Raw genomic sequence first — 60948 nt, forward strand, 5'->3', positions numbered from 1 at the left:
TCTTGACAATGAATTGCTGCTGCCAAATCTTCAACTCCTCCTCAAGCTTTCTTAAATCACTTTTCATTCTCTCTTTTCCTTCAGGTGGATCCACTCTGTTGCAGATTTTAGTATCACCCACAAACAGATACATTTTACCTTCTCTCCCTTCCCCAACGTCCCTCAAAAAGATATTGAACAGAATCGGTCCTAACACTGATCCCTGTGGCACTCTACTTAACACTGTTCTCTTCAGAGTAGGTTCCATTTACCATCACACGCCGTCTCCTGTCAGTCAAACTAGGCACTCAACTCCAAGCTTCCTATGCGGGAGCATGTCAAAAGCTTTACTCAAATCCAAGTAGATCACACTGAGTGCTCTTCCTAAACCCAATTCTCTAGTAAGCAAATAATTAAAAAAATAAAAGATAAAATTCAGATTTGTCTGGCAGGACCTTCCCTTGGTGAATCCCTGCTGCCTCGGTTCCAGCAACCCACAGGATTGTAGATAGTTCACTATCTTTTCCTTCAGCAGTGTCTCCATTATTTTTCCCACCACCGAGGTGAGGCTAACCGGCCTGTAGTTTTCCAAGTTCCTCTCTGCTCCCACTCTTGTGAAGCGGGACCACCACCGCTCTTCTCCAATCACTCGGCACCACTCCCGTTTCCAGGGATCTATTGAACAGGTCACACAGCGGACCTGCCAGTACATCTCTAAGCTCCCTCAGTATCTTGGGATGAACCTCACCTGGTCCCATGGCCATGTCCACTTTGTTTACCTAACTCTTCCCATACATTCTCTTCTATAAAAAGAGTTTTGTCTACTCCACCCCCCATCTACGGTCTTGTCAACCAGCAATGGTCCTTCTCCAGGGCTCTTCATTAGTAAACGGGTTTAATATTTCTGCCATTTCTTTGTTGCTCGCCACACATTGCTTTCAATTTCACTATAGCACTTCAGGCCTCCCTTCTTTCTCCGTTTGAAATGTTTTGTCATCTCGTTTTATCTCTTTGGCAATACTCTCTTCCACTTGACCTTTTACTTTCATAAGAACATAAGAAATTGCCATGCTGGGTCAGACCAAGGGTCCATCAAGCCCAGCATCCTGTTTCCAACAGAGGCCAAAACCAGGCCACAAGAACCTGGCAAGTACCCAAACACTAAGAAGATCCAATGCTACTGATGCAATTAATAGCAGTGGCTATTCCCTAAGTAAAATTGATTAATAGCCATTAATGGACTTCTCCTCCAAGAACTTATCCAAACCTTTTTTGAACCCAGCTACACTAACTGCACTAACCACATCCTCTGGCAACAAATTCCAGAGCTTAATTGTGTGTTAAGTGAAAAAGAATTTTCTCCGATTAGTTTTGAATGTGCCCCATGCTAACTTCATGGAATGCCCCCTAGTCCTTCTATTATTTGAAAGTGTAAATAACCGATTCACATCTACTCGTTCAAGACCTCTCATGATCTTAAAGACCTCTATCATATCCCCCCTCAGCCATCTCTTCTCCAAGCTGAACAGCCCTAACCTCTTCAGCCTTTCCTCATAGGGGAGCTGTTCCATCCCCTTTATCATTTTGTCGCCCTTCTTTGTACCTTCTCCATCACAACTATATCTTTTTTGAGATGCGGCGACCAGAATTGTACACAGTATTCAAGGTGCAGTCTCACCATGGAGCGATATAGAGGCATTATGACATTTTCTGATTTATTAACCATTCCCTTCCTAATTCCTAACATTCTGTTTGCTTTTTTGACTGCCGCAGCACACTGAGATGACGATTTTAAAGTATTATCCACTATGATGCCTAGATCTTTTTCCTGGGTGGTAGCTCCTAATATGGAACCTAACATTGTGTAACTATAGCATGGGTTATTTTTCCCTATATGCATCACCTTGCACTTGTCCACATTAAATTTCATCTGCCATTTGGATGCCCAATCTTCCAGTCTTCCTCATACTGTACTTTTCTAACATGTAGGATTTGTTGCCTTTGTAAAAGCTCCTTTTAATCTGTCCCACTATTGTTCCACCTCACCAGTTTTCTCCCAGTCTTCTAGCTTTTCCTCCAGGTACATCCCCAGTTTGACAACGTCCATATTTGTGAAATTCAAAACTCAGATCTTCATGCAACTTCTCTACATCTTATTCGCAAAATCAAACCATACTGTGATGATCATTGGTGCTCAGGTATCTTGTAGATTCCAAAGACGACATACTCTATTCCACATCCTACAGATTAAAATCTCCAACAAGCAACACTTCTCCCTTCTTTCCACATTTGGATGTCTAGGATGAGTTCTCTATCCAGTTATTCTGTTTGAGTCAGTGGTTTGTAGATCACACCATTAAAAATGGAAGCACCATCTTTTTATAGGTTTGTCCATAATGCTTCTTCTCGACCCCACATCCCCTGCAATTCAGTCCCTTTTCTGTCTTCTCTCTCTTTTAAGTTATAGCCCAAGATGGCTGTATCCCAACCTTGAGAATCCGTGAACCATGTCTCCGCAACAGCAACAATGTCCACATTCACCTCCACCATTAGGAAATGCAGATCTAGGATTTTGTTGCCCAGAATATGAGCATTTGTGGTCAAAGCTTTCCAGCTGCTCTTCCTAGTCACCTTTTATGCTTTTTTGAACTGTTATATTCTCTCTTCCTGTTTTGCTTAGGGCTGTCATGCCAAATTCACTGGCCACCTCCTCTCCCTAGTTTAAATGCCTGATAACGTATGATTTGAATTTTTCACTTAACATCCTCTTTCCTACCACAGAAAAATATAGGCTGTCCTTACCATATAATCTTTTATTGCTCCATACACAGCCCCAGCCTCCAATGTATCCAAAACCACTTTCCTTACACCAGGCTTTGAGCTAGGGATTGAAATTATTTATATGGCATAGCCTAACCTTTCTCTTTCCAGGAACAGGTAATACTTCTGAAAAGGCAATAATAGTCTTTGCTATATGTCTAATCTTCCCTAGATTTTGGAAATCTGCCTGCATGTCATGGACAGTTTCTTATGAGGTCATTGGTCACCAGATGGATAATAACATTGATATCCAAGTTCTTACTTTATTCTATAATTGTGTTGACTACCTGGTTTGCATTTCTATTAGCTGAGGATCCTGGAAGGTATTTAACTGCTGTGTCCACATCAAAATGAGTTGCCAAATTGGTTCCTCCGATGACAGAGTCTCCCAGCAGAAGCAGCTTTCTTTTGACGTTTAATCATGTTAAGGCTTTCTGGGTGCATTGAGTGACTACTTCCCTTGCAGACATCATGTCAGTCTAGTGCTGGGACTTCTTCATTTTCCAGTGCAGAAAATGCATTATGTCAGGGTAACAGCCAGTGGATGTTTCTTCATCACAGGCTTTATTCTGCCACAGTTGACTGTAATCCAATTATTCCTGGGATTCTGAATCTAAAGAAACCTATAAACTCATGAATGGAGTGGAACAGGTAAACACAAATAGTTTGTTTACTCAAAAAAAAAAAACCAAAAACCAAAGACTAGGGGATACTCCATGAAGTTACCAAACCATACATTTCAAATAAATCTGAGAGTGATTTTCACTCAGTGCACAATGGAGGCTGTGGTTAAGGCAGTATAGCTGGGTTTAAAAAGGATTTGGATAAGTTCCTGGATGAAAAGTTAAACTGTTATTAACAAAGTAGACTTGTGGAAAACTACTACTTATCCCTGGGCATAAGCAGCATGGAATCTACTTGCTGTCTGGGAGTCTGCCAGGTACCTGTGACCTTGATTGGTCAATGTTGGAAAGAGAATACTGGGCTTAATGGGCCAGAATGACAGTTAAATTCCCATTAGCATGACACTTCTGTTTCTGGTAAACTTACTGATTTAACAATAACTTGGCAAGTTCCATGTAATGGGGACTGGGCATTGGGGTGAACATATCCTCTCTGCGCTCTTGCTCACGGATCTCCTCCAGTTTCTCTGCAATGTGCAAAAGGAAATTATTTGTAATCAGCCCTGAATCGAATACAATGGCAAAACTAAGTGCAATTCAGTCTTATGCAATTTATTTTTTTATTAGGTTCAGCTCTGTTTTATTGTATCTTGAAAAATTCTGGATATAAATCTTATCACGGTAGTGATTATATTTTATTGAGATGAGATGTGTAAGCAACTTTGTTGTGGAAGAACTTGTAAAATGTGGAATATAAAGCATAAATTAAATTACCCACATCCATCCATTCTGGGGGGATAATCCGACATTTCTGTCTCTGCTTTAGGTTAACAGCCAACCAGAGAGGAACCTCCACAGGCAATCCAGGGTTAAAGGGCCCCAAATCCCCCTTAGGTACACAAAAAACAAGGTGGGTATTAGGCATGCTAGAGAACTGGCTTTTTGTTTATTTTTATTCAGCTCATGCCTTTTTACTGGTAGTGAGTTACATTCAGATACTGTATGCATTTCCCTGTTGCTAGAGAGCTTACAACTTAAAGCAGATATACTCAAAAGAGTTTAACTCTCGGCCGTGTGCCAACTTGTTTAAGTTAACAGCCTTGCATGAAACTTCCATGCTGACAATGGTATTGGCCATTTTTCAGGACAGGTTGAAACAGTCCTTGCATACTGGGACTTAGGGAATGCAATAGAGAAATCAGACTAAGAAAAGCAAGACTATAAGTACCTGCATGCAGGTGAGTAAAACCAGGACAGGATCAACCCGTGCTGAAAATCTGGAGCCAAGTCCCGAGTCCCGCCCACCTAGCCAGCTGCAGCCTATCAGAATAGGCCCTACAGAACTTTAAATTCCAGATCCTCTCGGCGTCGCGCGCCGAAGGAGCGCGACAAAGGGGCCTGCCCCTTTGTGCGCCCCTTCGTGCAGCCCTGCAGAGCAGCCCCTTACAGTTCAAACTGACCCGGAATTTATTGAAACAAGCCTAAATGCACCTGTATCTCATTTCGCAGCACAGTTCAGAAACACATCCCAACACATTCTTATTCCTGGTCTTTCACCTATGCTGTTACCATTCATTCAGCATGTAAATTAGCAAGCAACCTCCACCTATCACTCAAACAGCAACTGACATCATTGTCCAAGCACTCTGCAGTTACCAGCATCCCAGCCTTTCAACATTCAATCCACTCTCAACTAACACCCAACACACAACATTCATCTCAGAACCTCAAAACATCTCTTCAAGAATCCTTCCCTCACCTCATGCATACATACAAGCCGCATCCAACTCACATCATACACTCCAAGCTGCATCCAACACGCATCTGGTTCAACACAGCAACTAAGACTTCATCCAGCACTCCTCAGCCCGACCTTCAATCAACCTCAATCAGCACCCAACACTCCTCATCCAGACCTCAGTCATCTTCAATCAGCATCCAGCACTCCTCATCCAGACCTCAGTCATCTTCAATCAGCATCCAGCACTCCTCATCCAGACCTCAGTCATCTTCAGTCAGCATCCAGCACCCCTCATCCAGACCTCAGTCATCATCAATCAGCTTCCAGCACTCCTCAGCCTGAACGTCAATCAACCTCAATCAGCATCCAGCACTGCACTTCCAGACCTCAGTCATCCTCAACCAGCACCCAGCACTCCCCAGCCGGACTTCAGTCAACCTTATTCAACTTCCAACATTCAACACAGAGTCCGCTAAACATTTAGCACAAGCAATCATAAGATGGAGAAACCACTTAACCCTCATCTCCACAATAGTCACAATAGTCACAAACACCTTATAAACATCCCACTTATGAAAAATAACAAAAACTTACTGTGCCTCACCTTTCTTCTCATTAATGCTCAATCATTAACCAAAAAATGCATGTTAATATCAGACATATTACAAGAAAAAAAACCCTGACTTCATCGCCATTACAGAATCCTGGTTCAAAAACACCGATCAAGTCATTCTGAACCAACTTGACAACAATGCCTATGACACTTTCTCAATCCCTCGTAATTACCGAAGAGGAGGCGGTCTTCTCCTACTTATCAAAAAACATTTTTCATTGAAAATGATCCCACATAATCTCCCAAAACAATTCGAAGTTGCACTCTTTGACTCACCAAATTTACAAATCTGCCTTGTCTACTGCCCACCTAAGCTTCTTGATAGCAACATCTCTCCACTGCTCGAGTTCCTTTCTACCTATATTAATTTGAAAAAACCTACAATCATTCTTGGTGACTTCAACCTTCATATAGATGTCAACCCAAGATCTCTAAATTGCCAAACCCTTATTGACATGCTTTCAAGCTTAAACTGCTCCCTTCAAGTGCATAACCCCACTCACAAAGCAGGTCATATTTTAGACCTAATTTTTACTAATAACTTCTTCTCCAATACCACCATTTCCCATAGCCCAGTTCCATGGTCTGACCACCATCTTCTACTATGCAAGACTCAAATAAACTCCAACAATCCAACCTACTCAAAGGATACACAAAATTTCTTCAAATACCGACCTCCTTTTCAATCTGATCTTCTCCTTCAAGAACTGGGTTCTCAGCTTTCTAATCTCGACCTCTCTAACATAAATAACGCCATCCAATCCTGGTTTCAAATTACTGAAGAAACCGCTAACAACATTAACCCAGAGAAAATCAAACGTCTAAGGAACAAAAGAGAACAACAAAACCCCTGGTTTAACACCACTCTTAAAAATATGAAAACGGCTCTCAGGAAAATCGAAAAAGAGTGGCAAAAAAACAAACAGCCACTATTTCAGCAGAAATACCGCACACACCTAGCCACCTACAAAAAAGCCATCCTGAACACGAAACGTGATTACTACAGTAAAAAAATAAATAACTCAGCCAACAAATCTAAATCATTGTTCAACATAGTAAACAACCTCATCGCCGAAAACAACAATCACAATACCACCACAACAAAAAATTTAAGCCAAGACTTAGCTATCTTCTTCAAGAACAAAATCTCAAAAATTACTGACGCCTTCAACACCCCATCAATCATAGAAAAGCATCCTTCATTAAACTTAAGTCCTTGGCTTGAATTCAATCCCATCTCCAACTTGGAAACTGAGAAAATGCTGAAAAAAATAAACCCTGCACGTCATGATATGGACACCATCCCAACCCGAGCTCTAAAGGAAATCGCTCATCCCATAGCCCCAACTATAGCAGCAATCATCAACAAATCTCTTATTGAGGGTGAGCTTCCTACCAAACTAAAAATCGCTACTATCACGCCACTACTTAAGAAAAAAAACCTCAACCCAGAAGATTTAAACAACTACCGCCCAATTTCAAACCTTCCCCTCTTTGCCAAATTGACAGAAAAGGCGGTTCTGAAACAACTAAACGAACACCTTGATGACCATAATATTCTATTTCCCACACAACACGGCTTTAGAAAAAACCTCAGTACAGAAACCCTTCTACTCAATCTGACACATTATTAAGAGGCCTCGATAACAAACTAGATCACCTTCTGATCCTCCTCGATTTGTCAGCAGCCTTTGACACAGTGGACCACAAAAGGCTTATTTTTAGTCTGGAATCCATTGGTCTCGCTGGAAAAACCCTTAACTGGTTTTCCTCTTTCCTTAAAAACAGATTTTTCAAAGTTTCCTACAACAGCTTTTCATCTGAGGCCATCCCTCTGGATACGGGAGTTCCTCAAGGGTCAGCTTTATCACCCATTCTCTTTAATATCTACCTTCTTCCTTTATGCCATCTCTTAACTAGCCTTAACATCATTTTCTACATGTATGCTGATGACATACAACTTCTCATTCCCATTACTTCGTCTTTAGAAGATTCAATGTCAAAAGCAGCCTCACACCTTGAAGCAATACGAAAACTACTAAACAACCTAAAATTATGCTTAAATATGAGCAAAACAGAATGTATACTAATCACAAGGAAAAACTCTGGTATAACATACACTCTTCCCTTCCAATTTGACAACATTCAAATTCAACTCAAAGAGAACGTTAAAGATCTGGGTTTCTGGCTAGATAATGAGCTAAATCTTAAAAAACACATCGCAGCAAAAACAAAAGAAGGATTCTTCAAAATTCAAATACTCAAACACCTTAAACCGCTGCTTCACCCCCGGGATTTCAGAACCGTTCTTCAAACCCTCATCTTCTCCAGTATTGACTACTGCAACTCCCTTCTAATTGGCCTTCCCAATGCAACCTTAAGACCACTGCAGTTACTCCAAAATGCAGCTGCCAGAGTCCTGACTGGTAAAAGAAAATCCGACCATATATCCCCAGTACTCCACAACCTACAGTGGCTCCCTGTTAAAAAAAGAATAGAGTACAAAGTCATCGCAATTCTACATAAGACAATTCACAAAGCAGACTTCACTGCCCTGGACAATATTATACATCTGCATAAACCATCACGTACAACAAGATCTACATATAAAATTCAGCTGGATGTCCCTTCATTACCACAAGCCAAACTTTCCTCCACCAGAAATAGAGCCATTTCTATAGTCGGCCCAAAATTATGGAACTCTTTACCTCTACACCTCAATTCACAAGAAAATCTTAAATCCTTTAAAAAGGAACTTAAAGAATGGCTACTCTCACAGTCTTACAATGACTGTTCACCCAATGATAACAGAGCATAAATCCTTTTTCATATCCACCTCTTGCCCCCTTTTTATTCCAACAATCCTTCTGACTCTCGCCCCGACTTGCAGAAACCTTCTTTCTCTTTAACGGCTTCAACCGTCATCTTCAAGAACTGCATACATTCTTATCTATTGTTCAATGTACTTGTTAACTTTTACTAAGTTAATACTCTGTTTCTATCTGTTTTAATGTTATGAATTCAAATGTAACTGGTTAGTTGCAATGTAAACCGGAGTGAAGGCATTGTCAGCTGTACCTCGGTATATAAACAAATGCTAAATAAATAAAATAAAGTGGCAACCCTAGTGCACTAGTTTGCCTCGGATGTTCTTAGTGCCGGAAACTTTAATTTTAGTCCATGGTAGAGTACAATTTCCAGGGCTAATGTTAGTCTATGAGAAGCTGGAGTTCTAGTGCTGGGACCTGTACTTGGTATTTTAAATACAGAAAATTATGCTTTGTGCTCAAAAAGCATGTTTTCCATGCAGAAAGCATATTCTGTGCACATAAAGTGTTATGCATGGAAAATATGATTTGTGCACATAAACCAATAAGTCATACACTGTGCACTGAGCTTTTTCTTTATCCAAAAGTTACCTCGTGTTAAGAAACGCACTGAATTTGGGCACACGGTTTTAAAACTCTCCTTTTTACAGTGCCCCCCTCCCCCAAATCTCTGCCTGAAACAATGGAAGATGAAGCAACTTGCCCAAGGTCACAAGAAGCATCAGGATTTGAATCCTGGCTTCCTTGGTTCTCAGCCCACGGCTGTAGCGCTGAAGAAACAGCCATAACATATTAACTGCAAGACGACTTCAATTGTATCCGCTACCGGAAGGCGGCAACTCTCGCTTCTCACCCCGATCAGGTAAATCTTATCCAGGCTAAAGTTGGGGATAACGGTAACGGGCTCCTTCTCCGCCAGGAACTCCACCTCGGCGGGCTCCATAGAGGGATCCACCCGCCGCCAGCTTCACACGAACCCGGAAACAGCGCCACAGCCCGCGCTTTTTTACTATTTGCTGCGGTGAGGGAGAATCGCATTTCGTATTGGTTGGATTTTGATTCTAACTCCGCCCCTGGAGGGAGGAACAAGTCAGGTCCTGGACATTTAAATGGCTGACGGGAAGGTGGCTCTTGCTCCGGAAGGGAATAAGCGGAGGCGCGAGCGACAGGACGGGAGTCTCCATTTAAAGGGCCGGTGACACGCGGCTGCGGATTAGTCAAATTGGGAAGAGGGCCTGATGCTGCCTCCTGGGTGACTCACGTGTGCCGGAAGACTCATTCTGGAAACTTTATTGGCCTGACAATTTGTACATAGTTTGCCAAAGTAATACTTACAAGTGTTTAAAATAATAGGGAGAAAAGTACATAATAAAATTACAAGTTACAGAAAGGTCAATTCCCACGTTTATTTATGTATTTTTATTTTATTTAATTCATGCTTTTTTCATGGGTAGCTCAAGCCGAGTTCCAGAGCTGAACCTTATTGTCCATGGTCCATAGTCAGATCCCATTTCTGGCCTGGTGGCAGGAAGATACTATAGATGGCATTAGATTTACCTGATGGCTCCAGGTATAGGCATCAGCATGGGATGGGTTACAGCCTGACAAAAATCTGGCCCTTCTCATAGAATTACTGCGGCAGATCTGGTGCCAGGTTGGGCAAGCAGCAGGGGGAGAACGAGAGCCTTGGTATATCGGCTGCAGCCTCCACCTGTGCAGCTCTAGGGCTGCCTATTGCTATTAACTTCATGGGACTGTGCAGTCGCGTGGTTCATAGCTGCAGTCAGGCCAGACGGCAGAGGAAGCAGACATGCCCTGTGGCACCACAGCTCTCCTCCTCCATCCACTGATCAGCAAGGAAGGGGGGAGGAAGATTGTTGGAAAAAAAGAACGAGAGAGGGGATGGGTCAAGGCATTCTTGGGAACTCTCTGGCTTTGGCTCAAAGACTTGAATTCTAAAGGAATTGCCGGGTCTCCAGACCAGCTCTGGGTGCTGCTGTTGCAAAAGTAGCCCCCCCCCAAAAAAAAAAATGTAGTTTAAGCTGCATGCCGAACAGCAGGGGTGGGGAAAAGGAAGCAAAGAAGCATTATAGACACTCCTCCCGGGTTGGAAAAGAAAGGAGAGGCGATCTAGCTGCCCAGTGGGACAGCAAGAGGAGGTGGTGATCGGTCAGCCCTGCGAGAGCAGGAGGAGGAGGAATTCCAGCTGGCCTTGAGGAGGAGGAGGCAGTTGTTGCTGGTGGGTTGGAATAAGGAGAGAAAATGAGGAAGCATGTGTGTGAATGAGAGAGAGAGTGTGTATGTGAGTGTGAGAAGTGGGAGTGACGGGGAGAAAGGTGTGTGTAGGCATGTATGTGTGTGGAAGAGGGACAGAAGAGTGCCTGTGGCTATGAGAGTATATGTGTGAAAGAATGAGAGGGAACAAGTATGTGAGAAGAGCAAGTTTGCTTACCTTGAACAGTGTTTTCCGTAGATAGCAGATGAATTAGCCATGCAGTCTGTTAGTGCGGTGTAGCTGCTTGGATCCTCCCCCGCGTCCCCCATCCTCCTCAGTCCCTATCCAAGCAACTGAAAGGTAGTAATAACTGTCCGGGGAGGCGGGAGGGTCAGCATGGCTAATTCATCTGCTACCTATGGAAAACACCGTTTAGGGTAAGCAAACTTGCTCATTTCCCGTAGATAAGCAACATGAATTAGCCATGCTGTCTGGGAGTCCCCAGCTGATGTATTGAGTGCAAGTTCCTGATCATGGCCCGATGATGAGTTGAGGTAGTGCACTCAAGACAGTAAAGAAGATAGGCGGACAGTTCATCTTTGTTGACTTGCAGCATCAAGCCATGCCCGCTTCCAGGATTCTTTTGCCCATGTGTGCGTCAGCTGCCATGTGCTTGTCCAAACAGTAGGGAGCCATGAACGTGTGCAGCGAGGACCAGGTGGCAGCTCTGCAAATGTCTGGAATGGACACCTCATGCAGGTGGAGCTATAGAAGCAGCCTGGCACAGATCTGGTGAGCCTTAGGGGAGGCTAGCAAGGACTCCTCTCGTTTCTGATAGCAGAATTATATGCAGTTTGATATCCAAGAGGAAAGGGTTCTTTTGGAAACCGAAAGTCCCGGAGCATTAGGGTTGAATGACACAAAGAGCTGGGACACTCTGCTCAGTGTGCTTGCGGCATTTGTAGTAAGCGAGTGCCCGCTTGCAATCCAGCGTGTGTAATTTGCCTCATTACTATGTGGCTTCGGGTAAAAGTTTGGAAGGGTAATCGTCATGATAGAACTCCAGATATGGCGAGTAGTGCACCAGGGCCTGCAGCTTGCTGACACGTCTTGTGGAGGTGAGTGCAACCAGAAACAGCACCTTCCAGGAGAGGAACTTGTGATGGCAAGTATCCAGTGGTTCAAAGGGCAGTAGCATCAGTTGCTCTAGCACCACATTCAAATCCCATGGAACTGGAGGCTTCCGGATCGGAGGGCGGAGACGTAAACCCCCCTTCATGAATCTTGAGATTAGTGGGTGACAAGAGATTGGGGCTTCATTGTGCAGAGAGTGATAAGCTGCTATGGCACTGAGGTGAACTCTGACTGAAGCTGTGGCTAGCCCCTTCCTGTAGAGCAGATGGAGGTAGTCCAATAATTGCTCAGGTGGACAGGTAGGCGGGTCCTTCCCACTTTCTGAGCACCAGGAGGCATAACGGGCCCATTTCCTCTGATAATTCATTCTTGTGGAGGGCTTCCTAGAGGAAACCAAGATATCCTGAAGCTGAGGTGAAAGGTTCAGGTGGTGGAGTACCAGCCTTTCAATCTCCACGCAGTGAGACTGAGAGATAAGTGGAGCAGATGAAGCAGGGAGCCTCCCTCTTGGGTGAGGAGGCGTGAGCTGTTGCCCAGGGGGATCGGCTGGTCCACCGATAGTCGGATACACGTACCAAGGTTTTCTGGGCCACGCTGGAGCGATGAGAATGAGGTCTGCATTGTCCGTGATGCATTTCAGGACTGTGTGAGAAATTAGAGGTATGGGGGAAGGCGTACAGTAGACCCCTTTCCAGTCAATGAGGAATATGTCCTGCGCTAGTCTTTGGGAGCTGGGATACATCGAGCAGAAGGTTTGTACCTTTCGATTGAGTTCTGTAGCAAAGAGAATGATACGTAGCAGGCCCCAGGTTTGAAAAAGTCTGTCTGCCAGGTCCTGATGGAGTTCCCACTCATGGGGGTGAAAGATTCTGCTCAATCTGTCCGCCCTGGCGTTGTTGATGCCGGGCAGGTACATGGCCTGCAGGGTGATGGATTTGCTCTCCGCCCATTCCAGGATCCCCACCGCCTCTCTGCAAAGGTTCCAGGAACCGGATCCTCCTTCCTTGTTGATGTAGAACATGGCTACCTGGTAGTCTGTGTAGACCATGACTGTTTTCCCTCAGAGTACTGGTTCGAAGGCTCGAAGAGCATTTGGAATGGCTCGTAACTCTAGTAGGTTGATCTGTTGTGAATGCTCCCAGGCGGACCACAGGGCTTGAGTTTGAAGGTGGACTAGGTGAGCGCTCCATCCCTTGGTGGAAGCATCTGTGGTGAGGATTGTGTGATGTGCTGGAGCTCGCAGGGGAGCTCCCGCCGTGAGAGCTGCCGGTGTCAGCCACCACTCCAAATCCCATTTCATGCTGGGTGTGAGAGTGACAGGAGTGGAGAGTTGGTTGGAAAACTGGTTCCATTGGGTCTTCAGGCCCCATTGCAGATGCCGTATGTGAAGGCACGTGTGTGGGGAACAACATAGGTAGCTGCTGCCATATGACTGAGGACTGTCAGGACTTGGTGCGCAGGGGCAGTGGTGGCCTTCTGGAGGAGTTTGGCGAGCAATGTTAGGGCAAGAGCTTGGGGGTCCGGGAGGAAGGCTCTGTCCCGAGTTGTGTCAATATGAGCCCCAAAGAATTGTAAGATCTGAGTGGGTTGCAGATTCGATTTTTTGTAGATGACCAGCAGCCCTAGGTTGTCCATGCAGTGTATGGTTGTGAGCAGATTGGTCTGCAGGAGTGATGGGTTGGAACCACCAGTAGCCAATCTTCCATATAGGGGAATATTTGGATCCCCCATCGTCAGAGGTGAGCCACTGCTACCGCTAGGCATTTGGTAAAAACTGGGGGCTGAGGAGAGGCCAAATGGGAGCACCTTGTACTGAAAATGGCGGCCAGTGGCCATAAAGCATAGGAACTGCCAGGAAGCAGGAAGCATTGATATGTGCGAATAGGCATCTTTGAGGTCCAATCGCTGGATCGAGAGAAGGGCAGGATGGACTTGAGTGACATCATTTTGAATTTTTCCCTCTTCAAGCATCTGTTGAGAGAGTGACGGTCTAGGATCCCCAGGAGGAGGAGTTGGTAGAGGTTGGCCAGGAGAAGGAACTGGACTGAGGCTGTCCTGCAGTGATGGGGGGGCTTCCAGCGGTGACTCTGCTGGGCATTTCCCCTGCTGCTCCATGGTGGTAAGGAACTGAGAAAGGATAAGGGAAATCTGGGACATTGCCTGCGAGGCCAAGGTGTCTTGAGGACTTGGCAGAGGCTGTCTGTGTGGATCACTGAGTGGCGGCCTAGGATCCCCGGGAGGACTAGTAGGGGGTACTGCAGCCAGTAGGATGTCCGTGTCTGGACCTCTGGGTGAAGGAGGGATTGTAGGAGGCCGCTTGTGCCTCTTCTGTAGAGGTTCTTGAAGGCCTGATCTTTTATATTGTGAGGCAGTGGACAGGCCAGAGTAGACCCTGGATGAGGCCGAGGAACTAGGAGAGGCGGCTGGTGAAGAAGGTGCCACATCTGAATCCACTACCTGGAGTGGGGGAAGGTTCCCTGGGTCTTTTGTGCCCTGAAGAGTGTTTCTTGGGTGACTTTGCGACTGTGTGCATCGATGGCATCGGCTCTGACTTGCTTCAATGAACCGTTGATGCTTTGGGCTTATGCTTCAATCCCGAAGCATACGATCGGCTCCTTGCATTAGATGCGTTGGTGATGCATCAGGGCTCCGACGCTACTCGGCGTAGATGGCGTCTTCGGCGCAGTTGACACCAAAAATGCTTCTCCTGCGTCGTGCATTGGCGCCATTAGCACTCGCTTCGGCGTCGGCCTGGACGAACCGGGAGGCCCTACCGAGGAGGCTCTGTGATGCGTCGACTCTTTGGATGTCCGGGGGGGGGGGGGGCCCGGGGAGGACTGAGTCGAATCTTCCGAAGGGGCATACGAGCCCGATGCCGCTTCACAAAGTTTTACTGTTCTGGCAGCCCTCTGTCGCTGGGCTCGGGGGGGGATATGCGTCCGCAGTCCCTCTGGTTGTGATTCGGTCCAAGGCAGATGTAACATTTGGAGTGCCTGTCAGTCACTGACATGATTTTGCCGCATAGGCAAAATGTGAAGCCTGGTGGTTGCGGCATGTCGTCGAATAAGGTAGAAAATGGAGGAGGCGAAGAAAACTAACATCTTTTCCTCTTCTTTCCTTGTTCTTTCCTCTTTTTTTTTGTACTTCAGAGAAATGTTCCACTGAGGAGGAGAAGAGCTCGGCATGCAGTCAGGCGTGCGGAAAAAAACGGACTGAGGAGGATGGGGGAAGCGGGGAAGAATCCAAACAGGAACTCCGCACTAAAAGACTCTGGGGCGGATTTTAAAAGAGTTACGTGCGTAACCCTTAAACCCCCACCCCCCCCTGCGCAAGCCCCGGGACATGCGTATTTCCCGGGGCTTGCAAAAATGGGCGATGCGGGGCCGGGGGCGTGGCTGGGGGCGTGGCCGGGGGCGTGGGGGTGTGGCCGAGTGCCCTGACACAGCAGCCTGTCTCGGGGCCTGTCGCGCTGGCAGACAGCTGGCGCGCGTAACTCAACAAAATAAGGTGGGGGGGATTTAGGTAGGGCTGGGGGGTGGGTTAGATAGGGGAAGGGAGGGAAAGGTGGGGGGGGAACAACAAAAAAGTTCCCTCCAAGGCCGCTCCAATTTCGGAGCGGCCTTGGAGGGAACAGGGAAACAGGGAAAGCCATCGGGCCTCCCCTAGGGCTCGGCGCACTCAAGGTGCACATGTGTGCACCCCCTTGCACGCACCGACCCCAGATTTTATAACATGCGCACGGCAGCGTGCACATGTTATAAAATCGGGGGTACATTTGTGCACGTCGGGTAGCGCGCACAAATGTACCCCCGCGCGTAATTTAAAAAATCTGCCCCTCTGTGTTCTAAGAGAGCTCCTCCACCCAGAGGACGTCCCAGACAGCATGGCTAATTCATGCCGCTTATCTACGGGAAAATACACTTGTATGTGTGCGAAAGAGAATATAAGAGTGAACATGTAAATGTGTGAGAGGAAGGTTTTGCAAATGCTGATGCCCTGCCTCACTCCAGTCCACAGTAATCTCCAGATGAGTGGAAATCAAGTTTCCAGGAATGGGCACAGGAAGAGAAAATGAGAAGGGGGGAGAGAGAGCTTGGGGCAGGGGGAGGAAGAGAGAGATTGGCGGAGGGCAGGGGCAGCAGGAGAGGATGGAGCTTGGTTGGCTTGGATCCAACCAAAAAGGCATCCTGCCACCCCTGGCTTCAGGTCATCAGGAACAGACTGAGATGGTCCTTATTTTATTTCCAGTGCATGACCTGGAGCCATCTGTTAACTCTAGAAATAAAGAACCACTACCAGTGTTGATAATATTACATCTGTAAAACTTAGATGTTGTTATTCCACTATCAGAATTGCCAACTCATGAAAGAGTTTTGTTGGGTTTTTTAATTAATCAATTAATTTACTTACAGTCGCTCTGCCAGGTTTTTACTGCCAGCCTAACATTTATAGAGAGAAACATTCTGCCATTGCCATTTTGCATGCACAAGTGGATTAACTACAGCAGTCTTCACCCCTCTATGTGCTGCATCAGGAGTCTTCAGGGCCATGTTACATAAGAACATAAGGTTTGCCATACTGGGTCAGACCAAAGGTCCATCAAGTCCAGTATCCTGGTTCCAACAATGGCCAAGCCAGGTCACAAGTACCTGGCAGGATCCTGAGGGGTAGAGAGATTCCAAGCTGCTTATCCCAAGAATAAGCAGTGGATTTCTGCAACTCTACCTTAATAATGGTTAATGGACTATTCCTCCAGGAACTTGTCCAAACCTTTTTTAAATGCAGCTACACGAATAGCTCTCACCACATCCTCTGGCAACGAATTCCAGTCCCAAGATAAGGGTGGGAATAGTGCGGAGGCAGCCTCCTTCAGGCCCGGCAGCCCAGAGTAAATCTGCCTCAGCTTCAGGGCCTGAAGGAGGGGATGGTCTGCCTCAGGCCCCAGTGACTATAGAAAAGCAGGAGAGGCAGAGGGAAGGGGAGCCCGCTGGGGTGGAAGATGAAGGGTGAAAGAGCTGGGGTGGATGGGTAGGTGGAGGGGGCATAGAAAAGGGTAGAGTGCTGTGGGGTGGGCAGGGAGAGGCATAGAGAGAGGGGGTAAAGTGCTAGGGTTGGGTGTGGAAAGAAAGGCAGTAGGTCAGGCCGGCGAAGGACACACTCTGTATCTCCTTGCCCGGTGGTTCCCAACCTTTTTTGTGTGGTGGCACACCGGGCCAGCACAGACTTCATCATGGCACACCATCACCATTTTCTCTCCTCTTCCTTTCCCTCTCCCAGGCATCATCACCTTCCCTTCCCTGACCCCTGACCCCCTCAGGTATCATTGTCCCCTCTTTTCTCTGCCACCTTCCAGCATCATCGTCTTCTCTTATTCTCCCCTAGCATCATCACCCTCTCTTCCCTTATTTCTCCCCTAACCCTGGCATCATCATCATCATCATCATCACCTTCCCTCTCCCCAATTCCCAGGCATTATGTTCCTTTCCCTGTTCCTCCATCCCCCTGGCATCATCACCAACTTCTCCCTTCTCTCTCTCTCTCCCTCTGTCCCTCCCCCCATATCATCACCTTCCCTCCTTCATGGCACATTCAGCTTTCTCTCCCTCCATGCCCCTTGGCACATTCATTTCTACCTTCTCTCTCCTACGTCCTGGAAGCGGCAGAGTCTGTGAACAGCGCTTAGCTGGTGATGCTGCTGCTGCTGCTTCCTCCTTTGCAGCCAGAGCTACAGGGGAGCAGCAGATCTCACAAGACCACAGTTTCAATTGCAGCCAGCACAAGCACCGCTTACTGAACCGTTCCCCCCACCCTTGCTGGCAGGAGGGCATCCTGCAAACCAGGAAGGCAAGAAAATGAAGACGGCATCTGTGCCTGAATTCCTTTTCAGGCTTTTTTTTTTTTGCGGCACACCGGCCCTGCAGCCACGGCACACTTGTTGGGAAACGCTGGTGTAGAGAACAGATGAGGGGCCCCGAGCCTGCTCCTGCTGCTAGCCCATGCCACAGGGCTGTCTTTCAGCTTGTGCAGTGTGACCACCAGGCCCCTACCCCTTCCTTCCCACACCTGCCTAAAGATGGCCTTGTGCAGTTCCACAGGAAAGCCTGCGTTTTTGTTGTTTTCCACTCCCAGCATAGTAATAACCCAAATCACACAGGAGGTGTAAGTGTGAGGGGGTCTGACATGGTGCGAATATATTTGGGAAATGTATCTTTTGCCATCTGCTGCTGTCATAAAAAAAATTATATTTCCATCTGCTTTCGCACACTTATTTTCCTTGTAGGATTTTGATGAATTCCTTGTTGCTGCACCAAAGCATCATTCCAGCTTTGAGCAAGATAAGCTTCATGTACAGGATTAGTTTTCGTGTTGAAAGTTCTACCATTGATAAACATTTGGGCATCCAAATGGCAGATGAAATTTAATGTGGATAAGTGCAAGGTGATGCATATAGGGAAAAATAACCCATGCTATAGTTACACAATGTTAGGTTCCATATTAGGAGCTACCACCCAAGAAAGAGATCTAGGCATCATAGTAGATAACACATTGAAATCGTCGGCTCAGTGTGCTGCAGCAGTCAAAAAAGCAAACAGAATGTAAGGAATTATTAGAAAGGGAATGGTTAATAAAACGGAAAATGTCATAATGCCTCTGTATCGCTCCATGGTGAGACTGCACCTTGAATACTGTGTACAATTCTGGTCGCCGATCACAAAAAAGATATAGTTGTGATGGAGAAGGTACAGAGACGGGCAACCAAAATGATAAAGGGGATGGAACAGCTTCCATATGAGGAAAGGCTGAAGAGGTTAGGGCTGTTCAGCTTGGAGAAGAGACGGCTGAAGGGGGATATGATAGAGGTGTTTAAAATCATGAGAGATCTTGAACGGGTAGATGTGACTCGGTTATTTACACTTTCGAATAATAGAAGGACTAGGGGGCATTCCATGAAGTTAGCAAGCAGCACATTTAAGACTAATCGGAGAAAATTCTTTTTCACTCAACGCACAATTAAGCTCTGGAATTTGTTGCCAGAGGATGTGGTTAGTGCAGTTAGTGTAGCTAGGTTCAAAAAAGGTTTGGATAAGTTCTTGGAGAAGTCCATTAACTGCTATTAATCAAGTTTACTTAGGGAATAGCCACTGCTATTAATTGCATCAGCATGGGATCTTCTTAGTATATGGGTAATTGCCAGGTTCTTGTGGCCTGGTTTGGCCTCTGTTGGAAACAGGATGCTGGGCTTGATGGACCCTTGGTCTGACCCAGCATGGCAATTTCTTATGTTCTTATTTATCAACTGGTGCCAGTCTGAATTGTGACACCATGGGATGATTTGGGACTGTACACATCAATTCTAAATCTCTCACACCTGAGTCTGGCACTCGCCTCCCAGAACTGACAAGGTATGGAGGGAAAGCCATCTTATGTTTCAGGAAGGAAGCGGATGCTTCACTGCACATGCTCAGCAAATAAACCCTCATTGAAATAGTTCGTACGTGGGGCGCTCTTGAGCCATGACCAAGATGCTGCTTGATCCAGCTATTCTCCGAGATCCTTGTTTGACTCATATACTGCGCCCTTTTAACTTTCACAACCACCTTTGAAAGCCTCTCTCTTCCTGCCTGGTTATGTCAGGGCCAAAATCGGGCAAGATAGAAGCCGCGTTTGCAGCAGCTGCTGGCATGAAATGCATGAAGCAGGATCCCACGACCCCGGAGAAGGTGGCGCACAGTCAAAATCGATAGCGTCTTCCAAACTCGTGCTTATGGAGCTCAAGCAGCTCCAAGAAATGCTCCAGGTCAATATAGACATGACGTCGGTGATCCAGCTGGATTTATCAGCTATGTCCCAGCAAACGTCAGCCTTTCAAACATGGCTCGACGCTGTCGAATCTCAAATGGCGTCATTGCTAATAGCGATCGGCCTGCTCCCTCAACTTAATCAAAAGGTGGAGCGCTTACAGCGGGACATGGAAGACCTCACTAACAGGAATCGCCAGAAGAATGTCCGGATCCTCGGTGTTCCCAGTGGTCAAAGGGGTCCAACATGGTAGGTTTCTTAACAACGATGATCCCAGCTTGCCTCCAGCTACCTTTCAATCTGCCCTTCAAGATGGAGCGGGCTCACCAAATACCATCTAGGCCACTGAAATCCTCCAAATTTCCTAGACCAGTAATTTTTAAGGTGCTCTGATACCCTCAAGCTTTGGCGATCCTTTCAGCAGCTCGTTCCCGATCACCGGTCACCTATCACAGAACTTCTCTTCTTTTCGTAGTAGATTTGGCCAAATCTATAGCAGCGAAGCTCAAGGCCTTTTTGGCTTTGCATCCCTGTTTACAAGTGCTAGAGGCCCGCTATGGCTTCCTCTACCCTACCCCAATGAAAGTGACTTACCACAACCAGACCAAGTCCTTTGATATACCGGAGGATCTTGCTTCATTTCTCACTTCTTTGGAGAATATGCAGGACATGGTGACTTGAATATCTGGACCTCTGCCTCTGGTCTACATTACCTTATTTTTTCTGGATGGAAGCATCATCTCTATTTTTCAATAATCAACTTGGCACTTCAGCTTTCCTCACTGCTGGTGTTGACTGCAATGTCCAGGTCTGTTTAGATGGAGGATGAAGTTCCTTTTTGGATTTGATGGTCACTAAGTGCGATAAGCATTTTTTTTGTGTTCATGATATGGGTGTAGCCTCATTTTCGGCCTTCTGCTGGATCTTGTTTAGCTATTGGACCTGCCAAGAAGCTCATTTTATATATGCTGCCAATCATTTGTCTAAGGTTACTCTTTTTGCACTCTTTTTCTCTTTATTTTTCTTCTTTCTTTGGTATTCTCTTTAACAGGGCTGTTTTCCCATTGATATTTTGTCACTGTTTCTCTCTCATTGCTGTTCTCCTAAGTAGGTTGTGCCTCCTCTGCCTCCATTCTTTAATGTTATGGCTAATGTTGCTTCTTCTTTGCAGATAATTTCTCTCAATGTTAATGGCCTTTCACACCCTATCAAACGGAAAAAAATATTAACATATTTACAATCTCTGCATGCAGATGTGGCTATGCTCCATGAGTCCCTTAAGTTGAAACAAGCCTGGGTGGGTGAGGTGTTCTTTAGTCCTGCACAACATAAGAAGACAGGGGTGGCTATCTTATTGCACAAAAAGTTGGGGATTCATGTTACTCATCATATGGCAGATCTTGATGGTTGCTGGGTATCCGTGCAGGTGCTGCTAGGGACTGAATCTTTTGGGGTTTTTTGGTAAATGATATTTTATTGAAACATTTTAAACTTGTACAAACATCTAGTAATACATAATAGATTATATACTGTTCCATGATATCACATTTGTATCAAATTACATCTTATTCGATTACAAATTTAGGCTAGTATCTAAATTATAACACCAAATATTATTTGCTATTATGGGAGATACAGACAGAAGAATATAGGTGGCAGGATATGCCTAGTACTTATGGATGTCCAGTCCACCATTTTAGATACGGGGACCATATCAAGGAAAACCATGGTAACGTATGATGCTTACGGGATGTCAACTTATAAAGCTCACACATCTTGTCTAGCTTTAGGATAATCAAATTTGGAGGATCGGGTAGTTTCCAGGCCGCTGCTATAACACATCTGGTAGCTATTATTATTTGATGCACCATTAACCAATTGTTCCTGAGCGTTCCATGGGAGCATTTAGTAAAGCATTTTCGGGGAATAGGTGGATATTAATATTTAAAATTTTCTGGATTATAAGAGGAACTGTCCCCCAGAATTTTACTATTTTAGGACACTCCCACCACATGTGGAAAAAGGAACCCTTTTGACCACATCCCCTCCAGCATAGGTCTCCCTTTTGATATATTGGCTTTAAATAATCTGACAGGTGTAAAATGCCACCTCAATAAAACTTTGTAACTGTTTTCAGAAAATAACGCGGATATAGAACTCCTTTTAGTAGTAAGAAAAATCATATCCCATGTTTCATCCTCAGGTTCTTTCCCTAGATCAGTTTCCCATGCCTTTATATAGGTTGGCTTCTGGCTTTGATCATTATTAAGAAGGCTGTATATCTTAGTGATTCCCCCTTTGATCTTATCTGCCTGTTCACACCAGTGTTCAAATTGAGTTTTCCCCATAGATAAATCATCTTCTATTTTTTCCGAGCAGAGGAAGTGACTCAGTTGGACATATGGAAACATATCCTTATCTAGGAGTTGATATTTTTCTTTAAGATATGTAAAAGTTAACAACCCTGCCGAACCCCAAACATTCCCCAATAATACAATCTTTTTTATTTTCCAATCTCTAACAAAAAAAGGTGAGTTCCATCCTGGAGTAAATAGGCTGTTATGGAACAGTGAGGAGCTAAAAAAATACTTCCTTCTTCCCACCAATTTGTGCTGCCACTGTTTCCATACTCAAATAGTAGTGTTGGTAGTTGGGGGGGGGGGGGGAGATCTCTATTAGCTAACCAGGTATATCGAGGCTGCCATGTACTAGCCCAAATAGGCATATTGCCCAAGAATACTTGTTCTATTGCTACCCAACATTTCTGTTCGCCCCTTTTGTTCCAATCTATGATTGCTCTTGTTTGGGCAACTACAAAATACCACCTCAAGTGGGATACACCCAGCTCACCTCTCAATTTATGTCAATAAATTACACTACAGGCCACCCTGGGCACTTTCGTTTTCCATATAAAGGCAACCACACGTTTCTGCCAGTATTTGAGAGCAGCGGTAGAAATATGTATCGGCAATGTTTGAAAACGATAGTTAAACTTTGAGAGAACATTCATTTTTATTGGTGCTATTCTGCCCATCCATGTTAGCGGAACTCTGGACCAATTATCTAAATCCTTAAAGACCTTGGAGACCTTAGATGTATAATTTAATCTAAATAAGTCCTCATCCTTATTGCTAATTAAGAAACCTAAATATTTTGGGGCAGATTTTCAAAAGGTTACGCGCGCCGGGCCTATTTTCAAAAGGTTCGGCGACACGCGTAAAGCCCCGGGACGCGTGTAAGTCCCAGGGCGGGACCAGAGGCTCCCAGCACAGTGGCCATTTGCCGCTGTGTCAGGGATCGTGCGCCAGCTGCAATTTACTTCAGCCCCCGGGCAGTAGTAAGTTTTGAAATAAAAGAAAATTCGGCAAAAAGGTAGGGGGGAAAGAGCGAGGGAGGTAGGGGAAGGGAAGGTGGAGTGGGGGGCTAGGGAATGGGGGAAGGCAATGTGGCTCGGCGCACGCAAGGTGCACAATTGTGCACCCCCTTGTGCGCGCTGACCCCCGATCACGCGTGCACACATGGACGTGTGCGCGCAGGTCTTAAAATCTGACCCCTTTATTTTCTGGTTAGCCCATTTAAAAGAAAACAATTGTTTAAGATCAGAATTTGTTCCAGTGGGACAGAAATATTTAGAACCTCTGACTTGTCAAGATTTAATCTAAAGCCTGAAACAGAGCTAAATGATAGCGCTTCTACAACCCCCTTCAGGGAGTTTAGTGGCCTGGACAAGGTAAACAGAATGTGATCAGCGAAGAGAGACATCTTATAGTAGCAGGGATAGAGGACAGCTCTGTCTCGTTCTTCTCTCAATGGGAAACGGATCAGAGTAGGATCAATTCACTTTAACACAAGCTTTTGGAGATTCATATAGCTTAGATAACCACCTCAGGAAAAAGGGTCCAAAATTCATCCTCTCCAGAGAATGAAACAAATATGGCCAGTGGACCATATCAAACACTTTTTCCGTGTCTACAGAGTGTAGTACCATGTTGTACCCACCAGATAAGGTCAATAATCTCACGGACTCTGTCAGCCGCCATCCTACCTGGAATAAAACCTGCCTGATCAAGATGTACTAATTTTGCCATGACTCTAAATGACTGGCCAATGTTTTGGCTAATATCTTCAAATCAATATTAAGGAGATGGGTCGATAAGACCCACATTCCAAAGTGTCACGGCCAGGTTTAGCCAGGCTACATTGGATCCCAAAAACAAAGATATTCCTGAGCATAAACAGAGCTATAAGAGGGGAGGTCACTTCATGTGTAAACATTTTAGAAAACTGAGTGGTGAAACCGTCTAAACCTGGAGCTTTATTAGATTTAAGGTCATGGATCACTTGTAGTACTTCAATCTGTGTTATTTCTTTTTCTAAAAATTGTTTTTCCTCTTCCGATATGACCAATCCACGTCGGGCTGTGTAGGGCGCCCTGAGGGATAGTGCCATTCAAGTCTCCAAGAGCCTCATCTCGTCCAAGTCTCCAAGAGTCTCGTCCCGTCCAAGTTTCCAAGAGTCTCGTCCCATCCAAGCCTCCAAGAGTCTCATCCCGTCCAAGCCTCTAAGAGTCTCATCTCGTCCAAGTCTCCAAGAGTCCTCGTCTTCTCTATGTTCTCTGACTCTTCTCTTGTTTCCACGATCCGGAGTCTTCTGTTCCAGTTCCTTGTCTTTTCGTTCCCAGCCCTCTGCCTCCATCTGACTTCACTGGTGCGTGTTAGCTCAGCGGGGGGCTGACCCTGTTTCGTCCCAGCTCCTGTGTACTTGCTCCGCCCGTGCCTGCACTCGCTCACCTCCCTTGGGGCGTGTCTTGAGGCTCCTCCCTGATTGCTCCGTTGGCCAAGGGCTCACTCTCTCCCAGGAGCAGATGATCACGCCTCTGTGTCCCTCCTCAGGCCCCGCAGGGTGCGTTCGCAACACAATCTGGATTTATTAAAAATCACGTAATTTCTAGTAATGCCCACCTTTTTCTTCACATTCAAGAGGTGACCAAATCCCTCACATCTACGGTTTTGTCTCTTTCTCTTGATGCTGAAAAAGTATTTGACCGCGTTGAATCGCAATATCTTTTTGCTACTCTCTGGTGGTTTGGCTTTGGCTCCACCTTTTTGACCTGGATTCAGTTGCTTTATCATCCCCCATCTTCCTTTTTATATCTCAATAATAGAATAACCTCTCAATTCATTTTACACAAGGGAACCAGACTGGGGTACCCCCTTTCTCCCTTCCTATTCAATCTGGCTTTGGAACCTTTACTATTGGCCATTAGACCAATATTGAAGGTGTTCTTATTGGTATGGATGTTTACAAACTATCAGCCTATGCAGATGATGTTATGCTGTTTCTTGTTGATCCTGCTGCTTCTCTCCCTCACTTGTTTTCCCTCATTTCTGTATATTCTTCCTTTTCTGATTATAGAGTCAACTGGCATAAAACTGAGATGCTTGCTTTGAATCCTTTGGGGGTCTATGGTCAATTTGTCTGATTATTTCATCCACAAGTCAAATAAAGGCCCTTAAATATTTGGGTATTCGTTTTTATGACACACTACCCTGTACTACATCCCAGTGTAGTACAGGGTACTACGTGGTGGGCTAGGCTGGACACTAATAAATGGTGTTAGCTCCGCTGCTGAATTTTGTATTTTCTGTGTTACCCATTTTCTTTTGGGGGGAGTTTTGTAAGCAGGTTGATCGTTTACTTTCTCGATTTTTGTGGCCCCTAGTATTGCTCTATCTAAACTAAAAGCCAATAAAAGTCGGGGGCGGGGGAGTTAACTTTCCAGATTTTTACAGTTATCATCACACATGTATATTACAACAAGGTTATTATTGGTTTTCACATGCACTCTCTCTCTCGCTGAGAGTCCTAAATGGCTGTCGATAGATAGAGCGCTTCTTTCCCCTTTTCCTTTAGAAGGGATCCCTGGGACGTCCTCTCCTCAACTCTAAGTCTCATCCAATTTTAAGGTCAACGCATTGGACTTTTCTAGAGTTTGAGCGTTTTCAGCCCTCTTCTGCTCCTGATTTGCACCTTTGTGGTTTTATCCCTCCATTTCTATTTGGAGGTCATGCTATTAGCTGGTGCAAGTGGCAACAATGTGGAATCTTGTTTCTCTCTTCCCTTTTTTGGGATAACTCCTTTCTTCCCTTTTCTGAATTACGGGCAGTTTTTTCTTTACCCAGTTTTCAGTTTTGTGCCTGGTTACAACTCCGTGACTGTTTATCATCTTCCTTGCTTTCTCAGTTTTGTTTATCTGACTATCCTGCTTTATATGTTCTTTACCTGGATTTTGCTCTCATGGTCATTTGGTCATTTAGGATACATAAGTCTATGAAGGATTCTGTTTTTCCCAGATTGACTGGGCTGCATAATGTATGCTCTTGGAGGTTAACTGTTCTTCGGAGGATGTAGACTGGGGCTATTTTTGGGGTTCTACTATACGTGTTTCACTGTCTCCCAGCTTAACGCAATCTTCTTTTTTTTTTATTTCTCAAAGGGCGGTGTGGACTCCCTGGAAACCTTTTCGGGCAGGATTATTGCCATCCCACAATTGTGGGTCCTGCTCCTCTGCTACAGCCACATTGTCTCACATGCTATTTTTTGGTCCGATAGTATTATCTTTTTAGCAAAAGGTGTGGGGCATTATCTCTCAAGTTTTGCACTCGAGTGCTCCTCTTATTTATCACACAGTTATTTTTCAGAGAGCGGCCCTGCCCTTTTCTCTTTCCTTATCCCACTGTAAAATTAGATTTCTTGTCTTGGTGTTACTATACATTTAATTATGTCCAACTGGACGCACAGTGTTGTACTTAATGAGCACTTTTGGTGGAATTTCATTTGCCTCTATTGTAAATATGAAAAAGCTGTAGCTGTCAGACCCCAGGGGTTAAGCGCAATGGGCGCAGGTGTGGAACCTGCTTGATGACTTTCTTGATTCTATTAAGTTCTGCTTTGCTGTACAACCTTTTGATGTACGACTTTCATTTCTTAATTTGGTTTACTGGCATGTCGATCTGCGGCCCAGGTTTTTGTTCTGTTTGTTTCTCTGGGTTTTTTGGGGGTTTTTTTTCGTTTTGACCCTATATATTTCTGTTTTGTAATTTCTTGTTAAATCTTCAATAAAAAAAGATTTGAACTTGAAATAACTCGTACGTGTGCTAAATACAAAGTACATGCTGTTTGAGCTAAGGTGTGTTACAACTCTGTTTAATGTGTGTAAAAGGAACATGCGTTCCCGGGAACGCACCCGGGTTCTTTTTATTTTACAGACATCTATGGAATCTCATTTTTTAGTAACTAACGCATTAAGAATGCCGTTTTAATGTGTAATAAAATCACCCGATATACAAATTAACAGAGGAATAATCGCAGTTTAGTAAATGGCGACCTGAGGCACCGGAACATAACATGAATTGAGAATGAGGGAACTCTTAGAAGAGAGGAGAAGGGAAAATGGTGCCCTGTGGTTACAAAGTAAGAGACATTGCCTTGTGACTCCACCAGCTCTTTCCAAATTAGTCTTGGCAGAGACTGGGTTTATCTCGGCTGGATGTCTGATGTGGGGACCTTAATTGGACCTGAGGAGAAAAACAGATACAGATTTTGTAATGGCACTGATATATATACATTACCTTCTGTCACACCAGGAGATGAAAGGCTAAAAATATTTTGGCAAGTCAGCACATACATACAGATAAGAAGTTTCCTGTAGTCAGCAGGCACACCCAATATGAATGACTCCAAACTGCTTGTGTCATCTGCTAATAAGCAGCTTGTGAATACAAATACAAATAAAATAACTACTTTAAAATGTCTGTACACAAATGCAAGAATTCTCCAGGAAGGAGAAGCTGCTAGCACTAACTTTTAAAAAGGAGATAGAGCAGCTTTTAAACTAGAACAAGGGGGAAATCCGACAGTCACTCAGCAGTGCATGGTTCGGAGCAATGTATCCTTGAAGGATTCTAATGAAACAGGAGAGTTAGGGCATCCCAACAGAGAGGTTCCAATAAAAGAAAATGTATCCCATGAGCTTATATGTAAAAAATCACCGAAGCTAATGATTTCCAAGTTATCCCTAACAACTGAAAAGCAGGTTATTAATACAAACAAAAAAACCACTTTGAAATGTCTGTATGCCAATGTCAGAAGTAAGATGGGAGAGTTAGCGTGTATAGCAGTCAATGATGAGATTGACATAATTGGCATCACAGAGACTTGGTGGAAGGAGGATAACCAATGGGACAGTGCTATATCAGGGTACAAATTATATCGCACTGATAGGATCAACTTGTTGGGGATGTGGCACTTTATGTCTGGGAGGATATAGAGTCCAACAGGATAAAGATCATACAAGAGACTAAATGCTCAGTAGAATCTATATGGGTAGAAATCCCATGTGTGTTGGGTAAGAGTATAGTGATAGGAGTATACTACCGACCACTTGGACAAAATGGTCAGACAGATGATGAAATGCTAAGAGAAATCAGGGAAGCTAACCAATTTGGCAGTACAATAATAATGGGAGATTTCAGTTATCCCAGTATTGACTGGATAAATGTAACATCAGGACTTGCTAGACAAAATTCCTGGATGTAATAAATGACTGCTTCATGGAGCAATTGGTTCAGAAACCAACAAGAGAGGGAGCTAATTTAGATTTAATTCTTAGTGGAACACAGGATTTAGTGAGAGAGGAACAGTGGTGGGACCACTTGGAAACAGTAATCATTACATGATCAAATTTAAACTAATAACTGGAAGGGGGACAATAAGTAAATCTACAGCTCTAACACTAAATTTTCAAAAGGGAAACTGATAAAACGAGGAAAATAGTTAGAAAAAACTGAAAGGTGCATCTGCAAAGGTTAAAAGTGTTCAACAGGCATGGACATTGTTTAAAAATACAATCCTAGAGGCGCAGTCCAGATGTATTCTACGCATTATGAAAGGTGGAAGGAAGGCAAAATGATTACCATCATGGTTAAAAGGTGAGGTGAAAGAGGCTATTTTAGCCAAAACATCATCCTTCAAAAATTGGAAGAAGGATCCATCTGAAGAAAATAGGATAAAGCATAAGCATTGTCAAGTTAAGTGTAAAACATTGATAAGACAGGAGAAGAAAGAATTTGAAATGAAGTTGGTCATAGAGGCAAAAACTCATAATAAAAACTTTTAAAAATATATCTGAAGAAAGAAACCTGTGAGGGAGTCAGTTGGACCGTTAGATGACTGAGATGTTAAAGGGGCTCTTAGGGAAGATAAGGCCATTGCAGAAACACTAAGAGGTGGATTTTACAAATTTGCGCACACGCATACTTTTGTTCGCGCACCAGGCGCAAACAAGAGTATGCTGGATTTTAATAGATACGCGCGTAGCCTTGCGTATCTGTTAAAATCTGGGATCGTCGCACGCAAGGCTGTGCAAAATCGGCAGCCTGCCTCCGTTCCCTCCGAGGCTGCTCCGAAATCCCAAAGCAGGAGTAACTTGCGTGCGCCGGGCCCGCTGCCGGCACGCAATTCCCAGGCCCGGGAGCCATTTCGGAGGCCTCGGCCATGCCCCCGAAATGCCCCTGAGCCAGAACCATGCCCGTGGCCCCACCCCCAAATGACGCGCCGCCGCGACTTGCCCTCCGACACACACCCCAGGAAAGCCCCGAAACTTACATGTGTCCTGGGGCTTGCGCGCGCCGCCAAGCCTACTCAACATAGGCTCAGCGTGAGCATGGGGTACTTCGGCCAGGTTTTCGGGGGGTACGCGCGTACCCCTTTGAAAATCTGGCCCTAAATGAATTCTTTGCTTCCATGTTTACTAATGAGGATGTTGGGGAGATACCAGTTGTTGAGATAGTTTTCAAGAGTGATGAGTCAGACAAAATGAACCAAATCAATGTGAACCTGGAAGATGTAGTAGGCCAGATTGACAAACTAAAGAGTAGCAAATTGCCTGAACCGGATGGTACGCATCCTGATCCTAGGGAACTGAAAGAACTAAAAAACGAAATTTCTGATCTATTAGTTAAAATTTGTAACCTATCATTAAAATCATCCATTGTACCTGAAGACTGGAGGGTGGCCAATGTAACCCAATATTTAAAAAGGGCTCCAGGGGCGATCTGGGAAACTATAGACCAGTGAGCCTGACTTCAGTGCCGGGAAAAATAGTGGAAACTATTCTCAAGATCAAAATCGTAGAGCATATAGAAAGACATGATTTAATGGCACACAGTCAACATGGATTTACCTAAGGGAAGTCTTGCCTAACAAATCTGCTTCATTTTTTTGAAGGGGTTAATAAATATGTGGATAAAGTTGAACCAGTAGATGTAGTGTAGTTGGATTTTCAGAAGGCGTTTGACAAAGTCCCTCATGAGAGACTTCTAAGAAAACCAAAAAGTCATGAGATAGGAGGCAATGTCCTTTTGTGGATCACAAACTGGTTAAAAGACAGGAAACAGAGAGTAGGATTAAATGGTCAATTTTCTGAGTGGAAAAGGGTAAACAGTGGAGTGCCTCAGGGATCTGTACTTGGACCGGTGCTTTTCAATATATATATAAATAATCTGGAAAGGAATACGACAAGTGAGGTTATCAAATTTGCGGATGATACAAAATTATTCAGAGTAGTTAAATCATAAGCGGATTGTGATATATTACAGGAGGACCTTGCAAGACTGGAAGATTGGGCATCCAAATGGCAGATGAAATTTAATGTGGACAAATGCAAGGTGTTGCATATAGGGAAAAATAACCCTTGCTGTAGTTACACGATGTTAGGTTCTATATTAGGAGCTACGACCCAGGAAAAAAATCTAGGCATCATAGTGGATAATACATTGAAATCGTCGGCTCAGTGTGCTGCAGCAGTCAAAAAAGCAAACAATGTTAGGAATTATTAGGAGGGGAATGGTTAATAAAACGGAAAATGTCATATGGTTCTGTATCGCTCCATGGTGAGACCGCACCTTGAATACTGTGTACAATTCTGGTCATCGCATCTCAAAAAAGATATAGTTGCCTTGGAGAAGGTACAGAGAAGGGCAACCAAAATGATAAAGGGGATGGAACAGCACCCCTGTTGCGTCTGTCGGTTGCAGACGGCTGCAACCGCTCTGCCTTACCTCTTTTCTACCCTTTTCCTCCTCCTTGGGCAAGATGGCTGCCTCCGGTGCCGAGTGCCGAAACCCTCGGCGTCTCCAATTCAGCATGGGTGTCCCAGTCCACCATGTTCCTTCCTGTGGCCTCCTACGGCACGCGCACATTGCCTACGCCTATGTACACGTCATGGCAGGAACCTCTGGGCGTCCCCACCGTATGATGTCAATACCTCTGGGTATTTAAGCCTCTGCTACGCTACTTACCTTGAGTTAGCAAGGACTTCGGTTTAGCTTCTCTGACCACTCTACGCTGCTCGCTTGGGGCGGATTTTCAAAGGCCCGTGCGCCGGCGCGCCTATTTTGCATAGGCCGCCAGCGCGCGTAAAGCCCCGGGACGTGCGTAAGTCCCGGGGCTTCCTGTCGGGGGCGTGTCGGGATGATGCGGCGTTTAGGGGGCGGAGCGCGGCGTTTCGGGGGCGGAGACATGGGCGTGGTTTCGGCCCAGGGGCGTTCCGGGGGCATGGCCGCGGCCTCCGGAACAGCCCCCGGGACCGGACCACAGAGCGGGGCAGCCGGCCGACACGCGCAAAGTTAAGGGGGGGGAAGGTGGGGGGAGGGCGAAAGAAAGTTCCCTCCGAGGCCGCTCCGAAATCGGAGCGGCCTCGGAGGGAACAGGCAGCGCGCGCTGGGCTCGGCGTGCGCAGGTTGCACAATTTCGCTCGCCGACCCCGGATTTTATAAGATACGCGCGTATCTTATAAAATCCAGCGTACTTTTGTTCGTGCCTGCTGCGCGAACAAAAGTACGCGCTTGCGCAAGGTTTTAAAATCTGCCCCTTAGACGCGTCACTACCCTCCGGGGAATCTCGCTCCTGACGAAACTCTAGGCACCCGCTCCTTGGAGGCCTCTCGCTTCCAACTCCCCTTCGGGGTTTCTACTAACTTGACAACCGCTCCTCAGGGGGTCTCTCTCTTATTTCAGGATCTCCTGTACTATCAGGTAACTCGCTCCTCGAGGGCCTAGCAGTCCACTGTATCCTGCACCACCGACCTTTGGTCCCATGGGAAACGCATCACATCATTTGGAAAGGACGAACAGATGATCTTAAAGATTTCCACAAATGGCTAAACACGCTGGATAGTAATTTGAAGTTCACAATGAATTTTAACTGTTTTAACATCCCGTTTTTAGATATTTCAATCAATTTTAAAAACGGTATTGTAGAAAGCAATATATATCGCAAACCAACTGACACCAACAAGTTACTTCATTATTCCAGCTGTCATAATAAATCACTCCAAAGAAACTTACCTTTTTCTCAGTTTCTTAGATTGAAAAAGCTATGTGGGAATGAATCACTTTTATTGACAAGATCTGAAGAAATGAAAAATCTTATCCACATAGATTTATAGAGGCGAGTTTTAAGAAGGCTTCTATATATGATAGGGACACATTACTTCAAAAGAAGGACACAAATATTAGTGATCGAATAGTATGTCCTTTAACATTTACACACATGTCCTTCCAGATTACTAAAGTTTTGAGGAAGCACTGGCCTGTTGCCCAACTATTACCCTGTTTTAAGGATAAGAATATTCTGATTGCAAACAAAAGAGAAAAAAATATAAAAGAATTCATCTCTCCATCTGCTTTACCATTGAGGAAACCAATCAATAAGAGACCTCCGGGTCACCGCCCATGTGGCAACTGCTCTGTTTGTCCTGTAAATATGAAAGTAGCTTTCATATTTACTAATACCAGGAATTAGTAGAGAATTCAAATTAAAAACTTTCACAAACTGCAAGACAGAAGGGGTGGGGTATTTAGCACTCCACACCTGCAATAAAGCCTATATAGGTAAAACGATCAGACCATTTAACAAGCGTATCATAGAGCACAAGAGTAGTATTAAGAGAAAAATAGAGTCCAAACCACTTGTTCAACATGCAATTCGAATGAACCATAGTTTTAATGAATTTAAGTTTTGTGTGATACAGCACCTAGTCCCAAATTGGAGAGGTGGGGATCTAGATATAAGGTTATTATAATTGGAGCAGAAATATATTTTCGAGTTTAAGACTATGGAACCGAATGGGCTGAACCTAGATATTGATTATTCTGTCTTTTTATGATGTAATTAGGTCTGATTTTATTATTTTTATGATGAATTTAGGTCTGGTTTTATCATTTGCTCTTTGTACGGATTCATGTATTTAGCTATTTATTTATTTCTTAGTATTTATTGTTGCCTGCTAAATTATAGTAATTTTATAATTTATTTTATTCTTTGGTCTTAATATTATTAATATGTTCTCTTTGTGGTATTTTAATGGCTTATTTATTTTTATTTTATAGTAATCATATAATTCCATATAGTTTTCACAACCTCTATGGGGTTTTAACAATAGGTGGCAGCAATTAGAAAATTTAACTCATGGGCACATATACAAAAAATCTCTTCAGGTTCAAAAATTAATCACATAAATATTGAGGATTATAATGACTATTAAATCATGAATATGGATGCATTCAATAAGCTCAATTTGATACTGTTAACAATGTTGTACTATCATATACTTTATCCTGACCACTATGCATTCATATGGAAAGAGTTGAAAGGCAAAAGCACAGTTCATTACAGTATTTAATACCAGTACTTTCGATTTAATAACTATAAAATGTCGCTCAATTGGCTATACTTTCTGGATACATTTTGTCAGTATATTCAATGTTTACATACGGGTTCTCTCTTGGACACTCCCCCTTATTTGATTGACAGGTTTTTTTGGCGCGATTTCCAGCTTATTTAAATAGCCATTACGGCGGTCTAGTGGTTTTTAAAGCTTTTATGTACTTGAGCGGACACCGTGTACATCTATACCGGCAGTTCAGTAAGTATATGCCCTTAGATATCGCACTCATAACAAAAGAGCTGAGGTCATCTCGGTTTAAAAAGATCAATGCTAATTTTGTTTAGAGGCACCACGGCAATATTGCTTTGTTCATGTAATTTTAACCAAGACATAATAATTGATGTGTTTTAATTGTTATAATGGAATAGCATTGCATTTAAATTCACTTTGTGTTTTATTAGAAAAGCGCTCAAATATTGAAGCACAATTTTGGTTTTTTCATTGGCAAAATATAGTGTATTTTGGTGTTGCCTCTATTTATTCAAACAGCCATGTTTACAAATCCAGTCCCAGTAGAGGTAGATAAGAGCTAAGTTCAATGCTTTGGGTACTTCTAAATCTAGTAAATAGAGCTGTGCGGTAATTTAGACTGCTTAAAAGACGCTCAAAGATAAGCGCTTTAATTGCTAAGTTATGTCTTATTTTTGGCTTTGCTAAAACACAGTGTATTTTGGCGCACTCTCCTGGATATTTAAATAGCCCTAACGATGTTGCAGTGCAGTGAGTTGTTATGTACCGAGTGCAGACCGTGTATTTCCATCGGGATATTTAAGCAATAGAGGCTTTTTAGCAACAGTTGATAAATATGCCGACATAGACATCAAATGGTTTTTCATGGTTAATTATGGCAGTCTTTACACGGTCCGAGTATACTAATGGTTATTTACTATTGCAGCACTGCATACATTTAAAGGGAGTTCCATTTTTATTCAAGGTAATCCAAGTAATATGGAGTGACCTATTTGGTATTTGTAACTTATCACAAATCCAAGTTATGTGTTTTGTGTGAATTTGATTTTTTGTTAAAAAAATTTTCTAAAGCTATGTTAGAGGCAAGCTTGTATTAAGTATCCTTTTATAATATTTTATGATATTTTAGTTGCTTAAGCTTCTTTCTGTACTGTTCTTCTTTAATTATCTTTGCATAGTTTAATATTGATGTATTGCAATATGGCTTAGTTCCATGTATTCTATACGTGTTTATAATTCAGGTACAACTTTATGTACATTTATTTGTTTGTATCATTGAACTTGTAAGTTTCAACATTTTAGATACATGTATTCAACACTAAATATGTGCCCATAATTTATGTAAATTTAGTTGTCTGTATCATGGAATTTGTAAATCATAACATTTTATACATTTATTTCCAGACTACCAGATATTTGATGTCTAATATAAGAATACCTTATTATTATTATAAAGAGAACATCTGCATACAGGTACAAACATCTTTGCAATTTACTGTATACATGTTTCATTTATCTCTGTGGTAACCTATATTTTAACCATTTGTGTATGTATGTTTATTTACATGTTATATTTGTCATTCTAGCCCCTGAGGCAGCCCCAAGTGGGGCGAAACTCGGCCCGAGTCGGGCGTTTATATGAATTCTTGTCTCCACTCAAATAAAGAAACGTTTGGACTATTTCTGGTGTCTAATCCATATCTTTGCCTACACGGCGTTCTTAGACAACCTACCCTCCTGCTTCATCAAGCCACCTGCACATCAGCAGGCAGAGAGGGAAACTGGTGTGTGGCATTCTGAATTGGGTTATTATGGAGAAGGAGGGTTGAAATAGCCTGATACCAGGGAGAAAGGAGGAGGCAGTTCCCTGGCAGGATTTGTCTCAGCTGGCGCAGTTTATTAATGTGAAGAGTTTGGGGGTTTTTTAATTCTCTTTTTTGTGGATTCCTGTGCCCTGCCTCTAAGAGGATTCCCCCCTGCCTGGAGGAGAGCAGGAAATGGAGGATCTGTGCTCCTATCTCTCAGTACAGGTAGGGATTGTGGTTTCCTTCTTACATGAAAGAGCAGCCTGTGAAGGAGAGGATTTTGTTCCTGTGTTTTGTTGGCAGGAATTTTTGTCACCATTCCTGCCAGGGAGAAGGAGTAAAGATTTTATTTTTGCTGTAGTGTGTGGATTTTTCCAAGCGAAAAGGTCCAGTGTTAACATCGGAAGGAGAACCCCAGTATCACAGGAGCCCATCTTCCACCACCTGGAGGGCTGGGTATTTCCTGGTGCCTGCCACCTTGAGGGACAGTCACTCACAGGGACAGGACAGAGAGCAGAAGTGCACTTGGATTGTTTTGAGGGCAGGCTGAAGAGTACCCGCTGATCTGATTGAGGACTTATATTACAGAAAGGTTTTAATTTTGGGATATCCCACTCCAATCTCCAGGGTGCTTTATGGGGCTGGCCACTGCAGCAAACAGCGAGTACAACCACGGGAATGAGTGAAAGCGACTGATCCCAAAGAGAAAGACATTTATCCCCTTGCTGTTTCTTGGGCCCTGGAGTTTAATCCTCCTCCCATTGAGAGGATCCATGCCCAGGGATTGAAATGGCTAGTACAAGTGAACTAGGACTTAGCCCAGGGACTGAGCGTGCCACCTGCACCACGGTGGCACTGCATACCGAATCAGGGGCTACATTAATGTCCTCGGCTGCATCAGGGGCAGGTTTCTGGGAGTTCCTGTAGGATCTTTCACCCGATATCCCATCCCATCGCATCAATGATTCTATAAATGGCCACATCTCTGTACGTTTCCCACCTTACGAAACAGATCTCAGGGACCTGCAGGCAAAAGGAAGGGCACAGAGGGAAGCCAGAAAGCCAAATAAATCTGTTTTATTTCAGGTAAAATAAATACTTTTTCTGATTCATCGGTAGACAACAAAACAGCCTCCACTTGCTCTACTGGATCCTGAATTTGCCTCTGACCTGGAAGTACTTTTTAGTCTATTGTTGCTAGCCCTCAGTAGGTGATTTTCTTATGCTCCATCAGGTGCAGCTTTTTGTGCAAATTAATAATGCTCACTCCTTCCACCTTAGCCTTCTATGAATTGTCTTGACAATATTGCGTACACTACGCTCCAGGAGCATGCTATGGAGAAACACTCTGCTTAATACCACAGAACAGGGAGACTTCCTGGTTGTTACGTCAATCAAGTGTGACTATACAACCGCCATCCATGGAAGTCAGGCCATACCATACCCAAACTGACCCCCTGAGTGCCCTTCTTTGGGTATTTGCACACTTTCTGCCCGAAGTGAACCATTTTACACTTGAACTAGCACTGCCAGTCAGAAATCTTGTATAAGAATCAAAGTGCCTACAGCGGTTTACATTATCAGATATAAGAGATGGAGGGTACAAGCGACTACAGGCTCTGCTGGCATGAGCTCGGTTCACAGCTAATTTCTTAGCACGCTTCCTGAATAGCAGCAGGAGCCGCTCATGCAGGCTCCAGGTCCATGTTGTCAGTATTTAGGATCTCCCAGTGCAGGAGGGGCCTTTCTCTAATGTCCAGCTGCAGCTCACAGCTCTCCTGTCCGGGTCCTCCTCGGCCTGTCATAAGCCCCTGGCCTCCAGCAGTGTCTCCCTGTTGCCCTCCTCCTGGTGTTTCTCAGCTGCTGCTGTGTGCTGGATCTGCCCCTGGGCTCTTTGTTGTCTCCCTTGGCGTGGCTGTACCCGTAGGGGTAGGGGGTGTGATGATGATGTCAGGAACGCACAGGTGGCCGTCGCCTGGGACCGCAGGGTCCTCTTCTCTGATCATACACAATTTAAATCCTGGAAAAGGAAGCAGAGAGAGCAGTCAGCCAGCAACAGCTGTCCTTTAGTAAACCCTCAGCCATCATGAAAGGACACGGGGCGATGGTGGGAAGATGAGAAGAGGAACATCTGGCCCTGTGAATACAGTCTGCTTCACAGCCTTGGAGACTGAGGGTCGCAGCTAGTATTGGGATGCTCCACAGTGGGAGCCAGTAGGCAAAATGTAGTGTTTTTCATCCAGATTTGTTGTGTTCCATCTGCAATTGTTTATTCTTAAACATATACGCTAAGGCTTGGGTTGTAATATTTACAATTGTATAGTAGCTGTTTTGTCTGGGGTTTGTTGGTTTTTTTTTTGGCTAATGAAATTGTTATAAAAATAAAAAATAAAGAAATACCCCTTCATCAGAGGTTGACAAAACAAATCTGTAACATGAGCAGATTATGCTTTGGGTAAATTTGTGAGGCAGAGAGGAATAGCCTCTGAGCCAAGCAAATCACTGGACCTGCATGAGAAAAGCGGCTGCAGCCCAGATACATTCTGCACCCCACGTTCATTTCTCAGCCACTGACTGCACAAACACTTAATACAGCTCAGATCACATAATCCTTTTTTTTTTTTTTTATTTTGATAAAATAAAATCCCCAAGATTAAAAAGGCAGTAGGACAGACTGGACAAGGCCCAAAATGAATTGCCAGCTAAGGCTCCAGATATACGGGCATATGGATAATCCACGCATGAATTAGCCAGGCTGCTCTGCATGTAGCAGCACCAACTGTTCCTTCAAATGGCAGCAGACTGTGGAGAACCAGCACTGACGTGGAAAGAATGGCAAAGTGTACAGAGAGAGAGAGTACAGGAGAGAACAGATAGATGCAGAGACAGAAACAGAGGTAGGAGAGAACAGATAGATGCAGAGAACAGATAGAGATAGGAGAGTACAGATGCAGAGAGAGAGAGAGAGAGTACAGGAGAGTACAGATAGATGCAGAGAGAGAAACAGAGGTAGGAGAGAACAGATAGATGCAGAGAACAGATAGAGATAGGAGAGTACAGATGCAGAGAGAGAGAGAGAGTACAGGAGAGTACAGATAGATGCAGAGAGAGAAACAGAGGTAGGAGAGAACAGAAAGATGCAGAGAAAGAGAGAGATAGGAGAGTACAGATGCAGAGAGAGAGAGAGAGAGAGAGAGTACAGGAGAGTACAGATAGATGCAGAGAGAGAAACAGAGGTAGGAGAGAACAGATAGATGCAGAGAAAGAGAGAGTCCGAGTTAGGACAGATGCAGAGAGAGATAGGTAGGAGAATACAGATAGATGCAGAGAAAGATAGAGATAGGAGAGTACAGATGCAGAGAGAGAGAGACAGGTAGGAGTGTACAGACAGATGCAGAGAGAGAAGCAGGAGAGTACAGATAGATGCAGGGTGAGAGAGAGAGAGAGAGAAACAGAGGTAGGAGAGTACAGACAGATGCAGGATGAGAGAGAGTCAGAGGTAGGAGAGTACAGATAGATGCAGGGTGAGAGAGAGAGATAGGAGAGTACAGATAGATGCAGAGAGAGAAACAGAGGTAGGAGAGAACAGATAGATGCAGAGAACAGATAGATGCAGAGAGAGATAGGCGAGTACAGATAGATGCAGACTGAGAGAGGCAGAGGTAGGAGAGTACAGATAGATGCAGAGTGAGAGAGAGAGGGGGGGTAGGAGAGTACAGATAGATGCAGAGTGAGAGAGAGAGGGATAGGAGAGTACAGATAGATTCAGAGTGAGAGAGAGAGAGGGATAGGAGAGTACAGATAGATGCAGAGTGAGAGAGAGAAAGAGGCAGAGGTAGGAGAGTACAGATAGATCCAGTGAGAGAGAGAGAAGTAGGAGAGTACAGATAGATGCAGAGTGAGAGAGAGAGAGGGGGGGTAGGAGAGTACAGATAGATGCAGAGTGAGAGAGAGGGGGGGGGGGTAGGAGAGTACAGATAGATGCAGAGTGTGAGTGAGAGAGAGAGACAGAGGTAGGAGAGTACAGATAGATCCAGTGAGAGAGAGAGAAGTAGGAGAGTACAGATAGATGCAGAGTGAGCGAGAGAGAGAGGGGGGGGTAGGAGAGTACAGATAGATGCAGAGTGTGAGTGAGCGAGAGAGAGAGAGGTAGGAGAGTACAGATAGATTCAGTGAGAGAGAGAGAGAAGTAGGAGAGTACAGATAGATGCAGAGTGAGAGAGAGAGAGGGGGTAGGAGAGTACAGATAGATGCAGAGAGAGAGAGGTAGGAGAGTACAGATAGATGCAGAGAGAGGTGTAGGAGAGTACAGATAGATGCACAGAGAGAGAGAGAGAGAGGTAGGAGAGTACAGATAGATGCAGAGTGAGAGAGAGACAGAGATAGGAGAGTACAGATAGATGCAGAGACAGAGAGAGACAGAAGTAGGAGAGTACAGATAGATGCAGAGACAGAGAGAGACAGAAGTAGGAGAGTACAGATAGATGCAGAGAGAGGTGTAGGAGAGTACAGATAGATGCACAGAGAGAGAGAGAGAGAGGTAGGAGAGTACAGATAGATGCAGAGTGAGAGAGAGAGAGAGACAGAGATAGGAGAGTACAGATAGATGCAGAGACAGAGAGAGACAGAAGTAGGAGAGTACAGATAGATGCAGAGACAGAGAGAGACAGAAGTAGGAGAGTACAGATAGATGCAGAGTGTGAGTGAGAGAGAGAGAGAGAGACAGAGGTAGGAGAGTACAGATAGATGCAGAGTGTGAGTGAGAGAGAGACAGAGAGAGACAGAGGTAGGAGAGTACAGATAGATCCAGTGAGAGAGAGAGAGAGAGAAGTAGGAGAGTACAGATAGATGCAGAGTGAGAGAGAGGGGGGTAGGAGAGTACAGATAGATGCAGAGTGTGAGTGAGAGAGAGAGAGAGAGGTAGGAGAGTACAGATAGATGCAGAGTGAGAGAGAGAGAGGTAGGAGAGTACAGATAGATGCAGAGTGAGAGAGAGAGAGAGACAGAGATAGGAGAGTACAGATAGATGCAGAGTGAGAGAGAGAGAGGGGGTAGGAGAGTACAGATAGATGCAGAGTGAGAGAGAGAGAGAGACAGAGATAGGAGAGTACAGATAGATGCAGAGAGAGAGAGAGAGAAGTAGGAGAGTACAGATAGATGCAGAGTGAGAGAGAGAGAGGTAGGAGAGTACAGATAGATGCAGAGTGAGAGAGAGAGAGAGACAGAGATAGGAGAGTACAGATAGATGCAGAGTGAGAGAGAGAGAGAGGTAGGAGAGTACAGATAGATGCAGAGTGAGAGAGAGAGAGAGAGACAGAGATAGGAGAGTACAGATAGATGCAGAGAGAGAGAGAGAGAGAAGTAGGAGAGTACAGATAGATGTAGAGACAGAGAGAGACAGAAGTAGGAGAGTACAGATAGATGCAGAGACAGAGAGAGACAGAAGTAGGAGAGTACAGATAGATGCAGAGTGAGATTGGGGAATTAAAGCAATGTCCCACCTTTACTAATCTAAAGTTTTTTGCTGACACATTCCAGGAAATGGGACCTCCTCCTCTTCTGCTTTTCCTTTCCAAATTATTTTGCTGACCGTGCTGGAGCCTTGCAGAACCTGATAGGGCCTAGCAGGGTCCAGCTGGGTGAATAAAATTTGTATTTTAAGAATTACTTTACTCCTCAAACAGAAGAGGTACCCAGCCTTTGAAAAGCTCCAAGCATTTGGGATGCCGAAATCCAAGGAGGCAGTGCTTGGTGGGGTGGGGCTTGGACACTAACATGCTTCAACCAGGAGAAAGGCCTTGCAGGTTTGTGGATTGGAAAGTGGTGAAACAGTGTAACAAGGCAGTAGCCAGAGCCTGAGGGATACTGGGGTTCACTATGAGAAGCAGAACCAGCAGGAAATGAAGACATCCCGATACTGCTGCACAGGTTGTCAGTGAGGCTTCACCTGAAGCACTGAAATCCAGTTCTGGAGGCTGTACCTTAGATGGTCTAGAGTAAGGTCAACAAAATGGTTCTGGGCCTACATCACTCCAAAAGACCAAATTATGTGAGAAGGGGGGAAAACATGAGAGAGACGTTCAAATACGTGAGAGACGTTCAAATACGTGAAAGGTGGTTTATCCCACTGGTGCTATGCACGGCCATGCGGAAACTCAAGCAGGGTGGGGAATGCTGCAGAAGAAGCAGCATTCAGAGCTCCCGGGCGAGAAGGCGAGTTGTACTCATCGATAAACAGTAACTCCTATTGGCAGGATTCAGGGCCCATGATTAAATGCATGGCTCCTGCATAGCGTAGCCATGGGTGGGCCAGCGTTGCCCGGCGGCCCAAGAAGAGAGGCCCTGTCACAGGGCTCCAGAGGACCTGCCGGGCAGGAGGAGGAAGAGGGCCGCGAGGCTGTCAGTGGACCTCATCCCACCGGCGGCTGAGACGTGGAGGAGGCCTGCGATGCTGCCTAGAAGAGGAGTAGGAACGGGAAGCTGACAGTCCAAGAAAAAAAAAACCAGAATAAAAAGTAAAGATATAATAAGTTATAGAGGTAGTCACGGAAATTTATTCCATTTCAATCCGTTCTCTTTCTTGTAAATCCGCTTAAATTTATTTATACCTTGGAATTTCTTTTACTTTAATATTACATAGGAAAAAGAACTAGCAGTTAGAAATTACGTTAGATAAATTTTTTCTTTGTAATTGTTTACTTTGCTACATTCAAACATAATAAAGTAAACTGCAATTCCTATTTGTATTTTTCTTTTAAATTTACCTGTAATGTTTGGTAAAAATTCCATAAATAAATATATATATATTAAAAAAAAACCCAGAAACCTCACTGGAAGGTGCCCGTTCTCCTGCTTCTCCACGTGTGCCGGGCGGCCCTGCGCATTCAAAATCCCTGCAGCCAGCTGATCTTGTGCATCGCGAGATCAGGAGTGCTAGCCACGCAAGCTTGGAATACTGTGGGCAGGCACACGAGGAGCAGCAGCAGAAGAGGCTCCCCCCTTTGCTACCAATGGGAGCCTGCCTGTGTTTTGTGATTGTGTTTGTGTGTTTGAATGTGAATGGTAGTGTGTGTGAGAGAATGGAAGCCTGCTTGGGGGGGATGTGATTGAGAGACTACCTGAGGTGTGTGTGTGTGTGTGTGTGTGTGAGAGAGCATGTGGGAGTGAGAACTTGTGTATGTGGGAGTGGGAGCCCACATGTGAAAGAGAGCATGTAAGACTGAGAGCCTATATGTGTTTGTGTGGGGGGGGGGGGGGGGGAGTGCGAATCTGTGTGTATGTGAGAGAGCATGGATGAGTGGGATCCTGTGTGAGAGAAAGCATGTGTGTGAAAGAACGTGTGTGTGTGTGTGTGTGAAGGAAAGAAGACAGACAGAATAAAAGAGACCCTAAAAAAAGAACAAGGGGGGAGAAAGAGACTGGAACCAACTGATTAGAAAAATAAGATAAGACAACAAAGGTAAAATAAATTATTTTGCCTTTCAGCAATTGGAATATGCCATCTTTGGGAATGTGCATTTCTTATATATTTGTTTTTTGCTTTTTCTTCAGTATTCCAGTGCTCACAGAGTCTGGTTTCTCAGGCTTTCCATTTCAGTTTTGTTTGTTTCTAATTTGTAGTCTCTTATTCTGTCTTAGGTAAGGGTCTGTCTGTGTTGTGCATGTGTGACAGAGATGCAGTATTTTGGCTAGCGTGTAGTTTCTCTGTAGCAGTCGGGTTTGTTCTGTTTCCCCAGTAGATGGTGTATTAGTGTTCTAGGGCCTGGTGTAATGTTTGCCTTGCTGCCTTTTTGAGTCCTGAGAGTTACTGCTGTTCTGGCATGGTAAAGTTGTATTTATTTATTTGCAGGATTTGTGTTACTTCATAAAATGTTTGGCAGTGAAGGGAATTTGTTTTGCTGTCACTGAAGTGACACCATATTTGAATTCTTTTTTTTTTTTTTTGCATGTCATATGATTATTGCTGTTTTATTGTAGTTTTATGCATTTTTGGAAAGAGGATTCATAAAAGAATATATTGCTATTTGTTTTGTTACGTGATTGGATCGGATGTTTCTGAAGTGTTTTTTGTTTACTTTTTGCATGATGTGTATCTATAAACTGCAATAAATATAAACTAAATTAATACAGATTAATAAGGTATTTTTAATCTTGGTAAGTGCTTGAAATAATAGAATTCAATTACTTTAAAATGTCACTCATGCATGATGGCTGTTGCAAACCACTCAGAAATCCATTGTAGGGTGCGTACTAAGGCATTATTGATCAATAAGAGTACAACTAGTAGGGTCTGGATCTGTGTGCCTACTGCCCAGCCATGCTAACCTTGGACCCCCCCTAAAAATTCAGCTCTGGGTTCCACACTGGGCCCCTGGACCATCACTGCGATGACCACACTAGGAAAGATCCCAGGGCAGCTGCAAATGAAGACTCCTGGTGCCAAATCCAAGACCTGGGTCCAATGAACTAGAAATACAAAGGAGCAGGAGGAAACTGGGGGGCCAGAATGTATTTATTTATTTTTGTAAGTAATCAAATACCTCAAAGGTATAAATCAGGCACAGGATGCAAACCTTTTTCCGAGGAAAGAATACTCTAGAACAGAGGTTCCCAAACTGTTGCTAGGGGACCCCCCCCTCAGCCAGTTGGGTTTTCAGAATATGCACAATGTGCATGCAAATTTATCTCATGCATATTCATTGTAGATATCCTGAAACCCCCCACTGGTTGGGGGATCCCCTAGGAGAGGTTTAGAAACCACTGCTCTAGATTAGAACAAGAGGTCACGGTGTGAGGTTCCAGGGGGTAGAATCAGGAGCAACGTCAGAAAATATTTCTTTGCATAAAGGATGGTGGATGCATGGAATGGCTCCCAAGTGAAGGTAGTGGTGAGCAAAAAAACAAAACTGTAATGGGATTCAAGCAAGCCTGGGATAAGCGCGGAGGATCCTTAGTAATAAGAGCACTGGGAAGAATATCTGGCGAATTGGAAAGAGACAAGGAAAGACATCAGGAAGTGGAAGAAAGGTTTGGTAAAGAGGTCAAGTGAGGAGACAAGATATTTTTCAGATATGAAACTGAAAGGTTTCAAGGAGCAGTGTGTGGAGAGAGAGAGAAGGAATAAGCAGAGATAGTAAACAAATAACTCCGTTTGCTGCCCCCTAAAGAAGACCTTGGAAGAGGACCACGGCTGGTTGGCAACGGTTTGTGGGGTAGACAGAATCCCCTTCACAGAAGAGCGTTTGGATGGAACTGGCAGGACTGAAGGTGAGCAAGGCCATGGGACCGGACCAGGTACATCCCAGGATGCCGAGGGAGCTCCACTGAAGGCACCTGTCCAGCAGATCCTTGGAGACAGCCCTGGGGGTCACAACACGGGGGAAGGGCGGCTGGGGTCCCGCTTTACAACAGTAGTGGCATAAAAGGAGGTCAGAAACTATAAACCAGTTAGCGTTACCTCAGTGTTGGAAAACTAATGGAGGACTCTGCTGAAGGATGAGACAGTGAAGTATCCCCACAAGCCAGTGGGAAGGAGGATACGAGGCAGCATGGTTTTACCAGTGAAGATGAATCTGATTGATTGTTTTGATAAAGTGGCTAGAGAATTAAATCAAGGGCATGCGCTGGATGTGGTTTATTTGGATTTCAGCGAAGCTTTGTATACAATTCCGCACAGGAGGCTCCTGAATAAAACGAATAGGCTGGTGGTGGAATGAATTAGAAGCTGGTTGAGCAACAGCTGACGGCGGGAAGTAGTAAATGGGATTCCCTCTCAGGAGGGAAGGGCGATTAGTGGAGCGCCTCAGAGATCGATTCTGTTTAACATCTTTTGTGAGCAACATTGGGGAGGGGGTTTGACTTTTAAATACCTGAAAGGTATTAATCATGCGCAAGAATCAAACCTTTTCCAGTGGAAAGGAATCTCGAAGGGGGAACACTCAAGCAAAGTACGGAGAGAAAGGGAGGTGCAATGCCCTTCTAGAAGAACTGGTGAGGGCACAGGGGCGTGGGATAAACACAACGGATCCCCAGTGGCTAGAAGATGGAAATGAAGAACTGAGGTAACCTAGGGTAACTTTAATGGGGGTAACCTGCACGCAGCGGCTGGTGCCACCTCGAACGCTTTGCTGGGCAGACTGGATGGAGCGGTTTGGCCACGTCGCTAGGTTGTGAAAGGCAAGAATCCTATCGAGCACAATTCCCACCTGCAAGCGGCTGGGTGCATGTCACGAAGATTAAAATAAAATCTCCTCTCCACGAAAAACCCTCCAAGGAAAGAAAGAAAGAGCAGCGGCATTGGTGAAAGTCTCTGAGAGGAGGGGGCGCGATCTCTCTGTTCACCGCATGAATAGGGAGCAGCAGGGAAACCGGTGAAGCTTAATGAAAGGGAAAGTGCTGTACAATGTTTCCTAATTAATTTCCACAAAAGCTGAACTGGGTCACTTGGGGGAAAAAAAGATATTTTGAAAGGACAAAATCTCTTTGCTTTTGGTTGAATTACCAACACGATCATTTTATGTTCAATGGAACTGAATAAAAAAAAGTACAAAGCTTCCTGATATTTGTATTGTCTACCTCCGTTAGCTTTTCTGCTGCTAGGGCTAAACCTGTAACCTGCTTATTAATGGCAACGCCTTCTACAGGTGCGGAAGCCCGGAGAAAGCAAAACAGACCTTTGGCGAAGGCCCGGCAGGGCCACCAACAGGTCTGCGGCTAAAACCAGGCCCAGATATAGGGACAGGCCCCAGCCTAGGCCACTGCCCAATTCCAGAGGTGCTGAATGCCTGTGCCAAAGAGGGGCTTTGCTCCCACCCGAGTACCACCTCACAGGGGTGTGGCCACGTTACTCCGGCCTCCCTGCCCCACGCTCCGGTCCTGCCAGATCCGGCCCCCCCCCCCGAGTACAACAGCAATGGCTTAACCTGTTCTGCCGAGGCTATTATTTCCCCCCCCGGAATTCGTGGAGTACTGGGGAAGTCGTACCCAACGTGACCTACGGTGGCACCGGCCTCATGAGCGCTCCAACATTTAGGAGAGGTAGGAGGGAAGATCCCGTCCTGTTCTGCGGGCGTCAGGTACAATATTCTCTGGGCTGGGGTGGGGGGGCCTACGGACACTTTGTTTTATAATTTCCTTGCCTTCTGCTCGTTCCTGAAACTGCGCCCGCAGGGAGCGACTGCGTCAGGCCTGCCTTCTCAGGGAGGGGACTCTACACTACACTGGGCAGCCCTCTTCTCACAGGCTCATCACAGATATAAACATGGCCGCGGAAGAAATATCTAAAAAAAAAAAAAAAATCTTCAGATATCAACCAATATATCCCATGATTTTGCTTTTAATTAAAAAAAAAAATCCCTGCTTTAATTCAGAAAGATTTGAACTTTAAAGGGATAAAGAAAGTCTAAATGAAGAGTGAGTGGTATTTGTAATCTTTTCAGTTAAGCAGAAAGTGTCACCTTACACCAGAAAGCATTTTATTAGTCTGCCTGCTGAGCAGAGCCAGGGTTTTTAGGGCTAATCTTACCTTGGCCAGACTGGTGGCACCTTATAAAGAGTACCGTAAACTGAGACCATTTGCTTGTTATGCTCTTTGAAACCTGGAACTCAGCTCATAATGAAAATCACAAAACATTCCAGCATGTCACCCCAAAACAAGGGCTGGGCAGCTGTGTCATGCCACGCCGCGGCCTGGGCTGGCTGAGGAGGCTAGGCAGCGCCCAGTACGGAAACCAAAACCGTGTATTTATTTATACTGCGCCGTTTCGGCCCTTCAAAGCGGATTATGTTCAGGTACTGGAGGGATTTCCCGGTTCCCAGAGGGCTCACAATCTGATTCACTGATGGCTTTCCCCCCCCCCCCCCCCCCCATTCTGTGTGTATGGGGGAAGGTACCTTGATGACTCAGGCTCTGTAACTAGTGCCCCCTCCCATCAGGGGTGCAAATCCAGCACTGCATCCTGGAAGGTCATTGTGCCTTCTGCTTGCACACCCAAAAAGCCGACCTGCCAGCACGGGGGATGAACGACAGGCTCGGTACCTTTTTTTTTATATTAAATCACCACATCACACGCACACCCCCTCCCTCCAGGAGTGGCTCTCCTCCGGGCACCACCCTGGAAATGGATGTTCCTGATGGCGAAGACTGGAAAGGAGCCGGGGGGGGGGGGGGGGGGGGTGCTGAACTTTTGGGTGAGCACTGGAAGATTTTTCTGCTTTCTCTGTACAAAGTTGCAGCACTAATAGTTAACTTGCGATATTATCTCTTCTCTCGCCTCCTCACAACAGCTTGAGTCTTAGGAGTTTTGTAGAAGACAGCAACCCCTCCCAAACCCAAGCCAGGCCCATTCCCGCCTTACCTTGCAGACATGAGAGCTCTAGGCCCATGTTTTCATGCTCTCCTCATGTCAGGAGGGCTCAGGAGGAGGAGGTGCAGCGCTCACTGGGGTCTTCACCCTTCATATTCCTGCAAACACAAAAAGAGGCTTATCAGAACAGGCCCAGAGCAGACCACATCTCCTCATTGGTTAGGGTTAAGAGCTGTTGCTTTTAATTTCCCATCACTGCACAACAGGAAGCAGTGGTTTTGATGTACACTGCAGCGCTCTCTGATGTCATGGCATTCTGCGGTATGCCCTGCCGAGAAGCAGCATTTCTTCGTGCTGACACCTGGCCAGATGTGCAGGCGGCTCTCCCCTGTGACCCGTTCCACTTTCACGGCAGCACCATAGGGGAATCTGTTAACCAGAGACTCAACTGGTAAGCTAAAGGTGCAGCTACCTTAGCTGAGATAATAGGAAATCTGTGTTGATCGTTCCCCCCTCCTCCCATGTTCCCCAATCTATTTATTTATTGATTTTATTGAAAATATTTCTAAACCCTCTTCCCCAGCCAACTACAGGCTGTCCAAAGCGATGCAGGAAAGTAACATCAAGCAAAACAATACACACAATGCATTACAAACATAAATCAATACTAAAATATAAAAACATCAATCAAAATAATAACAAAGCAATCCAAACCACAAAACAGCAGCAGCAGCAGCAGCCAATTCAGCCAGCACTAAACCCGGATTAGAAAGTTGCAGTCCAAAGGAAAACCAGCACTAATTGCTATCCATACAAATAACCCCCTTCACAGAAACAACCAAACTTTTATCAGCTTTTGAAAATGGCAATAGTTCTGTTCTTGCTAATATGCCAAGGGAGTTTATTTCTTAGAGTGGGAGCCACTACTGAAAAATCCTACCCTGTGAGCTCGTTTTCTTAACTTCCATAACTATGGGCAGAGAACGCAAAGCTCTTCGGCCAGACCAGCAATAACGGAGCGGAGTGTACTGGCCTTATTCATTCTTCACACACACCGGACCATCATCTTTAGAGATCAAAACGTTAAGTGACAAGTGAGCAGTGATCAGAAGGCAATGTAATGCCTGTAATAAAAGTGAAGTCAGAGTACCCCAAGACACCCCAATATCAGCTCTCTCAAGAGATAAAACAAGGACCTGGGTCGCTGCTCTCTATAAATTGTAGACCAAAAAACAGACAGAGTTTCCGTACCGACTGCAATTTTAGGAAGCCTGACCAAACAGCTTGTGATACCTGTTATCCCAAACTATAAACTGGATCAAACAACTCCCCCAGATCTTTAACCACCGAAGCCGAAGACACGTCGTTAGGTAGTATCTTTAAAGAGGACCAGACCTCAACTCATTACTCCCAGTATTCAAGATCTCTGGCTTTTGTCTATTCACGATCAACACATTGTGAAATTGCCTTAAGACCCTGATTGAGGACTGAAAGGGCCTTAATAATATTCTTACCTCATGGAGCAATAATGTGTGTCTCATTTACATAAATGTACCCTTGAAGGCCTGCCAATCACATCACTCTCCCCCAAGGTTGCAGAAAGATGTCAGACAGCGCAGGAGACAAAGACGGGTCCTACTAGCAAGCAGCAGAGTTAACACAAATCATAGGAAGTGTTTTGTCACTCAGCGCACAATCAAGCCATGGAATAATCTGTAGCCAGAGGATGAGGTCAAGGCAACTAAGACACAGTGGGGGTTCAAAAGAGGATTGGATCAGTTCCTGAGGAAAAGACCATAAACAGTTATTAGCCAGGTAGCCTTGGGAAAATCCGTGTTTATCCCTGGTAGAGAGATATAAGGAACAGATCAACTAGTGGGGTTTGTATTCCAGACTGGCCACTGTCAGACAAGATGCTGGGCTCGGTGGCCCTTAGACTGACCCAGCCTGGTGCTTATGTTCCTATGTTAACTCCACAAAGTATAAACACAGATAAATCCCACTAATACGAACTGAGATCCAGCTGTCGCAGTGGTTGCAATTCTTTGTCAGAGGCAGGTATGTTCCATGCCATTCTTTCTTTTTTCGAGTGGGGGGGGGGGGGGGATGCAGTTTCCTCCTGCTCTTCTGGGCTTCCAGCTCAGTGGGAAGCAAGGCTGGGATCTGGCACCAGGAGCCTTCGTTCACAGCCACCCTGGGGATTCATCACCTGTTTTGTGTCCCCTCCCAGCTGGCATTCAGTGACAGTCTTGGGGCAGCGATGCCTGAATCCGGCCGTCGGCTGCTGCCATGATGGTACAATGGGCACCACTCGGTTTGGTCTGGGGAGAGGCCTGACCCCAGGCGCACAGCTTGCATTCCATTCCCCGGTGCAGAATTCCAGGAATGGCACTGCTTCTGGAGATAGCAGGCCGTGGATCCGTTTGATTAGTCCAACTGTAAGACTTCTCCAAACAAGAGGCTGTGCATGAATTGTCTACACCGTACAGTTGCCTTCTTCATGGATATTAATGTCAGCTGAAGGGATTTATATACACACTTCTGGATAATTATTTTTGTTGATCCAATGCAAGCTGCCACAGCCTGCAGAGAAAGGCTAGGAGAACAGTGCAGGAAAAAGAGAAGTCGGCTCCCACCTGTGTCACAAAGAAACTCCTGCATGCAGATGGTACAAGACTTCTCTGTGCATTCAGGTGTCGGTTCAGCTTGTAAAGTCCATGCACTGCTTTCAAGGATACTTGAGTGCCCGGCAGAGCTCGGTTATCTGCTGGGGCTGGATAACAAGACCTCAGAGAATAAGGATGCAGCTTTCAGCAGTCTCACTCCAGGCCACCCCCCAGAGGAAATGAGGCAAACGTGAAGAGACAAGTAATCCCAGAACTTAGAATGCACATGTGAAGGTGGCTTAAGATTTCTTCCAAGGGAACAGAGCTTGTCTTTGCTGTTTAATTGCTCCTTTTCCTTTAAATAGTTCCTCCTGGTATATAGCACAGGATCTACTGCCACAGAAAGGGTTTAGGCTCCTGTACTGCATGTGCACGTCCCAGGAGAGAAGTGACCTGGTAAGAAAGGAAGGAGCTGAAGGTCATAGGCAGAGCCCCATTGTTTAGCCGTGCCCTGTTGTAATATTATGCCTAGCAATATTATTATTATCATCATCAAGATGTCTATACGCAGCCCTGTACAGACTACAAAGCCACTTAATGGACAGTCCCTGCTTTTTAGGAAGGCTTCCTACCTGTAAGGGCAGGTAATGTACCTGGAGTCTGCTCCCTTCAGGTGAAGAAAGTCAGCTTTTCTCGCCGAGTCCTCTGTCCTGCTCTTTGCAAGCTTTGGGATTGCTCGGTGTCGAACCAGAACAATTCACCTATCCCCAGTGTAAAGCCAGACTCCCTGCCCTCTGATAACTCATCCACCAGACAGAAAGGTAAAAAGAGGTTTGTGTTTCAGGGTTGTCATGCCCAAACAGGGAGTCCGTGGCAGAGCCGGGCTTAGAACCCGGGACTCGCTAGTTCTAACCTCCATAGCAGATCACACCTCCTCCCTCTCACATGCATTAGAAACCGGGTACTATTTGCTTACGCCTTCCTCCCTTACAGCTGCTCAAAGCTCCTTTAAAGGGATCTCGAAGCCAGAAGCAGCCTTCCAGGTCTCTGAAAAGCCCTGCTCAAATGGAAAAGGCTGCTTACAAAGAGCCACTAAGGCTCGGTGAGCATCAATAAAATCTGAAAGGGTGAATGACTTCCAGCTGTGCATGCAAATGCAACAAAACTTGCAGGAAAGCATGCAAAGTTTGCAGGCCTGCTGTGAAACCCAAGGATCAGGATGCGGGAGTCCCTCTGTCTTGCCCAGCTCCTCTGGACTCCAGCAGGAAACAAAGCAGCCCCTGGCCTGGCACTCAATGGGGGAGCAGCAGCAGTTCCGGCTGCCCTGCTGGTGCCCTCCAGTCCTCTCTCACGCAGCCTAAACCAAGCATGCCCACGCCGCATTTTGCAGGTAAGGGATACCTAAAAGGGAGCTTTCTAATTAGGGCTGATCTGTAAAAAACCCCAACCAAGCCAAATCAATGCTGAATAAGGCTTGCAGTGATTTTCAAGTGCAGTTTGTCTTTTTTTTGTACTAAACAGGTCAAACTTTGATCTTTTACACTTTGGCTGGACAGCAGCACCCGAAATCCCTTTTAGGTGCAAGAGAGCCCTCCCCCGCCGCATGCCCTGGGCCTTGAAGCCATGTTTGCCACTTTGAGTTATGGGAAGCTCTCTCCCGCGTCCTCTCTTAATCGCCATTCCAGCAAGGACCAGACTGGGTAAAGCTTCAGGGTCCTGCAGGGCAGGGGAGATCCTAGCAGACTCTGCCCGGCATAGGAAGGAGTCGCCATGTTCCACCGGCAGCTAAGGGCTTGGCAGATGTTTCATTCTTAAACACCTTCCACATCACCAGCAGGGTGGGGCTGTGATTTACCGTCATCTTCCTTGCAGAGGTTTCTCCACGGTGTGGCACTACCGGGAGGTTAACCCAAAGGATCCAGCCAGTCTGCCCAGCCGATATTTAGGGTTGTAACTGCTGCGCCCTCCCTCCCCCAGGCCCTCTGTTCAGGCTTGTAATTGTAAACTGCTTCTCCATACAGAAATGTTATACCGACAATTAACCACAGCTTACCTCCGTTCTTCATGTCCATCCTCAAGCCACCAGCGGTCCTCTGGGTTTATCCCAAGCTCTTTTGACCTTGGTTACCGTTCTGGCCTCTCCACCTCTTCTGGGAGGGCAAGCTAGTATCCTGGATTTTATTAGGAATTAGTTTACAAAATAAAGAGGCAAGAGCCTAAAAGGCAAATCCTGCCCCTCAATCTGTCTGGTGACCTCCTTTCAGAGGATTGATTGACGAGATTAGAGGAGTGGGGAGCAGGCATAGTGAGTCGAACCTGACAGTCAACGGGTTTTGTTTTTTTTTAGGCAGAGGGCAGTTGCCTTGGTTTTGTTTCTGGTGCACTAACAGGATTGAACAGCCACCGTTGTGCACGTTAAAACCCGTTCTTGGATGGGAAAGTGATTTAGTGCGTGCGATGTGCATCTGATGCTGCGTTTCCTGGACAAACCAACGCCACTTCCACGTCGGTACAGCTGGTGGGAGTGCATCCTTTAGACCTGGTTGTTTTTTTCCCTTTGAGCTTGCTGTTTTGATGAACTGATTCTTTACTGAATGTTAGATGTTTGGAGGCTGTTCTGTGGTATTTGCTGGAAGAACAGTGAAGGCCGTGCCTGGTCTTCCAACGTACACATGGTGTGAGGAGTTAATAGAGTAGATGGGAATTTAGATCTTTGCCTCAGCACACAGTAGGGACATTAACACAGTGTGTAAAAGACCTGGCGAAGACTGGCATCTCTTCAGTGCCTCCCCACCAGTCTAATGGTTTACTGGGCCAAAACAGTTCTCTCTGTTATCTGTACCTGGGCCTACTACATCTTTACATTTGGTTTAATTTCACGGTCTTGCATTTGTGGTAAATATATGTGGAAGTTTGGGCCTTGTGAGAACACTTCAGGTCTCAGGGGACAGCATTTAACCTGAGCCAAAGTTAATAGCACTGTCTCTCTGCATAGGGCAAAGGAGTTATTTTTTCTTATATGGGGTTACTGCATAGGAAGGTTAAATCAGTGTGACCTTTGTGTTTGGAGCTTGGGGATCAACCCCTGCCTGGATAGCTGAGAGACTGGAAAGTCCCCCAGAGAGAAAATGTGACAGCAGAGGACTCGCAACACCCCCTCCACTCCCTGTTAGAAATCTGCTTGAGCCAAAACCACATTAGTTTACCCATTCAAATTTCTCACTCTCTAGGCAATTCATTTGATTGATGTTTGTCAACGTTGTGCCACTGTCTGTGCATGCACAGGTGGGCAGCAGCTAGCATGCAGTTCTGCTTGCAGTTTTCTGGCTCCAAGGGCCAACACCAATGGTTAGGGAGGCCAAGCCTAGACAGCGCAGACATCTGTGGATCCAGAGGAAGGGAGGTGAGTGGCTTGCGGGGAGGGCAGGCCCAACCAGAAAATGAAGAAGTGCAGCTGCCAAATGTGAGGTTAAGGCATGGGGAGGAGGGCAAGGGAAGTACATTACAGTGGGGGGAGAGGGAAGGATACATGGAGGATTGGAGAGTACAAGGGGGAGAGAGTGGGCCTCTCCATAGACCCTACCCCTATCCCTCTACCCAGTCTCACAAACACCCATACACCCATACCCCCCCACCTGCTCACAAACACAACCACCAACGCAGTCCCAGCAGGCACTAAGCCCCAGGTGGAGCTGTATTAGGCGTTGGGGGGTCCCATAAGATTCTTTTAGGGGGTGTTTGGAGGGAGAGGGGGTGAATGGGATACTGAGCTCAGATCCTGCCATCTTGATCGTTTTGTGATGGGCTCTCTTTCTACATATTATATTTCCAGAAGCAACTCAAACGCACGCTCACCTAGAATCTACCTCAGCTTTCCCTTTACCTCTGCTTCAGCAAAAGAAATGCATCAAAAGCTCTGCCTTTAGAGCTGACACTTACCGGACCAAGCAAAGAATTATCCAGCTGAGATGTCCATTGAGCATTCAGGATGGCCCGGTGCCTCCTCTCCATGACATATTAACATTGGTTTAAAACGTTCATATTAATTTCTCTTTCTGATATTATGTAACGCACCCTATTTGACTCTGAGTTATAAAGGGAAATAAAGCCTTTTAAATTAAATAAAAAATGTGAAGCTAACGGGTCAGACTCCCTGTGCAGCACAGGGGAATGGTTTTAGCATGTACACAACCGGTTCAGAGACCCTGCCTCAGTCCTAGTCCCCACTCACTGTCTGCGCTTGAAGAGCCCCACAGGAAGTGGAGGATACTGGCCCTGCTACAAATAATGAAAATATTAGCAGCGTCCAGGCAGGAGCTCACCAGACAGTGTAGTCTGATATGAGAGCAAAGGCAGACAGGAGTCAGATAAAGGTCCTGGCCTTCAAGAGAACCAACCTTGTTAACATGGAGCAGTCCCTTGCTTAAGGGTAAATCTTTGTGAAACAGAACTGTGCATTGCGTGTGAATCCCCCACACATTTGCGCAGTTAAAATCCTCTTGAACCCTTTGGCAGATCCTGAAAATCTGGTGCGGCTAGGATACCAAACAGAAAAGTTACTTTGGCAGGGAGGGTGATGCCGACACCCACGCACGTAAGCGGTTCTCTCTTAAGCCTACGCGTCTTCCTTTGGAAAGTAGATTAAACAGAAACCGCTGTGGTTTCCAAAGGAGGGACCTGCAAAGCAAGGATAGAAAAGAGTGGGAAAGCTGAAAGGGCATGAGCAGAAGAAAAGACCTGAGAAGGTTAAGCAAAGTGACAAAACGTTTCTCAGATGTGCAGAAAACCAGTGGGGAGGATCCTGTCTGTGTCTTATCTGTATAATTTGAAAAACTCAATGAAAAGATACTTAAACAAGATGAAAACAGTTAGGCATTGCATTAAGCAGAGGCGTGTTTAGGGGTTCACTTGGTCCCTAAAATAGACTAATCTGAACCAAACGCAGGATTTCCAGACAACTATTACTAGACGTGCAGTGGGGCAATTTCCAGGCAAATCAGTTTTCACTGTGCTGCTGAAATGAGCGTACAGATAGAGACAGACAGACCAACCATCGACAACAGGCACTGACCAACATGCCTAAAACCAGTGCCAAACGGCCTGAAAAAGAAGAGGAAAATGTGTGATGTACCCGGCTCCTGGGTCACATGCTCAGCATAGGCCGGGGGATCACCTCCTCAGGCCATGAGTCCGTGCAGGGCTGAGGCATCTCCTAGGGCCCCAGGAAGAGAGGAGAGTCAGCGGGGATGAAATAAAAACACAAAAATCACTTCCACAACCTTCTTCTGTACATTTACACTTTAAAAAAATATATTTAAGGAGTTTAGTTTAATTCACAAACTGTTGGAAGATGTTTCATGCTTAAAAATCCCTTTTTTTGCACTTCTTAATTCACAATTTGAAATAATTGTATGGATATAGTACCTAAGCTAGACAAGAATGCAATGAAAGATAACTAGATTACATCTGTAGAATGCAGTTGCACACCAAGATAACGACATTTGTGATAATTAATCAGCAAAATGTCTAATGCCATAGAAAAATGTCCTAAATTAATGAAACTGGCACAAATGAAGGAATACAAATATTGAGGTGGCTGGATCCCAGAAGATGGAAAATGTCTAACAGACGTAAAATGGAGAGCTGGGAAAGCTAAAAATGATTTTTGGGACTGTGAGTTTCTTGGGAGGAATTCAGATTTAAGGCTAGAGAATGGCTCCTGAACACAGACGCCTCAATGGTAAGATGCGGAAGTGAAACATGAACTTAGATTCGAGAGATCAGAAAGGAAATACAGCATCTGATGCCTGGTGTTAGAAAAGAGTTCTGAAGATTAGCTGGAAGGACACGAGCTCCAAGAAAGGGCCCATGAGATGATGGGAGGTGGAAGTCCAGGCCAAAAGGAAAGTACCATTTGCTGGCTTTGTACTCAGAATTTCTCGTGGCAAATTAATTTAATACTGAAGAGTGGGATAGAGGGCAGCCGAGAGAGCGAGGGAAGCAGAGGCAAATTGCATAGAGAGAGGAGGTGCACCAGAGCTGCCAGTTTTCAAGTCACAGTTTGAGGAGGAGAATGGTGATACATCTTTGCCTGGCTCTGCATTACACCACAAGAACCATGGTTGACTTTTGGATTTACAGTATGTTAACCGGAGAATTAACGTCCAGCTGATCCATATCCACTTTACTCCTGTTCTCAGCCAGCCGGGTTTTCAGGGTATCTTTTACAAACAGGCATGAGACACAGGTCCATGCACTGTATGCAAATATGTCATTTTATTTATTTTTTTATTTTAAAAAGAGTTCTAACCTGCACCCACGGTTTAAGGCAGCAAACAATAAGGCATGCATAAAATTATACAGCCCAGCAAGACTCATACAGCGCTAGAGGCCAACTGCTGTTTGCAGACAGACCAAATGCCTTTTCAAACATGAAAGGTCTTTACAGCTTTTTTTTTAAAGGAACATAAGCCAGAAAGGGCAGGGAAAAGAGCTCTCCATAGGGTAGGACCAACCACAGAGAGACTATTCTGAATGAGTATCACAAGAACCCAAAGGACCAGAGGTCCCAAGGACAGGTTTGGGGACCACTGGCCAGCACATGACTGAAAAGAAACAATGAGAGTGAAAAAGGATGAAAAAGCAAAAATGTCAAGGTTAACAAGGGGCTGAGAATATAAATAGGAAAGCCACACAAACTACCAAACCAAGCTAACTAGATAAAGGTAGCAGGCAGGCAAAGCTTCATGCTAGGAACTTCAATTACAAATGTCACATCCTACAGAGTCAGACCTAAATATGCATCCATTCTCAGGGCGATGAGAGAGGTTCAGTGCAAACCCAGACTTAACACCAAACCTCCTATTGACCCTGACAAACCCAGGCCTGAAGATGTCACGGCCCTGTCCAGGTCAGCAACTTACCAGGTCTCTGCTCACGGAGGGCCTAGCGGAGAGGATCAGTCCTGGAAGACTCTCCAGCAATTCCTCTGCTGCTTTTATCCAAAAGTCAACTGGTGTTGGGGCATGAATGCAGCTCAGCAGGACGGTTTCCATGCAACCACTAACAAAAGGAAAGATGCAGAGCCAGGATCCAGAGTGAAATGCATGCGCAGGAAGTAACTTTTCCCCAACGTTTGCTGCGGTCCAGAAACCTGCTGTGACATGCGGCACGGCAGCCAAATGATCAGGTAAGGCACTGTTAAGTCTGGTTTTCAGTTTACATGTGCACACAGACATGAAAGAGCCACGGATCTGTGTGTATCTTAAAGAAGGAAGACAGAAGAAGGAAGTAATGTCTTTACCTTTTTAATAAGTGTCTTCTTTTCTAAAAGGGAGATGCACTCACCCCTCTGCCTTTTCATCATCTTTCCCTCCCAGTCCTGCTGGTCAAGAGAAGAGGCAGATTTTCTAGCCTGAACCTCCAAAACCCCCAGGCAGGCCAAGATTTGCAATGTTCCTTTAGATTATGCAGTCTGTGAAGTACTTATCAGATGAGAGCAGGCTGCTTAAAGTTCTGCTACGTGGGATACCTGATTGCATGGACAGATAATCTTCTATTTGCTACGTCTGCATAAAGACAGGCAAGTAACATCACCTCTAAACTTCCAATGGCACAGAAATGCTAGGGCCTGGTCAGATTTAGTCTGGCACAAGGATCACAGCAGGTCATGTTGCCCGAAACACATTAGGGAAAAAATGCTCCATGTAAGTCAAAAATTAGATTTCCCACCCAGCAGAAGTGATCCATGAACAACAGGTGCACAGGGCATCGTACAGCTTGTGACATTCAGTCTCTCTTTCTGGACTAAGCTTATCTCTGTGCACTAGAGAAGGCAGAATTGCTTACTCATGAAGACTTTTGCGCACCTGGGATCCCTTATATGTGGAGAGTACAGGCCAGCTTGAGAAGTCTGAAGTGGACACTGAGAAGCTATTGATAGGGCCTGTGGTTGATGCAGAGGCCAGGTGGTCAGTGCGCAGAGAGTGGGGGTGAGCAGAGGCATCTGCCAGTACAGCAGCAGCAGACCCTACCGGTCATAAAGTGGTGCCGACAGAGCCTTCAGTCCTTGGGCCACTGAACGTTCCTGAGTGGCCGGGGCATGGGGAGGAGTTGGGAGGTTCATAAATAATGAGGTGAAAGGTGGGGATAAAACCAAGTTAAAAAAAAAAGAGAAATTATGACTTACCTGATAAATTTCCTTTTCCTTAATATAGACAGATGGATTCAGGACCAGTGGGTTATGCACCTCTACCAGCAGATGGAGATGGAGCAAAGCTGATGTCATGGTATAAATACTCCTGCAGTAACGTCAGCCTGCCAGTATTCTCGTCAAAAGTCAACTGTGGACAGACTAGCAAAAGCTTGATTAATAACAGATAACCATTCCAGTACTCTGCCAACAGGAAACACTGAGCTCTGACAAAGGATGTATCAACACCAGTCTAGGGACTGGATTAACACTTAACAATAACCCCTGGAACACATAACCGCACAGGAGGACCATAGCACAATCATTCGGCAGCCAAGGGCGGGAAGCTGAATTCATCTGTCTGGTTTAAGGAAAAGGACATTATCAAGTAAGTAGCAATTTCTCATTTCCTAGCACCCAGACAGATGAATTCAGGACCATAGGATGTACCCAAGCTACTCCCAAATAGGGCGGGAGGCTGCCTGTCAAAACCGCACGTGCAATGGCTGCGTCCTCCTGGGCCTGCACATCCAGATGATAATACCTGGAAAGGGTGTGTACGGAGAACCACATCGCAGCTTGGCAAATGTCAATGGGAGACAATCTAACTTCCGCCCATGAAACTGCTTGAGCCCTAGTGGAATGAGCCCTAACCTGAGTAGGCAATGGCTTTTCAGCAGCCACATACACAGCCATGACTACCTCCTTTATCCAGCGACCTATTGTAGCCCGCGAAGCTGGCTTGCCCTGTTTACCTCCACTATGAAGGAGATCTGTCTTTCAGAAAGGTTTAGAAACCTCCAGATACTTCACAACATGTCTCTTCACATCCAAGGGTCGCAACAGGCAGTATTCCTCCGCATCTCTTTCCCTATCCAGAGACGGCAGGGAAATGGACTGATCCAAATGAAAATCTGAGACCACTTTTGGCAAAAAGGAAGGTACAGTATGTAGCTGTATCGCTCCTGGAGTCACCCAAAGGAATGGCTCCCGGCAAGACAAGGCCTGCAGCTTGGAAATTCAACATTCAGAACATATCGCCACCAGAAACACCGTTTTCAAGGTCATTAACCGCAAGGAAAGGCTCGCATCATTTAAAACACAGGGCCCACCAAAAAATCCAAAACCAGATTAAGACTCCACAAGGCTACCAGTAATCGCAAGGGAGGACGAAGATGTTTCACTTCTCTCAAGAAATGGGCCACATCTGGATGAGCCAATAAGGATTCACCATTTACCTGACCCCTGAAACAGGCAAGAGCTGTACCTTTTAAGGAATTAAGGGCCAACCTTTTATTCAATCCATCCTGAAAAATTCCAAAATGAGAAGGATCTTAACTGAATGAGGAAGCACTCTCTGATCTTCACACCAAGCCTCAAATATTTGCCACACCCGCACATAGGCTAAAGAAGTGGAGAACTTTCTTGCTTGTAGCAAGGTGGTAATCACTGTAGTAGAATATCCATGCTTCAGCAAGTGAGCCCTCTCAAGGGCCATAGTGTAAGACAAAACCAAGTCGGATCTTCGTGAAGAACAGGTCCCTGCCATAACAGATTCCTGTGCGCCAGAAACTGGAGGGGGGAATCAAGCATAGCCAACACAGATCCACCATGGTCTCCTGGGTCAATCTGGTGCCATCAAAAGCACCATCCCTCTGTGACCATTGATCCTCCGAACTAATATACCCAACATGGGCCATGGGGGAAAAGCATACAGCAGCTTGTCTTCCGGACAGTCCTACATGAGAACATTAATACCCAGGACTTCGGATCTCTCCTGTGACTGAAGAATCAAGGAACCTTCGCATTGCGAGAAGTCACCAGCAGGTCCAGAAACAGAAAGCTCCAGCAATCCACTATCAGCTGAAATGCCTCGCTGATAATACTCATTCTCTTGGGTGCAGACTCTCCCTGCTGAGAAAGTCTGCACTTACTTTCTTTTTTCCTGCAATGAGCAAGGCTGAGATCTCCTGAAGATGCACTTCCGCCCATTTCATAAGTTGGTCTATCGCCTGTGACACTTGTTGGCTCTTGGTTCCTCCCCGCCGATTTGATGTAAGCCACTGTCATTGCCTTGTCCGACATTATCCAGACCGCTTGACCCTGCAACCTACTGCTAAATTGCAAGCATGCCAACCGGACTGCCCGGGCTTCCAGATGACTGATGTTCCCGAAAAACTTCTTTTGTACTTCAGCGCCCTTGCACTGTTAGTTCCTGACAGTGAGCTCCCCAACCCTGGAGGCTCACATCTGTCATGAGTACTAACCAGTCTGGAAATTTCAGGGAAACTCCCTTTCTTAGATGATCCGCTTGCAATCACCACTGGAGGTGAGAGCAGATTTCCATCAGCAGGTGGAGCTGAATCGAATAGTCCTGAGACTGCGGGCTCCAACAAGACAGCAGGGAGTGCTGAAGAGGATGCATATGTACTCTCACCCACGATACCACTTCCAGGGTTACTACCATCAATCCAAGTACCAGATAGGACCATACCACCAAGCGTATAATGTTCAGCAAGAGACGCACCT

General features: G+C 45.3%; 1 protein-coding gene and 1 long non-coding RNA gene across 2 annotated transcripts in view; both read right to left on the bottom strand.

Moving 5' to 3' along the window:
- Window positions 1-9746, bottom strand: part of GINS2 (GINS complex subunit 2) — a 12850-nt gene extending 3104 nt beyond the window's left edge. The window contains exons 1-3 of the mRNA XM_029608061.1: window positions 9458-9746; window positions 4197-4311; window positions 3850-3949 (exon numbers count right to left, since the gene is read on the bottom strand). Of these exons, the coding sequence (XP_029463921.1) occupies window positions 3850-3949; window positions 4197-4311; window positions 9458-9547 (305 nt within the window). The 5' untranslated portion in view covers window positions 9548-9746. The remainder of the gene's footprint in view (window positions 1-3849; window positions 3950-4196; window positions 4312-9457) is intronic.
- A 26632-nt stretch (window positions 9747-36378) lies between these two features.
- On the bottom strand, window positions 36379-57332 carry LOC115094949. Its single transcript, XR_003857643.1, has 3 exons — window positions 57152-57332; window positions 47674-47780; window positions 36379-37337 (listed from the first exon to the last, which is right to left on the bottom strand). It is a non-coding gene; the product is annotated as an uncharacterized LOC115094949 (long non-coding RNA).
- Window positions 57333-60948: the final 3616 nt, after the last annotated feature.

Source organism: Rhinatrema bivittatum, chromosome 7, assembly GCF_901001135.1.
Source record: "Rhinatrema bivittatum chromosome 7, aRhiBiv1.1, whole genome shotgun sequence".
Classification (NCBI taxonomy): Eukaryota; Metazoa; Chordata; class Amphibia; order Gymnophiona; family Rhinatrematidae; genus Rhinatrema; species Rhinatrema bivittatum.